Source organism: Helobdella robusta (assembly GCF_000326865.2).
Source record: "Helobdella robusta unplaced genomic scaffold HELROscaffold_14, whole genome shotgun sequence".
Lineage (NCBI taxonomy): Eukaryota > Metazoa > Annelida > Clitellata > Rhynchobdellida > Glossiphoniidae > Helobdella > Helobdella robusta.
The window spans coordinates 1,912,867-1,969,960 of record NW_008703782.1 but is presented as its reverse complement, the minus strand read 5'-3'; the positions used below and the strand labels follow the sequence as shown (position 1 = coordinate 1,969,960).

Sequence of the window (57,094 nt, the reverse complement as noted above, 5' to 3'; positions counted from 1 at the left end):
TGGTTGTGGCTGTGGAAGCTGCTGCTGATGTTGCTGATAAAACGGACATATAGTCTCCCTATCTAAAACCTCGTTGGTGAAAATTTTCCAGAACTATCCTCTATTCGAACGAGTGGCCTACCAGATGCCAAATCATTCGTCGGTAGGATGGAGAATCGGATTTACCATCATTGATCTTGAATGCCGAGTAGTCCAGAGATGATCGAATATTGCCGATGTACGTGTTGATCGGCTGTTGCTCCAGCGCAGAGAAGTATAGTGTGGTTGACGACGGCAGAGGTATCGATGATGCTGATGATAACGACGACGATGATGATAATAATATCAACACTAATACTAAAACTAGTGATAATGATGGTGATGAAGATAGTGATGATGAAGATGATGATGAAGTCATCGCGATCCGAAACAATAATGAAGGAAGCTCCGATCTGTAATATCAGCCTAGCAAATATCCAAATAATTTCAATCTGAAATTGTAAGAATTTTTTAGGATGTTTAAAGTTCACCATCATTCAAATATATATATATATATATATTTAAAAATTTACAAGGCTTTAAATGTAGATAAAATGAGATGATTTGCAATGCTTTTATTGGCATGCTTGCTTCGTGTTTATTTACAGTAACAACTTATAAAAAAAATGTGTCAATAAATGTATACAATTGCTTATAACAATGTGCAAATGATTGATTGTATAAATTGACGGGCACAACATCTAACTTACCTAGGACAATAAGAACACCTACTGACGATAAATTATAACACCAAACGTGTTGCAACATCACCAATTAATGACTGTCTATCCAAGTTTATGAGGTGTATCGTCGCATTTATAGACGATTCTAACAGATGTAAATTAATCACATTCTTATATATACACGCGTGTATGTGCAATGTACATCGCATCTGTACAATGTTCACATGTGTACGTTGTCTACATTCACGTACATGTACAAACATTCACACATAAATACAATTACTTTTGAGAATACAAATACACAAACATACAAGCGCTTGTCCAAATGTTGATTGTAAAATAAACTAATTACTTAATAACAAAAATTTAACCATATATACATATCTATACGTATATATTAATGTGTTTATGCGTGTGCGTGCATGTGTGTGCGTGTGTGTATGTGTGTGTGTACGTGTCAGTATATTTGTGTCTTCTGTTTCATCATTTGCATAACTTGTTTCAATTTAAATTAATTAATATCAAGTAATTGATCCCAGGGAATGGATAATGGTGATTGGATATATTGTAATGTGTACTATTCATAAGTTTATTTCATTGTATTCATTTAACCACGTGTGTGTTGTATGTGGTTGTGTGTGTGCGTCCGTGTGTGTTTGCGTGTGTGTGTTTGTGTGTGTGTGAGTGTATGTGCGTGTGTTTGTGTGTGTGTATGTGAGTGTGTATGTGTGTGTGCGATTGTGGTGTGTTTTACGATCTGGAGATTTGATTATTTTACAACCGCTTCGATGCGATTAATAATGATAAAAACAATAATTATCGTATTGCAAATCAAATGTGTAAAAAATTATCAATCGAAAAACGATCGCAAGATTAATTAACAAATTTTTTAGCTGCTACTCTGAGTTTTGATTGATACTACGTTATCTACCATGTAGTAATTCTACTACTACTACCACCACCACCGCAACTACTACTACTACTACTACTATTGTTATTACAACTATTACTATTACTACTACCACTCTTACTACTACTACTATTACTACAACTACTTTTATTACTAGGTTAGTCATATTATTAGTAAATATACCTCGGCAATAAAAGTGTTAAAAATCAAGTTGACACCAGATCGTAAAGAAATTTTATCATAATGTCAAAAAAGTTGTCAAAAAATGACTACAATTGTAATTACATGCAGTGATAACAATTGCATCATATACCTAACAATAGGAGTTGTTGAAATAATTAATAAGTTGTGATTTTATTAGTCGTAATGACTCTGGTTTAATATATATCAGTAGTCAGTAAGAGTAGTTGTAGTTGTGGTAATGGTGGTGTAGTAGTAGCAGTAGCAGTAGTAGTAGTAGTAGTAGTAGCATCAGCAGTAGAAGCAGCAGTAGCAGTAGTAGGATTAATAGCATTAGAAAAAGTAATGATATGAATATAGCAACATTATAATCACATTCAACTTTTGTGTCAGTAATATTCAAGTTTATAATCACATTCAACTTTTGTGTCAGTAATATTTGCCAGGATAGTATTAATACTGAGTAGTATCGGCGTTCAAAAGTTAATCACTCCAGTCGGTCTGAACTCATTGAAATCTCAAATGCATGCCTGAAATGGACACTGTTCAAATAGGATCCTTCTTAAAACCTTTTAATGCGTTCACCTATCTGGACCATGCAAACACTTTACAAATTTCATTAAATACAACTGAACCGTCTGAGATTATTTGTAGTAATAGTTGTTGTGGTTGTAGTTGTATTAGTAATAGTAGTAGTGGTAGTAGTTATAGTGGTAATAGTAGAAGCGATAGAAGTATTAATAGGAGCAAGAGTATTTACAGTAATGGCGGTAGTAGTAGAGTAGTAGTAGTAGTAGTAGCCATGGATGTCTTGATCAGTATATGATTTATAATTTGCTGTATTGTTTAATATCCCTATAGTAATGAAATTAATAGTAAAAATATCACCAAAAAAATATATTAGCATTAGTAGTAGTGGTAGTAGTAGTAGTAGTAGTAGCAGTAGTAGAAGCAGCAGCAGCAGTAGTAGCGGTGAAAAAACAGTTGTAACATATAAACCACCAACGGCATTCAAACAGAATTTTTTTAAATTTGTTATTTATTGTTAGTGGTTGTAGTGTAAAACTACTAGTAGTAGCAGCAGCAACAACAACAGCAGTAGTAATATTAATAGTAATTGTAGCAGCAGTAGTAGTAATAGTAGTAGTAATAGTAGTAGTAGTAGTAGTAGTAGTAGTAGTAGTAGTAGTAGTAGTAGTAGTAGTAGTAGAATAATTGTAGTAAGAACACGTAAACCGTCAACACTATTCAAACCGAAAATTTCCCCCCAACACAACACGCACGGATCCTTACCTTACCAACTACATATTTTATTAAACACGTTCATTTCAATTGCAATGAAATGGAGTTGGCTCTCTTATCAAAACCATTTATCAACATTGTTTGCTTAATAAATCATATGTCTCATATCATATTAACATGTGTATACATCATGTATATATATATGTGTATATATGTACTTGTGTGTGTGTTTGTGTGTGTGTAAGTGTTTATGTATGTGTGTGTGTGTTTTTGAGCGTGCTTGTATGTGTGTGGGTGTATTGCTATTTAATAATGATTTATCTATATAGAACGATGATGATGTGACGACATATGCGTGTATGATAACCTTAAATAAATGTGTCAGCGGTTTAATTGGTTAGTATTTCTTAATTAATTTATATACCGATTAAATTTTTAATATGGTATTTTTATTATTAGAATTTTTAAAAATAAAACGTTTCAATAATAATTTATATTTTAAAAAATTTTTAGGGTTTTTTTTACCAACAACTTTTCAGCAATTAAAGAAAAAGAAAAAATATTAAATTTTTAGTTATTAGATAAATTTTTTATAGAAGGAAGAGAAAGAAAGAGCTATTGCCATTTGAAAAAGACTACTTTTTTGTACTAAGACAAAAATATTTTAATACAATGGCTTCTTAAATGCGATAAAAATTTATTTGAGCTCATATGCATGGTTGTATGTGTCAGTTCTGTCTGTTCTAAAAGTTAGATAAGTGTGTGCGTATATGCCAAAATCAATTAAATACAATAAAATACGATTAACAATTTTTAAATATTTTTGAAATTTGCTTGGTATTTCCGTTTTGAGATCTGAAACAATTGAGAGGAAAAGTTCAACAAATGTATTTTTGGATTTTGTGAAATTCAACTTTGACCCTGAGAAAAAACGTATGGCGGGTATCTAACTAAAGCCATTTCCTTGTTTGCCTCTGGTTAAGCGCATTTTGGCGTCGTATAATTTTAGTTATAGCTAAATATTGACATTTTATTTATTGCTTAATTAATAATAATAATTATTATTTTATTATTATTACTGTTAATATCATTTCTATTATTATTATTTTGAAAAAAAAATTTTTGGCCCGGTGGTAGATTGCTATCAGGAAAGAACTTAATGTTGTTGTTCTTTCCAGCTAATTTAAAATTGCGATAACGATACGATCATATGGTCGTTATCATCATCATCTTCTTCTTCATTACGATTATGTTTTATTAGTAATAATTTTTTATTATACATAATAATATTTATAATAATCATTAAATTTAATACAGCTAATGTTTGTGTGTGTGTGTGTGCGTGTGTGTGAGAATATATATGTATGCGTGTGTGTCTGTGTGTATAAGGATGTCATTCTAAAATAAACATGCAAATATGTGTGTGCGTGTGTGAGTGTGTGTGTGAGAGAATATATATGTATGTGTGCGTGTGCGTGTGTGTGTGGTGTGTGTGTGTGTGTGTGGTGTAAAGTATAAAGATGTCATTCTAAAATAAACATGCGAATATACATATCAATGAGTATTTGAGAGTATGATAAGCATAATTGCGGACCAACATGTGAAGTAAAGGTTTACCGTAATTTCAACTTGTTCACCTGTTCAAAGTTGATATTTAAAATTATCTTTTATGTAAAACTTAAATTGTTATGCCAAAAAAATGATTGTACCACTTAGTAAGTATTAGTTTGGTATTATTAGTTTGGTATCATCGTCGTATCATAGTAAGATATATTTTTGCTAATCAGTTTAATTATCATCGCCATTATTGACACCAGCAACTTCATCACTTACAATTTCGTACCATTTGATTAAATAGTAATTATATAAATTTAATTAATAAAATTTAATAACTGAAAAATTGAATCGAAAACCTAAAAAAAAACGATTGTAGATTCCTGTGAAAATTCATTATTTACTAAATATTAATAGAAACTCAAGGAAAAATTAAAATATTAAATTTAAATTAACACACGCACCTCTGAACAGATAACCAGACTATAGTAGTAGTGATAACATGATGATGGGATCTGATGGTGTTGAAACTTTTGCTGGTCCTTATGTTGTTGATGCTAATGGAACCGGATATTATGATGATATAGATGACGATGTGAAGTCGATCGTAAAGATTGAATCACTCTTTAGTCTTCAACAAATGATGAGTCTCCCATCGTATTTTAGGCTACCAGACTATTATATATTAACAATTATTCATTAATAGTTATATAATATCTTTTTCATTAATATTATATCTTAAAACTTTTCGCATCAAACTTTTAAAAAATTAATTAATTCTGTACCTTTGCTAGCTGCTACTGATTTCATTCCACAAGTAAACACGAAAAAGACTTGAAAAAGTCATCCAAAATTCAAATAAAAAAAATCATAAAATATTATACAGGAATGCTACAATTAAATATGTAAGAAATTATATGTAAATACTATAATACTACCCAGCACAGCTATGATAACAACATTTATTCAAAAATGAACCGAGCAGCTAAACTAACAAATTCATTGGTCATTTGGTCAAACTTAAGAAGACTATTTATATACATGCATCTTTGGTCAGTTTATGGCTTAGGCACATTACATACATGTGTGTCTATATCACACAACATCTATGTGTAGGAATGTATATATATATATAGTCATATATGTATGGTTATATATATAGCGTATATATTGTTACGGTATATATATATATATATATATATATATATATATATGTGTGTGTGTGTGTGTGTATGCGTGTGCACAAGCGAGTTAAAAAGGAATACCCATCAATTTAATCTGTAATATGACAGGGAACTTGTGATGACAGCCGTGCAACAAAATCAACAAGGTAGATGGACAACGTGGGAGAGTGTGCTTCAGAGGAGTTTAACGTGGAATGATATGTGGAATATGACTCTATTAAGATTGGCGTTTATTATAAGAGCCACGTATGATATGTGGAACATGACTCCATTAAGACTGGCGTTTATTATAAGAGCCATGTATGATCAGCTACCATCAGGAGCAAATCTTGCTAGATGGAAAGTGGCAGGAGAAGCTAAGTGTAGCTCATGTAGAGAACTGGAAACGATGGCCCGCGAAATGGCTTCTTGCAAGTACCCACTCAGTCATGGACGTTATGCGTGGAGGCATCACAAAGTATTGAAAGAACTAGTGCAACTTACTTTCAATGTTTGTGACGAGGCAAATTCAAGGCAACCATGTAATCCAAGAAAAAATCATCCATTTTTTAAGAGAGGGTGAGATGAATCATAGCACGAGAAATGAACTTTGCAACAAAAGAAGTATTTTTAAAAATGGCTGAATTTAGAAGGTCATGACAGATTTGGAGGGCATGATGAACTACCCATCATTCAGGAAGAAAAAAAAATGTGAGTTTAAATAGTTGACAGACGAGCCTGTGTGCACGTAAAGCTTCCGATTATTCAACACTCCCAGATTCGGCTTAACGTGTTACTTGGCTCGTCGATATAACCAACATCGTGATACGTTTATGTGATTTTTCTGGCACGCAAACACACTTTTTCAGTATAAAAAGAGATGATTCTAAACGAGGCAAATTGTTTATTTAGCATTCAACTGATCACTGGATATTTCGAGAGTGTCCGGGAGTTAAAGAGCCGAAACACTAGTTGACTGAAGCACTTTCTCTAAAAACCCTTGCTGAATGGTCGCTATGTTCAAGTTCCTACATATATATATATATAGTCATATATGTATGGATATATATATATATATAGCGTATGTATGGTTACAGTATATATGTGATGTGATGCCTGCGTGTGATGCCCGTGCCAGTTAAAAGGAATACCTATCATTTTAATATGTAACTTTAGACCCACCAAGTGTATCATCAAATTTAGTTATAAACTCTGTGAAATATTATTATTATTGTTGTTGTACGTAAAGTTTTAATTATTTTGTGATATATAGAATGTCTATGAGAGGAATATATTTTGACCAATAAACAAAAAGTTATTTGGTCACAGTACGTCGCGATAAAAATGAATTTTCTACAAAGATTGTCCTAAGACCTGGAGTGCCGTAGGATTTCAATCTTAGGTCTTCTTCTTCCATTGTGGCTTTACCCACAACACATGAGCTTTCTTTGTATTGGTCTCCAATTCATTTCGCTTTCTTTTGAATTTGATTTGATTAAATATACTGATTTGATATATATATATATATATATTTATTTATATATATTTATATATATATATATACAAACACACACACACATACATATATATTTATATATATTATTTATATTTTTAGATTTAATTTGGTACGAGGTTTTCAAAAAGACATGTTCGATTAAACTGATCTGGGGTATTATTTTTAATGGAACATTTATAGATATTTTTTTTCAGGAATGACGTAACAGTAAATAGATATCAGTAATTTGTCTTCCTTTAAAGTGATAGCGATGTAATGCATGTAAAATGTGATGATGACGATGATGAAAATGATGATAATGATGATGCAGATGACGATAATGATTATTTTCAAATCGATCATAGTACTTTCAAGTTGAATATGAACAAAAGAGGGATTATGTCTATATATGTGAAATTTTATTTAAATGATGATGCTGATGATGATGGCGTTGGTGAACACTTTACAGTTGTTCATACATCTTTATTTGTTCACCGTTCACCTGTTTTTAGACGAGATGTTTACTTTTTTTTGAAATATTTGATGGGATAATTTTTTGGTTATTCATCTGTTTCGGTGATTAGTCTCTATCTTTATTCAGTTGTCATATAAACGATATTACGAAAAAAAAATGAATATATTGTTTCATTCTGTGTGTGAATGTTGTGTGTGTGTGAGTTCTGTGTGCGTGTGTATGACACTGTACATGCATGCATGTAAGGTTTACAAATGTTAATTGTATGTCAATACCTTAGTACAATCATGAAACACGTTCACTTGACCGTTCGTATGTGTGTTGTGTGTGTGTGTGTGTGTGCGTGGTGTGTGTGTGTGTGTGCGTGCGTGCGTGTTTCCTTTCAATACAATGTTGATTGTGTTTATTGTGTGTGAGTGTGTGAGTTTGTTAATGTTTATGTTTTACACCGTGTAATTGCGTATGGTAGAGTGCATGTTTGTGTGTGTATGTATATATGTGTTTGTTGATGTGTGTTTTTGTGCGTGTGAAGTTTTTCCTATGTTCTCAATCAAATTTTTGTATTTATAAAATTTAAAAATAAAATGTCTCATCGAGGTCTGGCAGAGTTTGTTGTCTGTCTGGCAGAATTTGTTTTTCTACAGAATAAAAAAAAATACAAAAACAACTTGCCCTCGGCTGCCTTAACAAACAAACTATTTGATCTTGAAAAAGTTTTTGAAAAAAAATGTTTTCTCTCTTTTCGCAATTGTTTCATTTAAGAAAATATATTAAAAAATTTTTAGCCAGAAAAGCCTACAAAATAATGGAAGATAATGGTTAGCTGCTGTTGTTTATTCAACTTGTTGTTGTTCGTGAGGTTGCGTTACATCATTACGTCATTACATTAACAAACGAACAAACATACAAACAACAATAACAACAAAATCAATGACACAAAATCACCACTACCAGTGCAAAAACAATACAACAAACACAACGTTCACACGTTAATCTTAAAATAACACCTATTTCGCCAAACTCTTTGTAGATGTTTACTTAATAAATACTTTAAAAACGTGATATAATCCCGTGCCAGTGCCGCATCTTTCCGTTATATCTTCGCATTTGTTTGATCAAGTTAGGCGTGATATTCAACACATTGTTGTTTGTTTGTATCATTTTTGATACAAACAAACAATATACTTTGTTTGATACACTTTGTATTTTATATCATTTTGATGATTGATTGATTGATTGATTGATCATTTTCAACGAGAGATTGATAAAATTTTTTATATTTCTTTGTATCATTTTCAACAATTGGTTGTTAGGCTTGATACGTTTGATTTGTTTGATCAAGTAAGGCATTGTTGTTTGTTTGTATCATTTTAATGATTGTTTGATATACTTTTGTATTTCTTGTATCATTTTCAACAAAATAATGATACAATTTTGTATTTCTTTTTATCATTTTCAACAATTGGTTGATAAGTCTTTGGATTTTATTGTATCATTTCAACGATCAAATGATGTACTTATAGTATGTTATATTACACATTTTAATAACTTAACACACACACAAACACACCTACAAACACACACACACATATACTCACACATACGCACAACTATACATTTATATATATATAGATATATATATATATATATATATATAAATATATATATATAAATATATATATATATATATTTATTTATTTATATATATATACACTTCTATAACTAATTATTTATTTATTTATGTGTCACATTCGACTTCTATAAGCTGTTGAACAATTATATTGTGGTTAATATTTACAGTAAGCCTTCGATCAATTATGACCAATTGGCCCATCTCTAAGCCAATAATATATCATTAAGAAATATTCAACCATATCGAAAAATATTTTTAAATGAATTAATCTTTTTCAATTTTTTTAGATTAATTTTTAGAAGGATTTCATCGAAATTCATTTCATGTAATCATATATAGTATTTCGTCTTAGCTGCGTGTGTGTGTGTGTTTGCGTGCGTGTATGTGCGTGTGTGGTGTGTGGTCAGCCAGTACAAAATGGTCAGTTCAAACCTAACAGGATTTCACCGGACTAATTAAGCTCCGAGATTTGTCTGTTGTGTGTATGGTTATCATCACAATGAATAAGCTCCTACACAATTATTTCATTCAATGTAAACAAGTTTATAGAAGATGTGGAAGATGTATATTATTAAATATTTGTTTCGCAATTAATTCTGCTAATTTATCTCTTCTTCAGGTTATAATATGATAGTTTAAATAATACTATTGAAGTTATATAATGTTATATGTAATATATGCCGTGCAATATATAATGATACACACTACACACACACAAACACATTCACACAAACACATTCACACACACCCACACACACACACACACCCACACACACACACACACACACACACACACACACACATGAACAACATAAAACAGACGAACGTACGTGCTCTGCTACGTAGTTCCCGGCGTGAAACTATCACTTTATGACACAACACCAATAACTTAACCTTCCAAACAAGTATTAGTTGGTGGTATTTGTGCATAAACATTATTTTAATTTGGTATTACACCTATACCAATTTCATTGAGAATATCTAAAAAATACAAATTGAATAGCAAACTTCATCTTACCTACAGAAAGTTTTGTATAGTTATGTAGTTCTAGAAAGTGGTTGCTAAATGTATTTAACTAATTTTATGAATGTATTATTAATATTATTAGTCTATTGTTGTAATTTTTTGTTTGATTTTCGTCATGGTGGTCTTCGTAAGTGCTTTTGTTACTTTTTTGATCTCCTTACTTTTTTTTGTCAAAAAAATTTGGAAGAAAAAAAAATGTATGTATGTATGTATGTATGTATGTATGTATGTATGTATGTCTTATTATGTATGTATGGATGTAGGTATGAATCCATAATTGATTAGAACTGTAGGGAAGTAATAATCATATCCGGGTTCAGCTTTAATCTATGTTAAACGCATCGCACAGACAGGTATTTTAACGCTCCATCCAAAATACAGAAAGAATTATATTTTTGAAGTAAAATAGAAAAGGATTGCTTTACATTACTCTTATCTAATGGGTCACCCGATACTTCTACAATCCTACTACAGAGTTCATTCAGAAAACTCTGAGTCTGAGCATCGGTCAGACCAAAGGTCTCAATGCAGACTGGCTGAAAAATTTTGCTTTCTGCAAGAGCCGCATATTTTGAATTTTTAAATGGATGTAGGTATGTATGTATGTATTATTATGTATGTATGTATGTATGTATGTATGTATGGATGTAGGTGAGTGTGTATGTGTGCCTGTATAAACGTATGTGTGTATGTGAAAATATAATTTAAACCATCATCATTAAATTATTTTCTATTTGAAAGTTAATAGCTCATCACAAGTGAAGTGCGTATTGGCGTGTATTTTGAGAGATTATACCTATACCTGAGGTATTTTAATGGTATTATTTTGTTTAACGCTGGATAAATCAAACCTTGCGTAACATTACATTTCGCTGTGGATTTGTTTGATCGCACAGCTACCAATGTTATCTGTGTTATAACTTATGTATGATCACACGTTCACACAAACACACATGCCAACGCAGACACACACTTCAACACACACACATACTCACACATACATACACACACACATACATACACACAAACACATACATACATACACACAAACAAACTTTTGTATACATTTGATTGTATATGTTTGTTTTCATTCGGGTATTCGCAATGTAAACAGTGAAATGACTTCATTGAACCCATTGATAAAGCATTCATTCGTTCGTTCGTTCGTTCATTCATTCATTCATTCATTCATTCGTTCATTCATTCATTCATTTTTTCTTCCATTCCCTGGTGGATAGATTAAAAGGAAAGCTTGATGATGACGATGATGATGAATGAATGAATGAGAAAAAATAATGATAATAATAATGATGATGAAGATGATGGCGACGATGTCTGCAAAAAACAATAACGATGTTGTATGTATTTGTGATAACATTTGTGGTGACGACATAATTCATATTATTATGACATAATTCATATTATTATGACATAATTCATATTATTATGACATAATTCATATTATTATGACATAATTGATAATATGTTCATCAAAATATATTTTATATATAATTAACTTATAAATTTGAAAAAAAGATAGAAAGAGAGAGAATGAGAGAGAGAGCGAGAGAGAGAAAGAGAAAGAGAGAGAGAGAGAGAGAGAGAGAGAGATAGAACGTCTGTGATGTTTAATGAACGATCTTACTTATTTGTAGTGACACGAATGCGAGAGGACTATGATGATGAAGACGACGACGACGATAATGTTGATGATGATGGTTTAGACACAAGCACACACACACGCACATACACGCACACACGCACGCACACGCACACGCACAAGCACGCACACGCACACAAAACACACATGCATTCAATCTGTGACGTAATTATATTAATTCCGTCTGCAAGGCATACCAGTGGCCAAGAGTGTCGCCGTGCCAATGATAAGAAAATAAGAGGTGATAACGTTAATGTGATAACGTTAATTAATGTCTGATGATGACGACGACGATGATGATGATAGTAATGGTGATGACGATAGTAGTGATGAAAATAACGATGATAATAATGATGATGAGGATAATGATGATAGTGATTATGGTGGTTGCGATGTTGAGATGATGATGGTGATTGAAAGAGTGGGAATTAATGCTTCTAGCCGCGAATGATTTGGTTTACATTTTTAACGTGCGCTACAGAAAGTATCCCCTGATATGAAAATAAAATTATTCATATATATTAATGAAATTATCAATAAAAATGATTATTCTTACAGCATACATAAGAATGGTTTTTTGTTTAGAAACGTTGTCAGGTCTCATAATTTACCTAACTGTTATAATCTTATAAACGATTATGCTAATGGAACGACGATTTCATTTTATTTAGTTATTTTCTAAATTGGTTCTATTTAAATTTGAAGGCACCTAGGAGGTACCATTTATTTATTGCCAAAGATGCACCTAATTTCATTTTTTAAGAAATAAAAGCTTGAAAAATTTATTTTATAGAGCGTATAGAGTAATAAGGTAAACTACTACTTGTATTTTGAGGGAGAGAAAGATAGAAAAAGAGAGAGAGAGAGAGAGAGAGAGAACAAAATGGAGAGGTATTTAAAATAAGTAATGAGAAGATAGATAAAGATGACGTTTAGATATATTTTTGTTAGATTCTACTGTATACTTCTAGCCTATTTAGATTAAAAAAATACTTGTCTATCTTTTTCTAATAGACACAAATGTTGTAAAAACGTATACATGAAGTTAGAGATAATATTTTACATCTATCTACACAAATTTAAAATAAATGCGCGACAATAACATCACAACAGGTCTTAAAATATCATGCAAATTAGGAACTAAGGCGTTCCAGCTTTAACGTCACTAGCCAGGTTAGGTTATATTTGGTGCTTGGCCAGACTGCACTCAAATGTAATTTGTTTGAGGTGAAATGGTACTTGAGCAATGAAGCATAAAAAGGGGCGAAATAGGCCATCGTCGGTCCTCTCATTAACATAAATTATTCATTTATTACAAGTGTGGTGGATGATTTTTGGATTGTTTTACGATCTGACGTGCATTCATAAGAGCACGTGAATGCTATTTAGTTATTGGAATATATTATTATTATTGCAGGGTCAGCATATAGACGCCTATTCTAACAAAATCGGGTGTTAGTGTCGGAGTATTCTTCCATTCTTACATTATCTCATTCGATTATTTAATTATTGGAACGATCTACCAATGCGACTGAAAAAAATCGCTCCAGTAAAAAAATTCAAACAGAAACTGAAGATGCACTGGTTGAATAAAGCATTTAATTCGTAACCTCTGAAGAATATCTAAGAGATAAGAGATTATCTAAGAGATATTAAAATACATAGTAGTGGTGATTATTTTTAACTTCGGGCAATTTGAATATTTCTGTTGATTGGATATTTACATACAAAGTGTAGTTTCAATATCATTTGAAGGGTACTAAATAACAAAAGTTGATCATCCGCGGGACTTCTTAACGACCATGAAACATGTGGGACTTGTAATCCATGTTCATATCTTGGCTCCACTGCAGAAATACATCGAATTAAATTAATTATAACCTAGTGAATGAGCGAAAATTTTGTATTGAAGTAAAAATGAATTTATCGTGTTTGTTCAATTCATACAATAACTCAGTAAGAAGTTGAACATTATAAATGATAGCTGAATCTATCTGCAGAACGAATATAAAGAAGACGTTTCCAGCTAGCGAATAATAAATAAATATAAAATGAACTCCAACGCCAATTGGGTTTAATTATGATATAATATTATCTTGATATTTATATTCATATTATCATCATATTGATGGTAGATCTGATGTATATATTTTTCAATTTAATACCTTTAATATTTTGTAGTATCAACTGAACTAACTAATGAAAGAATACAAAATTTTATTCATATCTCAAAATTAACAGAAAAATTTGAAAATAAGGCCATGGGAAATTCGTCAAGAGCACCTACCCAAAATCGGATTTGGGAAAACCCATTTAAACAATGTTTAAAGATGCAATTATTCAAATTTTCTAAATAAGAATTATTAAAAAGTCATCAACTTTTGAATTTTTAAAATCATCCCTCTTTACTTGACGCGAAACTCTTGGTCAACCACTGGACAATAAACTCTTTGTAATGAGGGAACCAGCAGCGCACAGCTTACAGCAATGCTTTGCGTATGTTTGGTGTTTACAGTGAACGGAATTTTCCTTAGAACATTCAAGTGACTTTCGGTTAAATTCAACCGGACCTGCAATGTCTCCGTAAGGACAATCGGGATTTCCTGGAATTATGATCAAATTGGGTTCATGATTGCTATTTTTAGTGCTATTATTTATTTTTCTTATAACGAGGAAGAGTGTTAATTTGTAGTGTTAGATATTTGGTTAAGACAGTTTTTACTTAAAAATTAATTGATAATATTTTGAAATAATTTGATATATCTAATTGGACTGTTTTGTAAATAAATTTATTTTGCAAAAAATGTCAAATTTTGTAAAGTCAAATTTGATTTGTGAATTGAAGTCAAATTCTTAATCGAATTTTGGAAATGAATGGAAACAGACCTGCATCTTTGGCATCAGCGCAGGTCTGACAGCATTTATCCGCATACTTTTCATTGTAGCAGAAGCCACTCATATTCATGGAGCACCGGAAAGATTCATTTCTGTATTCTAACAGGTCTTCTAGTTTGTCGCCGTACCAACAGTTCTCTGTGAATACGTTTGTAATAATTGTATTAAATAATAATTCTACAAACTTTTGATGGAAAACTTATGCAAAAATGTGTTTTTTCAGAAAGAAAAAGAGAGAGAAAGAGAGAAAGAAAGAGAGAAAAAGAGAGAATAATTTAACAGACCGCTGCATGATAATTAGTGCTTCCTGATAACACGAGATTTACATCTAGATGTTTACGTAGTGAATATTGTTAAATTGAAAGGAAAAATGCTATTAAAACCTGGTCTTGAAATATTTTTAGCCGCTGCACACGTTTGGCAGCAGCGCCTCTGATATTCTCCAATATAACAAAGCCGACTATTCAACATGGAGCATTCGTAATATTTCTGATAATCTCTTACAAACACTTCTGGCTCGTCCCCGTATAGACAGGATTCTTTTCAAAGTACATTATTTTTTAATCGAATTTATTGAAATTCTCAAATAAATTTAATGTTTTCGTCTAACCTTTATCGTTTTCAGTTAGAGAATCATTCAAGCATTGACCGTTCTGACAACTTTTGTGCGCTCCACAGGTTGTGTTCGGGTAGGCAAGGTACACGTAGTTTGTTTTATTATAAAACCGACATGTCAACTCGTTACACACATTCTTATCACTCTGGTGTTAGTTAATAAAATATAATCACTGAAACGGCTGAAATTAATTACAATAAAACCATGATGGTGAATCAGTGGACGTAAAAAGTTACAAAGCCACACAATAACTTCGAATTGGTTTTAAAGCAACGAATGATTTCCCTATGCATCTTGGTAGTTATAAGTAGCGATAAGTTTTTAGTTAATAAAACAAAATTACAACTTACATAATGATAATAATAGGAGTACGAGCCAAAAATCAATTTGCACTGCACGTTTGGATCTAGAACTCTGCCTGGAGACGTCATTATAGCCTCGGGGAAAGGATTTCTAGATGCAGGATTAACGCTTCTCAGCAAGCAGTTTCTGTTTCAAAGTTTGAAAATATAGTCCATTATTGAAATGAAAAATTTTTTACAGCACTATAACCAATTTTTAAAATGTATCAAACAACATCTCTCGTAATATTTATAGCGGGGTGACTAACTTTTTCAATGAATCAAAAAAATCTTTGAAATTTTTTTTGGAGCAGGATGAAAATTTTTTTATAGCGTTTTTATCGCTATACTTGGCAGCCATGACGTAAGAATCTTCCGCTAAACAATTGTTGCCCTTCAGGCCGTCATGAGAAGCTCCGAATCTGGAAAACAAAATTGAACATTCTGCAAAAACGACAATTGATGGCAGTAGTTTCAAGAAATAAAGGCATGTAGGCATGTAGGCATGTAGGTATGTGGGCGTGTGGGCATGTAGGTATGTGGGCGTGTAAGTATGTGGGTGTGTGGGCGTGTGGGCAGGGAGGCATTCACCAGTTATTATCCTATTGAATTCCTGAAAACAAGAAAGATGCAAGAAACAGTAGAAAATTAAAAATATAATTGCGGATAAATTTTTGCTTAAAGTTGAAAATTTTTTTTAGATTGATTATCTTTGCAGCGTATTAAAGTTTAACAAAATGAGATTTTACTATATTACCTGAACATATGTTCAACAAAATAATTGTACAAGCTAGAAATAAAATTGACAATCAAAAATTAGGGAGTTTAAAAAAAGTAAAAAAATATTTGAAGATTACTAACACGTGTGCCAGTTCGTGGCTGAGAACATATGCATTTTTAATTATATTAGACATTCTCACAATTGTAACTGGTTTAATTTTTTTGCAAGCTGAGTGGGTTACCGCCAAGCCGTCCACCGAACCGTTCAGCAACAAAGTTTCACTTGAGTTTTTGAGTTAACATATGTTTGAAATATAATTTCAAAATTTAATTTTTTCAGAAAAAAATCTACATCTGGTGTATAATTTATGTTAATATTATGATAAACGTATTTTGAAACAATTTTTGAACAAAACAATTGTTACTTGGTAAAAAAGACGAAAACGTTGAAGTTTTCAAAGTTCGCTTCTATGATATTCACCCAATCCTCTAATGAGCTAATAAGTTGATCCAGAACTTTAGATTTAATGCTGTTTGTGCGGTACCCAGAAATATTCAAGCTTTCGGATGACTGTGTGAATAATATTATTAAAAATCAATATATAGATAATTTTGAAAATCGCAGAAACCTAAATATTTTTAAAATAAAATTTTCGCTAATTTATTGTTTCAAGAGCATCATGTTACAGATTGCTTAATTTTACATTGTATACACTAAAATAGATATATACAGCAAGAGTCAAACACTTTGTCATCCAATGTTTTTAAAAGCAGCAAAGACACTGATGAATATTTCAAATTAAATTTTTGCAAACAAACAAAAAAAAATCACTTCTAATACAGTTAAATTTTCAAAAGCATCATTTAACCCACCTCCGCAATGTAAAGGTCTGCAAGGTTGATTTCAATCTTGTACGATGGCTCGTCTATTGTTGAAAATATCTTGTTCGCCTGAACGAGTGGTGATAATTTGTACGCAAGTCAGTAATCTTTTGATTATTTTTATTACATTCACTCATTTTACCTCAGATGTGACGTGAGAAAAATATGACTTCAGATAGTTCAATGCTTTTCCTCTATCACCCACCACTTCCAACCACCTTGTAGAAAAGACAAACTTGTTGTTTTAAGATCATATTATCAACGTTTTAGTCTAATTTTTTGAGCGTGTAATAGTTTTTTTTACATAAATGATAAATAGTTTGTAGAATAATTCACGATTTTGAATGTCTAGAATCAATATCTCGGATCTGATCTGATCTGACGCACACTTACACACACACACACACACACACACACACACTTACACACAAACACATACACACACAAACACACCACACACAGACACTTACAAACCACACACACCACACTCACACACACAAACCACCACTCAACCTACCTGCTGTAAACTGTGTAATCGGCGTAAATTAGAAGATTTACGACGATATCCCTTTGATCAGTTCTGTTATCAGACCTGTTAAGATGACCTGCTGCTGAATCACCTGAGAATTACAACAAAAGTTAACTGACGATTTTTTTTAAATTTATCATAATATTAACCCCATAACTATAGCTGTGTTGATTGTAACTTAAATGAATGTAAATATATATATATATATATATATATATATATATATATATATATATATATAATATGTATATATATATATGTATTTATATATATGTATCAATATTATATGAACGGCTGGATAGTGTAATGGTTGAATGCTTGCACTCGTTGTTGCAATGACTGGATTCAAACGCGTGGTCTTCTACTATCCCATGTGCGTCTCTTTATGTAATTGTGTGTGTTTGTTTGTGTTTGTGTGTGTATGTGTGTGTTATGTGTGTGGTATGTGTGCGTGGTGTGTTTGCGTGGTATATGTGTGTGTAAGTATGTGTGTGTTTATACCTTGGTAAAATGTAAATTGTAAACGCAAATTCACACATTAATCTGATACATAAACATTTCGCAATTTAAAAAAAGACATTAAATAAATATTTATTTTTTATTAAAGAAACTGAATTTGAATCAGGCAATAAATTAAGTTTTTTTTTTCAAAAACCTTCCAAAATTATGGCTGCCTGATTGTTGGCGAACATCACGAAGCCTAAAAACAGCCCCACATTGCATGCAGATGACATCATAAATTATTTGAATTTCAATAAAAATAATTAATATTTAAATATAATTAGCTAATACTTATATAAAAGTTTATGGTAAATTTTTAAAAATTTCTCCGATGCGTTAAAAGGTCTGGATCTGGAGAACTTTATATCCAACAAAATGTTGAATAATAATCATACCAATTAATGAGTCATTTCAAAGGCAATTTAAACTCACTTTACATTTTCAAAGAATATTCCAATGACAAAATACTTCCATATAAATTAATTTCATTTTAAAACATAATTCCAATGACGAAATACATCCAAATGAATGACATACTTATTAATCATTATGTGTATAATTAAATTTTAACGACTTCAAATGTAAGTCTCACTTAAAAATTGCATTCTCGATAAGCTCAGGCCGTAATTGACCGCTAACTTATTTGTCACAAACATTTCATTATTTCACTGTAGAATGTCATTATTTTTTGAAGTAGTAGTAGTGGTAGCAGCAGCAGAAGCAATAGTAGTAGTAGTAATAGTAGAACTATTAGCAGTAGTAATAGTAGTTGCGACAACAGTAGTAGTTGAAGCAACAGTACTAATTGTAATAGTATTAGTAGTAGTAGTTGATGTAGCAGCAGTAGTAGTAGAGTAGTAGTAGAAGCTGCAGCAGTAGTAATATTTACCTTATAATTTTCAATTCAATCATCATAATTGTCAAAGCTCCATTTCTCTATTAGGAAACAATTAAATTTCAGTCATAATTCAGCGCTGATTCATTTAATACGTCATTTTATTAACTTCCTTTCAGTTTAAATTGCTTATAAACTGTTATTTGTACTATCATTATCACCGTCATCACCATTAACCATCATCGTCATCATCGTCATCACCATTTAGCAAAATTGTTAAAAGAGTAGAAGACAAATCAACTGATCATTGGGGAAATCATTAGAAAGTTTTGGAAAAAAGCTCTCTAAAGAATTTAAATTGTTGCACAAAATTACGGCCTTATTGCCAAATATATTTGAAGTTTTCGTTGAAAATAAAAATTGACTTAGAGGTGGTTGGTGCAATGGTCAAGGCGCTTGCTTATGCTTTCGCAGTTACTAGGTTCGATTTCAGAGTGATGAACGGATTCAGGCGTGTTTGTATAAGTCGTGTGTGTGTGTATGTGTATGTGTGTAAATATGGTGTGCGTGCGTGTGTGAGTGTGTTGCTGGTAAATCAGGAAATTGAATTCTTTAAAAGAGAGTTAACAATGAATAACTAAGATTTTCATATTAAGGGCACGCCAAACTTGGAAAGTATTTGAAAAAATAATTTCAAAAAATCTGTCTTTAAAAAATTATGCATATCTGTAAAGAATGACTTGTAAATTTAGCGAACAATTTTGTTGCTATAAACAAGAAATGAAGTTTTTTAATTTAAGATAAATACATGTCAATGTTTTTATGATTATGTTAGTGTATGGGATGTGTTTGTTTGCATATCTGTGTCTTTGTACCAGTGTGTGTACTGCTGAAAAATTTGACTTAAAAATTTCACATACCTCGGAAACATTCCTAATTTATACACGACTCTAAGGTGTGTATAAGGTGTGAACATTCCTAATTTATACACGACTCTAAGGTGTGTATAATTAGATTTACACGACTCATTTCGTAAAAGCACGTGTTGTACGTTTATGTATGCGTAAAAAATATGAGACAGTCGTACGCATGTGTTCGTATACAAACAATGTGTGTGTGTGTTGGTGTGTGTGTGTGGCGTGTGTTGCCTTAACCGCAGCAAAGCCGCAGAATTTTGCCCGAGGAATTTGTTGCGTACGACGAGCTGCTCGGTGCGTTTGTACGCATTATACTATTATTGTGGATTGTCACATCAATATATACATATATATATATATATATATATATATATATGTATATATATATATATATATATTTATATAATAATGTTTATATATGTATATATTTATATATATATATATATATACATATATATATTTATATATATGTGTGTGTGTATGTGTGTGTGTATGTGTGTGTGTGTGTAGTTATACATTTATCAGTTTTTATGTTTTGTACTGACAAATACTTTTTTATGTAAACATCTATATATACATATAAGTATATATATATATATATAGATATGTTTATATATATACATATATGTGTATGTATAATAATGTTTATGTAAACATTTTAAATACATACAAACAATATATAATTGTGTAATTTATTTCAGTGGAAATTTTTTCGTGTGTCAATGTTGGTAGTTCCACAGAGATGTAATCGAACACACAGATGCACACACACACACACACACTCGCACACAAACAAACTCAAACACACGCACACAAACAAATTCTAGCACACATACACGCACAAAGATACGCACACGCACGCAAACAAACACACTCACGCAGACATACAAAAACGCACGCACGCACTAGACTGACTACTACTGAATGTTTATTAGTCGTATAAGAAATATCCCTCGTCTCTGTCGACTTGCATTCACTCCACTCTTTATTTATTTCACGTGATTATTAGGCTAAAAATTCTGCGTGGAATTCGTTGGATCTTGACTTGCTCTTTCTCCCAACATAAATAAATTCGTTTGTTCAATTTTTTTCCTTCAAATGTTATATTTTCATGAATTTTTTGTTGAAGTTACAAAAACAACTCGTTTGGGAATAATCATAATATCTGATATTTTAATCTGAAACTTGAAACTAGCAATCCAACATACTGATTTTTTTCTCCACTTAATTTTAATTAAAATCCAAACTTAAATGTCTAACTCTGGCACGGCGCCACCGAGTAGCAGCATGATTAACGGAAAATTATCAAACGATCCAGAAGCAAGCGCGCGTTTGTTAGCAGTCACGGATTCAGGCCTGGAATGTTCCGACGATGAAGTCGTGGCCGGCGTGAAAATAACCGTCACAGAAGCGGCTTGCCACGCTTCAGCGGCTTCCTCCAGTAAACATTCCCTCAGATCGAGAAGTAAGCGACAGTCGACGAAAGATTCCTTTCGATCTGGCAACTGGAAACTGAAGTACAAGGATTTCGTACCGCCTCCACATGCTTCTATTTCTTCAAAAAAATTTGTCAGACCGGATAAATGGGCCATGTCCTCCTGTAATCTCAGGTTGGAATTGTTTTTTGAAATAATTTTTATTCAATGTTTTGGTTAATGTTTCGTTATTTATCTTTCGATAGGCATGTTTTTAAACAAAAACAACGCACATTTTGTTTGAGTGTTATAGATACCAATCCAGTTTGAAAAGTTAAGCAAATAAACATTCATGGTCTGGCACAACCGAGTTTGTTCAGAACTTTTATTGGATTGAAGGACCACATTTTAAAAAATGTGCTTCCAAAAACTGAATTTGTACATCCAACAACATAACATCTATGTAGCATATCTTTAGACCAGCCTTCTTATTTATCTACACACACATCAATCAAACTTCTGACCGACCAACCAACCAACCAACCAAACAACCAACCATCTAATCATCCAACCAACCAATCAACCAGCTAACCTACTAGCCAATCATCCAACCAACCAACCAGCCAGGTTTTTGCCGAAACCAATGGATGTTCATATTTTTTTGTGTGTGAAACGTGTAGCGGTGATGATGATAAAAAATGGTTTGCTATACGTGCTTAGTGCAAAAAAATATTTCTCTGTTGCAATTTGAATGCTGCAAACAGAAGTGACAGAAAGTTCGATTAGGTCCACAGAAACCTATCAATCATAGCCTCACTACAACCTCTGCTACTACTAATAAAACTTACTAACAATGCTACAACTATTCAGTGGCGAATTCAGTGAGACCCTCACACAAAATCTTTGAGTTTTTACCCCTTCTAAAAATTATCTAGACCCCTTATGTTACTACTAATACTACTATGATAAGTAAAACTGAGTAACACCAAATGTAGGAATAAAAAATGATAGTTCTTAATCATTCTTGATCTGGCTGTCTGTATGGAAGTTTTTAAACGTAGAATATGTTCGCATTAAATTTAATTTCCAATGTATAATTGTATATGCAAAAACGACAAAGTGTGGGAAAATATTGCAGAAATATGTAACAAATGATTTCCCCAAACTTATTTAGGAGCATGTGTTTATATAAGTGTACCATGATATAAGCCAATATCGAATGCAATTTTTCGGCCGCGCTGAACAAACAGCAATACAATCAACATAAGAAATGTTAAGTCAACAACATGGGCAGCTCTATCGTCCTATATTGTTATTAATATTAACGATGGTGAGGACGACGAGGACGATGGTAGAGATAATAAAGAAGATGGTGATAAGGACGAGTGTAATGCTGATGACATATAAAAATGTCGATGGAATATTCAAAGAAAGTATTGACAGTCAAGCACTGAATTTTTTTTTACAAAAAAATATTCTGAAACATTTCAATTATGAATTGAAATCATTGATAAGATTTATTGCATATTAAACGGTTATATATTTAATACATTAAGAGTAATATCATTCTTGATCTGGCAATCCGTATGGAAGATTTTCGACATAGAGTATGTTCGTATTAAATACAATTTCCAATGTGTATATTGTATATGTACAAAACAGTTTTTTATACATCCTATGTGTATCATATAATCAAACAAATGTTCTTTTGCGATATACAATTTATTAACCACTAACTATGAAACTGTTAATAATGAGGCTTACGAAGAAGACATAGAATTGCATCTTTGTGGTTTTGCATGATGACGGAATAGCATGATGTTTGTACTGCGTTAGGCTTGTGCAAGCCATCAATTTTTCATTCCCAAAGAACGACAACAACAGCCTCTGTGATAACGGAGAGTAGGGAAAAAAAGAAATTTTATTGAATTTTACCAATTTTCGCGTGTTGTTAGTTTTTCAATTTCGTGGAATAAATGGATCTCCGTATGGTGCATGCAACTGAGATTTTTGACTTTTTTTTACAAAAGTTTTCATTACATCGCAGTTGAATCACATTCTTACAGTTGATTCCACAAAACTTTGCTACAAATTGAAAACGACTCAACGAAACAGAAAAGAATTTTTTCTGAAATAAAAAAAACAAGAGGAGGAAAATACAAAATAAAAAACAAAAATCGAAATTGTAAAATAAAATAATTTCCTTGCATGGGCAACCCGATATTCGCGAGGGATCAATTTATGGGAAGGTTTTTGGGATTTCATTTCAACGTCAAACAAACAACAAACAGACACAAACAAACAAACGCAAAAGCAATCAAACAAACACAAATAAACTCACATCCTGATAAAAAAACCAAACAAAACACAAAAAAACAACATTGAATAACAAAACATACAAAAAGTACACGCGAACACTGTTATACATTTACATACATATTCATGCCACGCATATACATACAATCAGATTTATATATATTATAATTATTCGAAAATTTGTATAGCGCTTATTACAAACAAAATGTTTCTCAAAAGCACTATTTAAAAAAAACAGATATATATATATATATATATATATATATAATATTATATATATATATATATAATATATTGTATGTGAACATACAAACGTCCAAAGCGCATACATGAATATTCAATCGATACGCCCAAATATTTGCATCACGTCTTACTATTCATTGCATTACATACAAAATACCACGCCATACCTCAGTCAAAGTTTATACGGAGCAACTCATTATACAAATAATATTTATGCCCATTTGCTTTTATCAATGTTTAAAAAAAATGTTTTTAAGAACTGGAAACAGCATTGATAATTTCAAATATACCTACGGAGGTACCATACCAGAGCCGGATTTGCAGCTGTGGAGAGAGGCCCTGGGCCGGATTTACAGCTGTGGAGAGAGGCCCTGGGCCGGATTTACAGCTGAGGAGAAAGGCCCTGAGCCGGATTAACAGCTGAAGAGAGAGGCCCTGAAGCAACAAAGATGTAGATCTAGATCTCTAATTATTTAGTGGAGACCATATGTATTTAGTGAAGATCACTGATTATTTAATAGTGGTCCATATTTTTTATAGTTTCTAGCTTCAACATAGCGTAACTGGTTTTTACAAAACATGGGATTAATTAATTAATTAATAATCAATTAGTCATTCAGTTAATAATCGATTAGTTTCTTAAAAAGTATGCGAACACAAACAAACACTTAAAGAATCAAACAAAAACAATCAAACATGAAAGAAAAAATACATCGACCAGATTGTCTTAATTAAACAGATTAAACTAGAGCAATATACAAATTACCGATTAGATTGATTCTGTGATGTGGTTCAGCCAGCTGAGGTGGATGATAATACTTACATGGTGATGATGATATACACATGACGATACTGATACATGCATCCTGATGATGATGAAACACAAATGATGAGGATGACACATACGGAATGATGATACACACAGAATGATGATGCACACAAGATGATGTGATACATACAAATGTTGGAATATAATGATGATGGTATATACATACAAAATTATAATACACCAATCGTTTGACACAACATGGTTGTACATTTTTATTTATAAACGTCTTTTGTATGTTATGAAATAATATTAAATTTTTCCATTTTAAAATGATTCAGTAAGTTAATATCAATAATGAAAAAATGATACATTAAAATATTGTGGCAAAAAAACTTTTTATGAGAAGGGGGGCCCTGTCTTAAGTTCAATCACGGGCTTATTCGTAACGTTGCAATAATGTTAGATAACATCTGCCTGCAGAGATCAATGAATGTTTTAGCATTGGTTTGCTGGACATGAAGCAGATCTGACGGACTGAAATGATGAATCTGAAATATGATGGTTTGATCGTGTGATAATCTTTCATCCATCTGAATATTTTATTATTTTGTATGCCAGTTTTTTTTATCTATTTTTTGTCTTTTATTTTGTTTTGTTGTTTGTTTGTTGACACATTTTTTCAAAATTTTGTTGGTATCATTTGTTATCGTTTGATCAATCAAAGAATTTGTCATTCATTCATTCGTTCGTTCGTTCGTTCTTTCGTTCGTTCGTTTGTTCGTTCGTTCGTTCGTTCGTTTTTTCATTCATTCATTCATTCATTCAGTCAGTCAGTCAGTCAGTCATTCATGCACTGCACATTCATCACATAAATGGCACATTTTCGGTCAAGAACCTCTGCGGCCTACTTTTATAGAGCGTCGACGTTTTGTTTTTTTTTCTCCTACGAATTAAATTTTTTTTTATAAAGACTTAGTTTTTATTTATCATCCATCAATTATTATTTTCTAATTATTTTTTTTATTATCCATTATTATTTTCTAATTTAAAAAAAATTTCATTTTTATAACTGATAAACCGTACCGCTATTTGTGCCGTCTGCAAATGGTTTCAATGAATTGACTCAGGCCAAAGTTAGTGAAATGAAAACGCAATCAACTTACGCTACAACATTCCCACATACCTAGGCAAGCATCTTGTACAGTAGCAACACGCATGTTCTTCATTGCGTGTTAGGTAAATTATGCTGCTTCTACTCATTTAAAATTTAATAACAAAATTCATCTACGAAAGGACCGGCATTCAGTTGATTTCCTTCAACTAAATGCCCAAAATTCTGAAATCATGTTTTTTGGCACGCCACAGCAACTCTTGTAAGTTTTCCACTCCCCAACGTATCAGTTACTGGATCGAACCTGTCTACATCAACAGGTCTTAAATTGCTAGATGTTACTCTTCATCTCGTTTTTACTTTTCATAGCTCACACATCTACTCTCCTCAAAACATTCAATTACATTATTCGCCACATTCGACCTTAAAATTAGATTAAAATAATTTCACTGACTACAGATACAAATAGTTTTGTCACGGTCCGGTTTAATTTTAACTCTTGGGTATGTCTTATGTTTAGCCGAAACGTTGCATTATGTATGGGCGTGTTGTATGGTTGGCTCTAAGTGAAACTTCAAATCTGCTAAAAAAATTAATTTAGAAAAAAAATAGCGAATTATAATCATTTAATAACAGTCAATTAAAATTTATTATATGATATCATAAAAATTAATCAAAAATTTCAAATATGTACTTTTATACAATGGAAATTTACTTGAAAACAAAAAAAAATTCTTTCATACTTTCACATACACAGAAAAAAAAATCCCACACACACACACCGAGAGAGAGAGAGAGAGAAAGAGAAAGAGAGAGAGAGAGAGGGAAAGAGAGAGATACACACAGACATAATTGACAAAAACAACCAAAAACATACACAAACAGCAAACTGGTAGACAACGCAAACGAATGGCTCCGTAAGAACACCCAAGTGCAAGTAATGTCCTGTCAGACCATTGTTTGGTCATCTTGGGACCCGACAACATTAGACGACAGTTCGCAGATGGTCATCTCGAAAAGTACAACTGAAGATTCTATAACTTATTTCAAAAGCGGTTTGAGGTTAGTTGGACTGTTGAGATGTGTGCGCGTCGCTGTGTGTGTGTCTATGTGTTTGTGTGTGTGTCTGTGTGTTCGTTTGTATGTCTGTGTGTGTGTTCGTTTGTGTGTGTGTGTTCGTTTGTGTGTGTTTATTGTGCGGTTGTTATTTTCTGGTTTTTATCGTCGTTACCTTATTCGCAACAATGTAACAACATAACTGTACAAATATTAGAGTACTTTGTTATCCCATTGTATCATGTTGTATTCATTGCGTCGACTATACAGAATGGATTTTAAAAATAAAACTTAAAAAAATTAAAGCTTGTTCACGCCAAAAATTTTTTTTTAACCATGTAAGGAGTATTTCTTAAAAAACGCAAAAAAAACACTTAAACGGATTATTATCAGCAGTTGTTGGCTGCTGTTTCAAAGAAAAAAAGTTTTTAAAAATTCAAAAAAATCTAAAAATCTCTAGATTAGAAATTGTTTTTTCAAAATTACAGTTTGTACATATTTCTTAAATTTGTGCACGTTTCACTTTGGTGAAATAAAATAATTTTTTGACAAGAATCCCTGAATGATCTGATTTCACCATTCCTCACCCTCGCATTCGAAGCCAGTCACTCCAACATCTGGGCCAGGCACCTTAACCGATACACTATCACCTTTCGATATTATTACAATATAATAAACAATAATACTTTGATAGGCTATGGTTGGAGCCAAGAACGGACAGAAACTCCAGCCAGACGTTGTGCTGTGTTGATCTGGTTCCTGACAAAAAGCACACGACTGTCAACTGCCTCATCGATAAGCTGAATCAGAAAATTTCAAACAAACAGCTCAAAGGTTGGTCTTGGTATGATTTTCTAATTTTTAATAATTAATATTAAAGAGTAAAAAAATAATTTTCAATAATATTGTTTAAATTACAAATGAGAATGATTACTCTGGTTTTCATACTATTTTTTGGGTTAAAAATCTCATTTCTTGATAGAAAAGCATTGAAAAATAGAAAATAATTTATAGATTCTATTGAAATAGTCATTTTTCAATTCAAACGAATGACATCCACAAAACCAGGGCGGTTGGTGACAATTGAAACAACAAGTTTTCCCTGTTCTGGTGAACAGAAAGTTGACTCGAAACATACAAAATGGACGGAATCGATGAATGACGATATACAATACGCCTTTGTCATCAGGTGTTTCTATGTCAAGGATGCATATTCCGATGCTATTAAACTGAGTCAGAATTCTAGTGTCGGTGAGTTTGAAGGATTGACCGGTTGGTTGGTTGGTTGGTTGGTTGGCTGGTTGGTTGGCTGGTTGATTGGCTGGCTGGTCGGTTGGTTGGTCGGTTGGCTGGTCGGTTGGTTGGTTGGTTGATTGGTTGGTTGGTTGTTGATTTGCTGATTGGTTGGTTGGTTGATTGGCTGGTTGGTCAGTTGGTTGGTCGGTCAACCGGTTATGTTTTCAGTTGATTGGTTAGGTAATGCCTGATTTTATGTCTGAATGTTAAATGTTAAGTAGGAAATTAAATTGCCAATGGGAATATATGAGACAAGTGATTAATTAGGAGATTTCAAGTTTTGTTTATTGAATGGATGTTTGTTTGCACAGCTCTTCTTGCTCTTCTTAAGTGGCTATGTGATTTATTTCGTGATGATGGATAGGTTAGTTGATTGGTTGATTGAATAATGGATTGATTGGCTGGTTGATTGGTCAATTGGTTGGCTGGCTGGTTGTTTGATTGAGTGGTTGGATGGCTAGCTGGTTGGTTGGATGGTTGGTTGGATGGTTGGTTGGATGGTTGGTTGGATGGTTGGTTGGATGGTTAGTTGGATGGTTGGTTGGATGGTTGGTTGGATGGTTGGTTGGATGGTTGGTTGGTCGGTTGGTTGAATGATTGATTGGTTGGTTTGTTGCTTGTTTGTTTATTAACTCCTTGTTCAAAAAATGCTTGAGTGTTTGTTGTTGTTGTTGTTTCTAGTTGTCTGTTAAATTTGACAGACCCAGACATTTTTTCAAAACAATCTATTCCGTTTTAAAATTTATTTTGGTTTGATAAACGCGCACTTGAAATAGAAAAATTAGACCTCGTAGCTATAGAAGTCTAACAGAAGTGCCCGTTCCAGTGCGAATCCAGGCATAAATAATAAAATTTGAGGAATGTGAAAAGATGAATTATTTTTTTTGTGAAATCGATTTTCAGTTTAATTTGTAAATATCAACAATAAACATCAGGTTTAAACAATTTCAAACTGTAAATTTAATCAAAAATGTAAATAATATAACCTAAAAGAATATAATATTATATAAACAAATTAAAAACAAAAAAAAAATCATTCATTAATTCATCCATCTAATTGTATAATTAATTTTACACTAATTAATTAAGTAGATACTTAGTTAATTGATTGACTTCATAAAGGTAGGTAACTAGCATGAGATCATTTCACAAAGCAATCAGCAGTTAACAGCATTGATATATAGTCATTTCCACTATGCATGGCAACAGGTTACATTACAAGTAACAGCACACAACATTTTACGACATTACGTTATATTAAAATGCATCATATGACATCACGCTGCATATATACGTACACACACTCTTCGTTGAATGGTTTTCATGACTGAATACTTAGTATCGATCGATTTACTGCTATGTTAAAACTCTGTTGTGTTGATTCAGAAAATAAGGATGATGATGACGATGATGACGCTGATAATGATGATGATACTGGCAATGATGATGATGACTTTGATAGGGATGGTAATGGTAATGATGATATCGACAATTTTTTGTAAGAATTATAGTAGTAGTAAAAATAATAATAGTAGAAGGAAAATGTCGTTTAAAGGCCGTTTTAAGGCGTTAAAATTTCCGGTAGTAACTACTACTACTACTAGAAGTGGTAATAGTAGTAGCAGTAGCAGCAATAGTATAAAGTAGTAGTAGTAGTAGTAGTAGTTGTTGTTGTAATAGTAGTAGTGGTAGTAGTAGTAGTATAGTAGCAGTAGTAGTAGTAGTAGTAGTAGTATTAGTAGTAGTAGCAGTAGTAGTAGTAGTAGTAGTAGTAGTAGTAGTAGTAGTAGTAGTAGTAGTAGTAGTAGTAGTAGTAGGGCATACTAAGGCATACAAATATTTTGCAGATACATACAAACATATATACAAAAAACATACAAACATATACAAAAAAACATACAAACATATACAAAAAATTATTCAAACAAAAACAATTAGCATACAGATAGATTTGACACAACATCAACAATAACAAGAATTAAAAGAAGAGCAGAATGTAGAACGTGAATAATTCAGAGCCAATGGAAATGTCTCGCTTCAATTTTATGTTGTCAGCTCGATGAGCGTAAATTTTCTTCTTGGGTAGGTATAGGTAAAAATTTATATGTCAGAAAAAATTAGGTGAGTTTTGTGTGCATAATGTGTGTATCTGTGTGTGTGTGGTGTGTGTGTGTGTGTGTGTGTGTGTGTGTGGTGTGTATCTGTGTGTGTTGTGTGTGTGTGGTGTGTATCTGTGTGTGTTGTGTGTGAATTGTGCGTGCGTATGAAAATAGCAAATAGCGCAAGTAAGTTTACGTATGAATGTATGTATGGATGGATGCGTGCGTATTTATGCATGTATGTGTGCTTGTAAGTGTGTGTGTGTATGTGAAAGTGTTTGTACGTAATTTGTACAATTTAAAACAAGACGGACTTTGAAAAAAAAAAATTAAACAATATTAACAGATGAATGACTCCATAGAAATACGTACAAAACAATTTGTACGTATTTGTACGAATCGTACCATGTTGCTCCAGATAATTCCATCGTAACCCAAAATAGTAACAACATTGCTATACAAACATTAGAGTACTTTGTTCCTTGTATTCAGTCAATTTTATCAATAATGATTAACGAACGGGCTTGCCTGATGGTTAAATGGTTATAGGTTAAAGGTTAAAGGTTACTCTCTCTCTTTTGCGTTAGCTTCAGAGGTTTCAACGACAAACACACACAGCGTATATGAATACGCGTGCAAACCACGCATCATACACATTGCATCTGATAGGCGGGGATCTCTTTGTATTCGAACCCAGTCATTGCAATAGCAAGACCAGGCGTCTTTAATCATTGAGCCATCACGGTTAAATATGGTTCGCCAGCGTTAGTAAGTATGACTGGCTTCGAGTTGGCGCGCAAGAAATGTAATGCGTTTTACGCAATGTACGTGATGCGTTTCTCCACTCGTTACGCATGGGCTATGTGCGTGTGTGTTGTGTTAAATTAAATCTCAATAACGCATTTAAACTGAATAAGATTTTGGTTAGGAGAAATTCAGAATAAAAAATGTACTATTTGAAAAAAATTTGGTTTAGAACGAAAGTTACAAATGCCAAAAAAAACTTTTAAAAGTACTTTAAATGTGCACTACATTAATGATGACAATAATAGAAGCATTATGATGGCATGATAACATCAACAGCAGCAGCTAAACCCCTGATGACATAAAATGAATAATTTTATGGGACGATGAACTTACACGCGTATAAAGACAGTAATGATGATATAAATGATAGGCGTGGGTGAAGTAAGAATTTTGTTGATTGGGCTGATGAAAAAGAAAAAGAAGATGACATTAACAAAATGACACAATGACATTAACAACAAACAAACAAACATACGAACAAACAAACATACATACAAGCATACCAACCAATTATAAACAAACCAACCAACAAACAAACAAGCAAACATGATGACGATAATGGTGATACAATGACATTAACATCCAACTAACGTGATGATGGTGACATTAGCATTGATGACGACGATGATGATGACGACGATGATGAAGATGCTTTCAAAGTGTACCAGGGTTATTGCGTGCGTTCAAAAAACTAACCAAACAATTCTTATGATAATCCGAGATCGATTTTTATCTTTTTCCCCCGATATTAATAATAATATTTTTTTCTCAAATTTTTTTTCGTCTTACACTATTTAGAAAAATTTGTGTCTCTTACACACTCTCTCTCTCTCTCTCTTTCTTTCTCTCTCTCTTTATTTGAATTTATCTTTTATTTTCGTATGTATAAATGCGTATCATTATCGTTTTTACAATCATCATTATCATCGTCACCACCATCATCATTGTCATCATCATCATCGTTACCATCATCATCATCATAATCATCATCCCAATCGTCGCCCCAATTATCATCACCATCACCACCACCATCTTCATCGTCGTCGTCGTCTTTATCATCATTATGTAGGACTCAAAAATATCATCCCGACGGCAACTGAATGCGGCTATGAAGCTTTCGAATGTCTGGTGGAGAGAGCCAATGAGTGGCTGAAGAACCAGGTCAACATTCAGGTCATCAACATACAATCTGTCATCGGCAAAAAGGACAACGGTATGTGTGTTCGTGTGTGTCTGTATGTGTGTGTGTGTGTGTGGGCATGTGTGTATATGTGTGGGCGTGTCTGTGTGTGTTTGCGTCTGTGTGTATATATAGATGTAATTGGAATGGTCAACTTCGTCCATCGCATAGAATCTGAGACAGGCAGCAACTGCTTCTACACCATGCCCGGCCTCAACGCTACCGAACCGGTCGATTTTTTCCGAATCTTGCGTATAGCTTACGTCACGTCGCCACCGACAGCCACCGATTCGAATACCGAACAGGCGCTACAGCAGCAGCAGCATCCCGCTATCTACCCGTTCAACTACGAAACGTTCACTCCGGAGATAATTAGGGAGAAGGACTCGGAAGAAGATCGGCTGGAGACGATGGCAGAAACCTTTTCGAAAGTGATCGCCTTCCTAAGAAATACAGGTGGTTGATTGAAAGTTGATTGTGCTCGATTGCTTCTTCTTTCATCTTTTTTTATGGAGAATTTTTAAAAAAATAAAAATTATTGCCAGCATTTGGTTAATTAATTTTTTTTCTTGCAATTTCTTTTTTTCTGCACTTGGTTAAAAAAATTCAACTTTTCTTTAATATAACGAAATTTGACTAATTTTTAAATATCATTAGTAACTGAGTCTTACTGGTCAACAGAGCATAATAGTTTATTTTTTATTCATTTATAATTTTTCATTTAAGATAAATTATTGGGAACCAGAAATTACCAAAACGTTATTTATTTGTTCTTCCTTCTTAGTTTTACATCTAGAAATATTTTTTTTCCTGGTGAAATGGAATTCTAAAATAAGACAATGTCCGCCGATGAAAATTATTTTTCTGAAATAGAAATTAACTTTATTTTTAAGTCACATTGTTCTCAAAACGTATCTATCATATTCTAGCTTTCTATTCAAGTACATTTTCGCCTTTGTCCTCATTTCTCATTGAATTTTTCTTCATTGTTTTTCTGACGTCTCATGTTTCTAACTGTCTTCATGACGTTTTATTGAATAATTTATAATTCATTATGCGTGTGTGTGTCTTTGTTTGTGCGTGTGCGTGTGTGCGTGTCTTTGTGCGCGTGTGTGTGTCTTTGTGTGTTGTTTATGTTGATCAAATTGAATTATTTGTTAATATTTGAGAAGGACTGAAACATTATTAAGGAGTGTTTGAGGGATTTAAAGAGTGTCTTCTGAGGGATTTCTGTGTATATGTGTGTGATGTTAGTGTTTGTGTTTATGTGTGTGTGTGCGTGTGTGCCTATGTGCGTGTGTGTGACGGTGTTATTATAGAGAGATGTAGAAAATTTAATTTTTCAACATCCACACAAACGTTTATTAAAAGTTTCAATAAGATTTTATATTTTTAAATTTCAATACATCTATCAATAAAGTTTGTTTAACTTGAATGAAATTCGATTTTGGAATTTGGTAACTACTACATGCCATAAAAGGCAATGGATAAATAATCACATAAAATAATAATCAATAAATAAATAAATAATAAATATAATAATCAAATATAAACAATCACATAAAATTACATTAAAACTATGAAGAAGCTTTATAACAGGCCAGACAAGCAAACATATAACCTGGCTGAGCAAGTTTAAATTGAATAAAATCAAATGAAATTGAACACACTGAATAACAAAAATGAAATGAACTGAAATAGTGTGAGAACAAAATGAATAACAAAAACAATAAAAACAATCACGTAATGTCACGTGACATTACGTGACGTCATGTGATGTCCAGGTGCTGATGTCATCAACGCCGAGATGGTCATCTACCCCATGCAGCTGTACACGCAGCAGCAGAACTCGCAGAACAATGACGAGTTAAATTTTCTCTTCACCATCAGGTTTTATTTGAATGAGTGAATGAGTGAGTGAGTGAGTGAGTGAGTGAGTGAGTGAGTGAGTGAGTGAGTGAGTGAGTGAGTGAGTGAGTGAATGAGTGTGTAAGTGAGTGAGTGTGAATGAATGAATGAATGAATGAATGAATGAATGAATGAATGAATGAATGAATGAATGAACGAACAAACGAAGGAAGGAACGAACGAACGAATGAATGAACGAATGAACGAACGAACAAACGAACGAACGAACGAACGAACAAAATTTTAAATTAATCTTTAAAAATATTTAGGCTATATTTGAACGGCCAAACGTCAACATCAGAGGCCGGCGACAGATGCATCAAGCGAGGTTCAGTCGTATCTACAGCCTCACGTAGAAATGGCGCCGAAAAGTCCGGCAGAGCCCGAAACGGGCCTATATTTCTGAGGAGCGTTGTCAACCGCCAGTACAAATATCGCTGGCTGGTTTTGGCAATCACGGCCATCTCTTGCATGTCTATCATTGTCGTTGTTAGTGTTGTCTACAGTAACCGTTAGTTCGGTCGTAGTTTGTGTTGTTCGGTTGGTGCTGGGTCTCGTTTATAAAAAAAAGTTAAAGGTTAATGGTCACGAGTTTTGGATGTTGTTTGTGTTGTTTGCTTGGTGATGTTTAGTAATATTTTTGGTATATGATGTTGTTGTTGGTGTGTTGATGTTGTTTGTTTGGTGAATTTTATTTGTTGTTTGGTGATGATATTTCATGTGCGCTTAAACATTATTAAAGTTGTTGATTTCGGTTGGTGTGGTTGTTGTTGCTTTTGGCTTAGCTGACTTGACCGATTGTCACTGAAAAGTTTGTTTGTCATCGAGGTGGTTGCTATGTCAACGATTACGGTCTTCCAAACATTAGTTCGACGGTTTTAATTATTTTGGTGACATGTCTGTTTCGTTGCTCGTTTCAAATATATCAGTAATATTGTTTTGGGGTGAATTTTTGGTTGAGGTGTTTTGTTCTTGTTTATTTTCTCGTCGGCAAAATAGGCAGCCAGTTTTTAATTAAGTTTTTTTGTTTTTTTTTTATTTTTTTTATTTTTTTGAAAGTATTTTTGTGTGGTTTTCGTCTTCAAGTTTTCTTAAATGTGAAGACGAAAAAAAACAACTTAAGATAAGATATCTCGGACTGGTGTGTCTGATGTACATTTATAATATGGTGAATGTATTAAGATTAACTGAAAATTGTAAAATTGGAAACAAGTTTTTTAAATGTTCATTCAAATTTTCATTTTAGTTTGAAAAAATGTTGTTAATTATAACTTTTTGCTACCGTGTTGTTGAACGTTTCTTACAGCACACATTGTATAATGTTTCATCGTTTGAATTGTGCTGGCTATCACTATCATCTTTCGTGGCTTGCATATTCCAGCTGTCCAAATCATAATTTTGAATATTTTATAATTGAATTTTTTTAATAACTCAGAAGTAAACGTAAAATGGAGTGTCTTCGGATTCGAACTCGGTCACTGCAACGCTGCTAGGCAGAATCAGGCGCCTTTAACCACCGAGCCACCACACAACTTCGTCGTTATTGAGTTGTTTTGGTGACTACTGCTGTTAAAAATCGGTTAAAAAGAAAGAATTGTGTATATATTTCATTCTATTTGAAGTTTCATGTAATGTTCTTCTTTAATGCTACATTCTTAAGAACTGCGTGTAACCTATGTTTTATGGGTAGCAAGTGGATCGTTAAGAAAACAATATGGAGATGGTGATGGCGACGAAGAGGAAAATAATGATGTTGAAGAGGATAACCATGTTGATAATGATGACAAGAGTGATGTCGCTAATGAAGTTGCTGCTGTTGCGACTGTTGTGGCTGCTGGTGGCAAAGAAATAGATGGATGACATTAGAGAAGGATCATGAGTGTGAATGTTGAACTGCCCAAAAAAAGATGAAAATGTATTTTTTTTCTTAAATAACATCAGACAAGTTACTATCGTCGTAAAGTAATCAGATTTTTTATTTTAACACGTTTTATATAATTAATGAAATAATAAATATGTAAATACGTAATGAAAAATTGTAATATACATAATTATTTTTCAAAATAATCTTACATTTTTCTCAAATTTTTGTATGTGTTTTCACTTTTTCCATTCGCTTTCATCAGCATCATCCACATATTTTCAATCTATCCAGCACAAACAATTTCGAGTTGAGATTAAAATATTTAAAATATTTAAGTGATTTCGGCTTAATATACATATGTTGTTTATGAATATGTATTATAAATGTATGTACGTATGTGCGTTTCTGTGTGAGTATTTGTGTGTGTTTGTGTGTGTGTAAGTGTGTTTGTGAATGTGTATGTGTTTGTGTGAGTGTATGTGTGTGTATGTGTGCGTATGTGCGTGTGTGTGTGCGTGTATGTATTATTGTATTACCTATAATATTTATTTAATTTCTCTATAGAGCAAAAGATTTTGTGGTTTATCTATAATTTAAATAATTTCATAAACTCATATTTTGTGTATTGATTGTATGTATCAATTTTGTTTTCATTTCTTTGAACCTTTAATACTTATATTTTGTTGCACATGTAGTCACACTGATATAGTGATATAGTACTGATATAGTACATTACATTTTCCATCATTTTTCTGCTTTTTCGATTTTTATATAACTATTTTCACAAAATGTCCAAAGTGTTTTCTAAGCCACGTGTGTATGTGTGTGTGTGTGTGTGTGTGGTGTGTGTGTCTGTGTATGTGAGTGAGTGTGTGTATTTCTTTAAATTTACATCGCTAATTTGACTATTGCTGTTGTCGTTGCTTTTAATATTGTTGTTCATAATTTTAAATTGAGTTGTTAACGTTATTGTTGTTGCTGACGTTTGTGTTGTTTCAACCTATGATTGATTGATGTGTTGTTTTAACTCTGTTGCTATGGTCATCATTGTATTCATTAATGTCACTTTTGTATATAATTACTACATCAGGGGTGGGCAAACTTTTAAATGTGTGGGCCGCATTAAGAACTATTTTACTTTTAAAGGGCCGCAAATGTACTTATATAGCAATTTTTTCCACACGGAAAGAATTTTTTTAAGATTTGTGGCTTTTTTTTGGTCATAATGTCTGGCTACGACAATTTTTTTATTTTTTTTATAGAGAACAAGACCTCGCGGGTTTTGCCCTTTGCCCACCCCTGTATTACACTATTGTTATGTGTGATGTTGTTTGGTTTTTTAACTTTTATACTGCCAGAAACCCTAAAAAAAATTTGTGTAGTATTTTAATAATTTTATTGGCAATAATTCTTTCGTGAAAAAATTCTTTCTCGCTTTACACTTAACTGTTTTTTGAATTTTAAACAAGTTATTCATTCGTTTATTCATTTATTTATCTATTCATTTATTCTTCATTCATTCATTTTTTCATTCATCTATTCATTCATTCATCAATTCATTCATTCACTCATTTATTCGTTCGTTCGCTCGTTCATTCACTCATTCATTTTACTTAACTAAAAATCATTTCAGTTACTTATAAATGTTGTTTAAAAGTTTTCCAATAGGTCAATCAAAGATGTTACATAAAAGATGTTCTACTACTAATACTCCACTACATATAAAATTTTTTTTTTAATTCCTTATCAGTAAAATCTGTAGAACTTGTAAACGTTTATATAACTAGTTTTATTATCTTAACCTTTTATAAACATGAATAGCATATATGTGATTTAATGTACAAACATTATGCTTTCTTGGTGGAGGTTTCGTCTTGTTTTCAATCTCTCAATGATTTCAATCGATTCAATATGCTTAATCGTTTAATTTAATTTCACACATTTTAAGATTTCATTCGACTTTATACACTATTAATGCCCGTTTATAGTGTCTTTTGGCATTTTTTTTACAGTTTATCACTCTCTGTTTAGTATGTGAACCAATGATTTTTTGGTTTTTATGATGGCGAAAACGTTAACAGAGTTTTTGATTCTAAGTTTTTTTTATGATTTGCAATGTATACTTCGTAATATTTAACAGATTTTTTATATGAAATAATAATATTTTAAATAATAACTAAATAATTTTTAATTGAATATATGTTTGAATTGTTTTTTATTCTTAAATATTTCTTCTTTTTGCAATTATTTGAATATAATATCAATATTCAATAAAATTTAAAAAAATCGACGTAGTTTTACTTGGTAGAAAAAAATAAAAATATATAAATCAGAAAATGTATAAATAAAAGTAATTTAAATGTAACCGTTAGTTAGAAATAAACGCTGTCAACAAGGAATAGCATTCGTGAAGTCCTTGTGTCACTTGTTGAATGTCACCCCATTTCAACTACTACAAAGTGTTGAAGATCGGGTTTTGTAGAGGTCGATGGTCGCCAATATCCTGAAAGGATAAGGCACGAAAAATAAAGAGAAGAAATAAACCAAAATTTACAATCGATTTTTAGTCTTTGGTATCAATATTTGTTACGTCATTTGTTTTTGTTTTCACTTTAAATTTTGGTAGTGCGACTTTGTCAGTTTGATTGTGAACCAGTAAAAACGAATGGTACTCTATTTGAAAAAAATGTTAAAGGAAGTCTGGATGGTTCTAATTGGATATTTATTTTGAAGTTACAATTTTTAAATATTTCGAGATTCAATTAAGTCATTTCTAAAAAACAATTGAAAAAGTTAATATTTTTAGTCGATTCATTTGAATAATTTTAATTTTTGGTGACAACAAGACAAAATTACAAAATTTCAACTTTAAACCGTCGAAAAATCATCCGACCGAAAGTTACCAAAAATAAAACCTAAACAGAATGCCCCAGTACTCGAGCAGCGCCGAGCAGACCTGCACGAAGCCCTTACCTTACTCCCTTCTACAAAAAGAACCTGACTACGAAACATGTGAACCCCCATTAGACATCACCCTATTTGAGCACACACCTCTCTACTCTCTACTCTCCATACACACCAGATCAGCAATGAAGCAAGCCTTCGATATGATCAAAATTTTGAAGAATTTTGAATTCAAGAAAAGATCGTTTGTGGATCGGTCGACCTACCTCCATCACGTCATCAACCAAGCACCAATCATGTTCGAGAAATACTCAACTGTCATTGATTTGGTGCCCATTATTTACCAGTTGGTCTTGAAGGGTGTGAATGTGAATGCGCAGAATGTCTACGGCAACACCTGCATGCATCTGGCCTGTCTGAGACCTCACGCTGCAGAACTCTGCATTCACCTGCTCAGATTAGGTTGGTGGTGAGATTAGTTTTTCAAACATTTATAATATTCAGCTGTCTAGATCAGGGGTGGGCAAACGTTTTGCTGTGAGGGCCGCATTGAGAACTGTTTTACCTTTGAAGGACCGTTTATGTACTGAAATAGCAATAGTTTGCCCGCCCCTGGTCTAGATAGATGTTTATTGAATAAAAATGGATTGATTATTGATGGATACAATATTTTTTTTCTAATTTAATTGCAAATTTTGAATGAATGATTTTATTAGCTATGCATGAATCACTGAGATTTTTTAAATAAACAATTTCAAGAACTATCATTCACATTAAAACTGAGAGTTAGAACACAACAACTCCTCTGAACACCGTCAAACTATTCAAAAATTATCAAACTTCAAAATGTTTGAAACAGTTCAATGTTGCCAATCTGAAACAAAAAATAGGATGCGATCCGTGCATAGCGAACAAGAAGGGATGCCGAATTGTCTACACGCACCACAACCACGTCTTTAGGATGGTGAAGGGAGAGTCGTCAGTTAAGTCAGGCCTTTGGTACTCGGTTCAGGTTGACGAGTTTCGAAAAAATTATTTCCTAATTATTTGTTAATTATTTGTTAATTAATTTATTTGTATATGTGAGGAAGCTATACAGGTCAGAAGTTTTAATTTTACGGTTTGTTGGTGCTTCTTCTTAAAATTTGTTTTGAAATTCAGAGATTCGGCTGATTCGTGCAATAGTATAATTTTCGTTTTGTTTGTCTAATTACGTGATTGAAAATTAAATTCAGATCAACATATTCGTAACTTTCACGTTATAATTAAATTTTCACGCATTTAATAAAATAATTCATCACATAAAATTAATTTGAATGAAGTGTCTGGTAAACTTAATTTGTTTACTCAGAATTTTCCTTAACATTCAAGTAGCCAACTCATCAAAACGCAAGTATTCACTCAGGTCTATATTAAAAAATCTCTCTGTAGGCTGAGAATGTAGAAATGACGGAAAAGTTACTGCAATCCTGGTGTAGGGTGAACATCACACGTAAGAAACCTCTGTTGGAGTTAGCCGATGAGACGAGCAATGAGAAGCTGATGAAGGTCCTGCAGAAATACGCTCTCACAAATGAAGTCGTATGCGCCGCGTTTGCCTGTGATGTTCCACTCATGGCGTCCCTTGCTAAGAAGGGTTTCATGCTTTCACCGTTGTTTTAATTAAAAATTTTGATGCTGGTGATTTTTTTCGGAAATTTTTCTTTGTGTTGTTGCTTTTTAGTACTCGGGTGATTCATAATTTGATGTGTTCTCCGTTTATTTGTTCTATTGAATTTTTGTAGAATTTTTAGTTATCATTGTTAGTTAAATGTCAATGTGTTCGGGCAAATTGAATTTAGCTCTGACAATGCGTCTTTATTGCTTTTTCAGTGTTTTTATTTTGATATTAATAGACATGGTCTGAATATTTTCACTCGAATAGGTGCCATAAACTGGCAACAGCGAGACGGGGCCTACGACCTTCCGCGACCTCTGACCGTGGCTCTAGGGGAGTTGAGTCTCTGGAGTGAGGAGGTCATCAGCTATTTGATCGAGATGGGGGCAACTTCTATGAGTTCTTTCCTATGTCTGCTGTTTTTTTTTATTTAGTTGTGGAAAATTTAATTTGCTGATCCTTTTGTTTGAAATGCTATTCAAAGCAAATTATAAATGAAAACGTTTTTCAAATTTAAAAATTTTGTCAATTAGAAGTAGAAAATTAAAAATTGTTATTAATTATTTTGATAGTTTAACTTTTAATTTTAACAATAAAATAATTCAACAACCCAAAAACCAACAGCGGAGAAACAGGAATACGAAGAAGAATTTGAAAAAAGTGAATTCTACCAACTGGTTGAGCTAGCGACGATGGAGTCTCTGACGAAAGCGTCTGACTTGATCCTTGAGAAGAAAGTCAATTTGAAGCTAAAAAGTTTTCAGGAGCACAGGAAGCACTGGACTTACTTTCATTATGTCGTCTACAGGTCGGACCAACAGCATGTTACTTTTTCGTAATGTTGCTCAGTGGCGTTCCGTAACTTTTGTATGATTTAAAAATTGTCATTTAACTAAAATTTGACACTCAAAATGTTAGCACACAAATTTTGATCATGGCGAAACTGAACATCATTCACTAATAGAATGGGATCTCGTTTTGATGTATCTAAAACGTAGTGTGACAAAAATAAAACTCCCCATTAACTTTTCTTTACTATTGAGTTTTTCTAAATAAACTTTTACGTTACTTGCACAAACTTGGACCTGCACTCCCAACAACCTACCTGTCGTACGTACAAAAATGGAAGTAAGAGAAAACGCCGCATATTTTCCTAGTGGTCCCATGTTAGATTTTGTTTGTGCAGTTTGCATTTGAACCATCTCAACGCTCATTAACAACTCTAAACACGGCACTTTTACCTTCTAAGCTAACACGATAACTAATCAACATAACATATTATCCATTTAAGTATTTTTAAATGAAAGATTATGCTAAAATTAACTTTGCTTGTTATAATAGTCTCAATTACGGCATTTAAAATTTAAAAAATATTAGATAATTAGAATAAAACCAAACAGAAAAATAATTTTTTTCATAAAAACAACCACCAGACAAACAGTCCTACAAAGGTACGACAACGAGCTGTCCCGCTTGTTCACCCGTTGCATGTACAGGTTGGCCCTGGCGGGCATAGACGTGAATGCGAGAGCCCAAAACGGAGACACCGCCCTTCTGATAGGAGCTGCTGACAAGAACCAACAAACGCTGCACCACCTCATCCGAATGGGTTTGTTTGTCGGTGTTTGTATAGCAAAAATTATATTAACAATGGGGACATGGAGAATTGCTATAGTCGTTAATGTTTATGAGTATTTCTATAGCGTTTTTACATCATAAATGTTGCTGATATGAGCGAATGCTATCATTCAAGGCGTAGGTGATAGATAAACTACTTATATAACTTTTATTGTGATGATGACAATAATAAAAACGTCACAAATAAAGATTCCAAAAAATGAAAAAAAAACTCCAAATGTGAAACAAATATATAATTATTATAATAATTTCAATATTACCGACATTTTAAAATTATCAAACCGGAAAAGGTTGCGACTCGACGATACCGAACCGAAAGGGCGAATGTGTATCGATGGAGAAATATGCCGGTAGAGGAAAACTAGTACTGACCAAGAAATACCGGGAGGTCGATCTGCCAGGATTGCACGCTGCCGGTTTGTGCTGACGTATTTGTTGCGTAGTCACGTGGTTTGTGTAATAATCTGACGTCATTTGTGTGTGGTCATGTGATGCTTTTGTATGATGACTATTTGGATTTGTTTTAGGTTATAGAGTGTTATTTTGTAGTTAAGCGATGGTTTCATTTGTCCGTGTATTAATCTTTAGAGTAAAGTATGGTTTTATATTCGATTTTGATTAAATTTTTAGTATTATATTTTTTTAATATTATTAAAAATAAATTAAATTATATTTAAAATAAATAATAATAAAAAAAATTTAGCCATGTAAGGATATAAAATCCAATTAAAAGCCGCCAATCAAATTTGTAACACCATTCAAAAGTGAAGCACAACAACATCGTTATGGCCGAGAGGTGGCTGAACGCCTGGGCCCGTGTCAATTGCAAGGTGGGAGACAGAAAGCTGATGGATGTGGCCCAGTCCCGCAATCAGAGTGCCATGGTAGAACTTTTAAGGGGTTACCAACATATTAACGAATTCGTCTGTGCCACTCTAGCCTCTGACTATCAACAAGTCATGAATTATATTGCTCTGGGAGATGGTTGGTATGAAGAGATTTTACTTTTTTTATTCTGTTAATCAAACTTTGTTGGAGGCAGAAAAAATAACAGCTTGCAAGATATGCAATCATGTAACTCAAATTATGGATATGGAAAAAATTAGTTGCATGTTAGCTGTATGAATTAGAATGTTTTTTGATAGGTGTGGGATTGGTTTCATTGTGTTAATTTGGAAACATATCTTGAGGAGTTAGATTATTTTTAAAAATGTTGGCAACATTTTGTAATTGTTAGCATTAAGCTCCGATGTAATTGAAAATAGTACTGTAAATCTGAATAAATTAATAAATTTTGCTAATAGTAATTATATAGATATCTCTGAAAAAAAAACTAAAAAAAATGGTAAAACAAGTAAAAACAAATAAGTCACTATTAGTAAAACAAAGTTAAAAAATAAAAAAAACCTTACATGAACAAGGTTTGCGAAAAGTGAACGCAGTCGATCTCTACTTCCCAACTGGTTTCGTCCTGAACTACAGAGCAGAATTCATTCCTCGACCGATCATAGTCAGCGCCATCGTCCTATGCACACCTCAGATTGTGGAGTTTCTGCTGAAGTTTAATGCCAACCTCTCAAATCAGTATGAAGGTTGGGCTAGAATGATTTGAATGTTGAACGTTTCGGTATGAATCACAAGGCACACAGAATATAAGCTTACGTGAATTGGCGTGAATCCACGAACCAAATTTGATACATGTCTTAAGTGGCGATCTTTTCGCATTTGAACCTGGTCACTGCAGCAGAAGGAGCAGACGTCTTAACCATTCCACTATCTCGCCACCCATGATTGTTATTTATATTTATTCAGAAAAACCGCCTTGTGGCCCGTTGGCATTTTGGTCATTTCAGAACAACGTGTGTAACTCAATAACGTTGGTGGTTGTGAAGTACGCTGATATAACTCTAAGAGACGAGATTGGATGTACTATGCTGCATCGGATAGTCAGCAAGAATAGGTTGTATGTTTGTCTCTCCCTTTCTCTCCCTTTCTCTCTCTCTCTTTCACTCTCTGTCTGTGTGTCTATGTGTCTGTGTACGTGTGTTTGTTTGTATATGTGGGTTTTTGTGTGTTTGTTAATTACAAATTGTATTTACATTTAATACAAATTTATTTTCATTATTTACAAATTTATTTTCATTATTTACAAATTTATTTGCATTATTTACAATTCCTTTGCAAAAATTCTTTGCAGACCTCAATACAAGTTAGAAGTGGTGAGAGTCCTTCTGGAAAGATCCATCAACATTGCAGCCAGAGATGAAGATGGCCGGACTGCCAGGGATTACACCATCATGTATCCGGTACGTGGTCCAGTGGGATTTTATTTTTCCTGATTTTTTATTTTTTGTATTTTGTAGATTTTTTTGACAGTTTTTTGCTTCTAATCGGTCGGGATCTATTTGCATTTGAATCCAGTCACTGCAACAACGATGCCAGTTGTCTTAACCGTTACTCCTATTTATAAAGTCAAACAAACGCCAGGAAATCGAATTAGCTGAGTTAATACGGCAAGTCTTAGACGACTACGTCTTGGAGCTAGTGAAACTGGACAACGTAATTGAACTTGAACAACTTGTCCTAAACGACTACGATCACATTCTTGACATAAAAGATTCAACTAAGAAGAAGAATGCACTGGAGATTGCAGAGAATAAGCAATATTATGACATGCAGATGTTTCTCAAGAAGATTGATATTTATAAAGTTGGAAATTTTTTAAATTTTGGAAAAATTTGTTTAAAATATAGATAATCGTACTAGAAATCAATTTTTTTGAGTTTCGTGACTCCAATATTTTTTACGGTATGATATATTTTACTTGGCAGTTTGTATTTTCAATGGGTAACATTTTGCCACCATTGTTACAATAATTACGGTTTTAAAATTTTTATTTAATGAAAAATTAATTATAGGTAACAAAATCCTCAAATTAGTTAACAATCCCATTAATATTTTTTAAATTTAACCGTTTATTTTCAACCAATATAATAATAATAATAATTTGAAAACCAAATTTCAAAATATTACCTCCAAACTATTTCAAAATAATTTTAAATACGAACAAAAACAGATAAAAGAAATGAAGTAAAAAAATTTTTATTCAATTTCAAATTAATAGGAATTTAAAACATCTTTCAAATCGAACCTACTAGAAAGAGATTAGCATATTGCAGAAGGCAGTGATTGAAGGTGACACGGTGGCAGTTTCAAAACACGCCATGGAGAAGAAATGCGCCCAATGTAAGCCTTTCATGAACTTTTTCCATGTTTCAAATTCTCGATCAAGACTTCGCTTTTTTCAGTTCACTTTTTTCCATATTTAACAAAGAATTTCACCTGGCAACACATGTAACAACAAAATATAAACACACACATAAACAATTATATATATATATATATATATATATATATATATATATATATATATATATATATATATATATATATATATATATATATACAGAAACATTATCCTCATAAACTTGAACATATGCAACTACAAAAACTTTACTATATTTCACTCCAATGACAACAACAAAATTATGATTATGAAAAAAAAACGCTTTCAAACATTTCTAAACGACAATGAAAGATGAAAACTTCACACATCACTAACAACACAACAACGGCATCTGTATAACTCGAGGAAACAAACCACACATAAACTTCACAACAGTCTCAAGCAAACAACGACAAAATTCCACAAACTAGGCACGGACATGGGTGGGAGGACACTACTCCACCTGGCTGTCTTGCACGAAAGATTGGAAATCATCAAGTACTTGCTGGATCATTTCCCTGGCCTCATCAATAGAACTGATAACGTTAGTTGCCGTATCAAATTGTCTAAGTCTTGTCTAGCCTTGTGTTTAACTATCTGAAAGTAAGCTCGTCTGGTCTTTAACCATTGGAGGGTAAACTGTATAAAGAACACGTTTCCTCCAGTCAACTCTGTTCGGCGTCTGTCTCAGCAACGCTCCCATTTTTAAATTTGATATTAACATAAATCTTTTTTTTCTATTCTCTCTTTCTCTCTCTCTCTTTTTCTCTTTTTCGCTTTCTCTCTCTTTCTCTCTCTCTCTCTTTTTCTCTCTTTAACATTTCTTGATGTTAAAAACAACAGACACCCATTATATTCAAAAGGACGTAATTCAAAGCATCTCACAGAGTGTATGCATGTGTTAGGCGGAGATCTCCTTACATTCGAACCCAGTCCCCACGACATCAGTGCCAGGCATTTAAACCATTAACACCATCGCATTATTAATGAATGATTGACAGCTTGGTAGGACCGCCCTACATTATTGCGTCTGTTTGAAAGACCGCATTAATATTTGGCCGCCACTACAAGATGCCGGGGCAGATCCCGCTATTGCTGATGCCGTATGTGGTTGTATATTTTTGTTTGTTTGTATGTTTGTGTGTATGTTTGTATGTTTGTGTGTATGTTTGTCTGTATATTTTTGAATGTTTTTGTATTTTTGCCTGTTAGTTTGTATGTTTGTTTGTATGTTTGTTACATGTTTGTGTGAGTGTATGATTGTGTGTATGTTTGTTTGTATATTTTTGTTTGTTTTTATATTTGTGTTTGTTAGTTTGTATGTTTGCTTGTATGTTTGTTTGTTTGTATGTTTGTTTGTTATTGTTCTTTTATAATCCACATTAGAACAATTTGACGGTGTATGACTACGTAAAACAGTTGAAAAATCCAGTTCCGTTGTCAGCCAAGAGCAAATCCAGGCAGTGGAGAAATTATACGGTTTTTGTTTTAAACTTTCAATCCAATTTGTTGAATTACTTTCTGTCTGTGTGTGTTTATTTGTTTGTTTGTGTGTGTGTGTGTGTGGTGTGAGTGTGTGGTGATTGTGTGTATGTGTTTGTGTGAGTGTCATATGAAACAATGAACATATTCAACTGATGAACTTATTTGATGATTTGATGTTACTAATAAATCAACTCCAGATGAGTCTCGGTACAATTTTCGGCTCATTTTTAAATTTATCCAGTATTATATTTTTTGTTTTTTCTTCAAATAGTAATTTTTCACATTGGTTAGATCCAAATTCACAATTATTTTTAAAACGCAACCACCAAACCTCACCCGACCAGCCATCATTTGAGTTAATCGAGCTCGAAAAGAACCTCTTATACACGAATCTGGAGAACGAAAAGCCTGCCACAAACAAGAATAACAAACGCTCGGCTGTCTTCATCCAGGATATAGCGGATGCGATGGAGTTGAAGCAGGAGTATTTGATGGAGATGATACAGAAGCCTTCGGCCATGACTGTACAACAGCAGCAGCAGTTTTCTGAGATGTTGTCACAAGTACATAGTGAGGCCTATGACGACGACGCTGATGATGAAGGCATTGAAGATGGTGGTGGATGATGATGATTGTGGTGATGATGATGTAAAGATGATGATGATTTTGGTGATGACGATGATGATTGTAGTGATGATGATGTTTGTGATGATGATGATGATGATTGTAGTGATGATGTTTGTGATGATGATGATGATGATTGTAGTGATGATGATGATTGTGGTGATGATGATGATGATGATGATAACATAATGATAAGATGATGATGGTGGTGGTGGTGCTAATTGTCAAAAAATGGCGGGTAATGATGAAAATTATTTTGATAAGGAGCCGAAAATGATGTGATATCGGAATGATATATGATATGATATAATATGATGATATGATATATGATATAATATGAAATGATGTGATATGATATGATATCGGCTAATGATGGTAAAAGTGGTGACGAAAGGATGATGATAAAAATGATATACCAACAAACCTGGAGATGAGGATTGATTTAGAACATGGCAAGCATTTCAAATAAAGACAATGACGACGATGATGTTGAGCAAACATTTTTTCACTTACATTAAATTTCATGATTGGAAGATGATTTAATTTTGGATAGAGTGTGTTGGATGGGTGATAGATACATCAATTCGAACGCTTATAGTAGCGTAAGTTTAGTTTAGGCGCAGCATATTGTTATTGCTGTTGGAGATTTATGAATATTTTTAGTCGATGTTTTGCTTAATACTTTTTTTTATTAAAATTTGTGAATTTTAAAAAATGAAAAATAAAATTGGTTAAAAAATTATTTGGCAATTCTCAATATGGATAACCTGCTGGAAACCGTTTTGCAATAGAAAGTGATTAGAATGGGGTAATAGTAATGATCTAGCTTAACAGTTTTCGTAACTATCATCATGATCGTCGTGCGAACAAAACTAGAATATTTTTTTTAATAATTCATTTTTTATAAATACAACAAATTATAGTATCGTCCGTATGAAAAAACAAAATTCATGAACAACGAACAATAAATACGTTCACGGTATTGTGTTTGTGTGTGTATTTTGTGTTCATAATCTGTATGTATATATACACATGAGTGTATGTGTCTGCGTATGTTTTCTGTGTGTATGTGTGTGTGTGTGTGTGTGTGTGTGTGTGTGTGTCTGTACGTATGTATGTCTGTGTGTGCGTATGTGTGCGTCTGTATGCGTGTGTCCAAGTATTATCATATTTGTTTTTATATAAAACCCTGCTAAACGAAATAACAATGAATTGATAACATATCAATAATTACAATATATATATACATATATGAGTGTGTGTATGTGTGTGTGTGTGTGTGTGTGTGTGTGTGTGTGTGTGTGTGTGTGTGTGTGTGTGTGTGGGTATGTGGGTGTGTGTGTTTGATATATCATCTAGGAAAGAATATCGTTATTACAATCATGTATCATTCCTTAAATTGCAATACCAATATCAAAATGATATGAAAGTAGTAATTAGTAATGATGATCATAGTAACAGTAATGGTAATAATGATGATAATGTTGTTGTTGTTGTTATTGTTGATGATGAAGATGATAACGATGACGATGATAATGATGATGATGATGAACCAGTGAAACTTCAAAGTTTTATCACATTACGTATATTTTCCGCAAACTTACAAACACCTAAATAAATGGATGCATGAATGAAGGAAGATTAAAATGAACGATTGAATGAAAGATTGGTTGATTGATTGATTAACTGATTGTTTGGTTAATTGATTAATTTAATTAATTAATTAATTAATTAATTAATTAATTAATTAATTAACGAACAAACGAGCGAATGAATAAATGAAAGAACGAATGAATGAATGAATGAAAGAACGAACGAACGAACGAACGAATGAATGAATGAATGAATGAATGAATGAGTGAATAAAAAAAGAATGAATGAATGAACGAATGAAGGAATAATAAAGCAACCAAATATATATCTATCCGTTTTACCACAGATTCAAAATATCGAAATCAGATTTTGCTTTATATTCATATATTCACTTTCAGAAACTAAAAACTCATATCAAAATAACCATATTTATAAATTTACCCATAGAAATGAAATGACGAACAATTTAAATTCACACACACACACATCATTCATTGCATCTTGTATGTATTGATACTAAATCAATGTATTTTTTAACGGTCCTTTTATTCTTTAAAACATTCATCGAATTCCATTGCTTCGATCACGTTATTGAGTTCTTTATTTAAGTCCTTTTTCCAGCTAACCTTTCTTTGTAAAATTCTTAATTTAAGTTCTAATTTATGAAACCAAGCCATCATTTTACATTTCAAAATTATAATGAGTTAATTCGTTTGAACAAAAACATAAACAACATTCAAAAACAAAAAATAAACAATATATAAAAATACAAACAAACAAACAGACAAACAAACAAACAAATAAACAAACAGACAGACGACACACCAATACATTACAAACACACTCGTAAAGAGTCATTTAACACTTCAAATCTCATTGTACTGATAATAACACTATAAAATAAAAAAGTTATTACTAAACATAACGAAACATAACACTTACTTAATGATATTTATGAAAAAAAAAATAATGATGAGTTTAAAATATCGTAGTCTGCTATAAATTTTGAGTTTTGATATATCTTATAAATACATAGCGAAGAAAACAAATTGTTTGTACAGCATCATATCAACCGTTCATACAAAACTAAATTGTTTTTGACGATATGTATTAAAAACGAAAGCTTCTTAAAAAAATATGCACATCCGGGCCCTAACGGATGGGGGGGTGTAGGGTTGCACCACCACCGGACCAGAAAAAGAAAAAATACGGAAGATCCGGTGTCAAATATAGTAATAAAGTGAACATAAACTATCTCCAACTTGATAATTATTATAAACATTTGCCCAACCAAAAAGAGAATAGATGGGAATTAGCAGAAAACAAGGTCAGGTCACCAACTTTAGAGTTTAAAAATATCAGTCTTGCGGATTTAATGACGGATCTGGAATTTTGTCAGATCCGTCACTATATCCGGAAAACTGAATGACAATAATATAAATAATAATAATGATATTATTACTTATTGTAAATTGTGATTAGTTAGGGTTATATTAAAAAACACGACTGATTTGCTGGTTTTGCTTCTTGATTTTAAGAAACTGATTGATTTATTGATTGATTCATTGATTGATTCATTGATTGATTCATTAATTAATTAATTCATTCATTCATTCATTCATTAATTCATCAATTCATTGAATTGAATGGATGACCGATGCTTTAACGTTGTGTTAGATTAGATTAAACTGACTGAGTATTAATAGTGAGGATTTAAAAAGATGAAAAACAAAAATAAAAATTTATCAATTATTATTCTTACAAAATATATTCGCTATAAATAATGAAATAAATCTACAACTAAAACAAACAAACAGACTACAACAGATGATAATTGTTTGATAATCTCAACAAAATGATCAGACTTGCTGCAACAAATTATTATTGTTGTTGTTGTTATTATTGTTATGAAGGAGTGGATGCTGATGTTGCTGAAGATGTTGCTGTTGCAGAAGGAACTGTTGCTGTTGTTGCTGCAACTGGTTTTTTTGTTTTTGAGACGACGAAAGCGACGAGGCCGATGATGGGATGTGATGGTACTGATTGGTTGACAGGTGTGGCGGGTTGTACTGGTGCTGCGGGGTGAACTTGCTGGCGTGTGGTTGCTCGTTTGAGGAGTACGATGCCTCCTGCAACGATGGAGTGTTTAGGGGGCGGTAACAGGGCAGGCCCTCAACGTGGGTCGGTGAGGGGTTAATTTCGGATGGGGCGACCATTTGGTTGTTGTCAGGATTGTTGTTGTTACTGTTGTAATAGTAGTTTGGATACTGTCTGGCCATTTGCTGTTGTTGCTGCTGATAATGGTAATAATCATCCGTGCAGTGTTGTTGGTTTTGTTGCTGAAGGAATAATTGTTGTTGCGAGTTCAATTGCTGTTGTGGTGGCAGTGGCGGCTTTTGAAACTTCTGTGGCTGTTGATCCTGTGAAAAATGCGTCATTAAATTTGGCGAGCAGTTCGTGGCAGCTGGCATGCCTGACCCGGGACGAATGGAGGTTGAACTTTGACCTATGCACGTGACTATGGGTTTTCCAGAAGGGTAGGTTGCTTCATGCGTCGATGAGGATGAAATTTTCTTGCAACAAAGGACGAGGATGATGATGAAGACGATGACGCCGACGACAAGAGTGGCAATGATTCCGAGAACGAAGTGGGAGCCAGGATTCAACATGTCGGACATGGACTGCCAGTCACTGCCTTCACCTTTGTCAGTGTCAAAGTTTATTGGGTGATCAGTTTGTGATTTATTTGGTGGTAATTATTCTATCAGTGAACGTGTTCAATTATAACTAATGCAAAACGTATCATTAAAAAATTTTGAAAAAACCGTCATAAAAACTAAAATGTTTCCAATTTAAAAACCAAAAATGCATTTGCTACACTAATACTGACTCTATCTTTCATAAAAGAAACACGATTTCGCCAAAAAGTAATTTCGAAAAAAATATAAAATTTTGAAAAATAAAATTTGCTCTACCGTGAAGTCCACTAAGAAAAACAGTTTTCTGAAGTGGAGTACTTGCCAACGAGGGATCGACATGGAAGCAGATGTACATCCCGTAATCCGAGGGACGAACGGATGGGATGGTCAGACGGTTGATCACAACTCCTTGACCAATTTTTTCGAAAAATTTGGTTAAGTATAAAATTATTTGATTACTACATTCAATTATCGTTCATAATATGATAATTAAAAAATGATAATTATTATCATCAAATTTAACACTTTTAATAAACCCGTGTTTGTTTGCAAATATAACCTCAGGCTAAAATTATTTTTCAATTTAAGTTATACTATTTATTAAAATGTAACAAAATTTCTTGTTCCTTAATCTACGAAGAAATAATAAAAATAAAAATAGTTGTTTAGAATCACAATTAACAATTTCTTCTTAATTTCTTAGAATTATCAACAACAGACACACGTGCAAATATGTATGCATTCAAGAATTGGGATTTTTCCGCATTCAAACCCAGTAAAACTACAACATCTACAACACCAGCGCCAGGCACCTTAACCATTACACTATCCACTGAAACATCCATAATATTTTAGAAAGTTTTAAATTAGTAATTAAAAAAAAAGAAAAAAGAAAATTGTAACTTTCTGTCGGGTGTTGAAATGTCTCTCCCCTTAAGAATAGGTACTGCTGGTTGCGGAAAGTGATTGTTCCTTCTGCCTCGTCTCCGTTTGAGGACGTTGTCAACGGCTTGCCCCACTGATTTTTATTTAATTTTTTTCAATTTTGTTTCATTTTATTCATTATTTGATGAGGAAATTTACTGATTTTTATGACTAAAATTACATCATGTTATTTAGTTCGCCAATCTGAATTTTTTGTTAATTAAAAACTCAAATATCCGAAAACTGAAATTGAAATTTTAATAGTTGTGAAAATTCTAAAAAATAGATCATGTGATAAGAGTAAAATTATCAATAAATAATAATAAAAACTACATATTAAAAAAAAATAATAATATTTTTTATGGGGAAAGTTCCTCCACTCAGCAGAAACCAACCTGTAAATCGTGTGGCTTGACGTTTGCAGCGGCACATTCAAAGGAGGCAGACTGTCCCACATCAGCTGAAACATTCTTCATGTAACTATCAAGAAAGTATGGTACTATTTCGCCACTATCTGTTCAATGAATTTGAAAAAATTAACATTTGAAAAAAAAATCTACACTAAATTATTATTGCCTTATTGTTTTATTGCAATTCTTTTACAATTTTAGTGAAGTTTTTAGATTAAAATAATTCATTAAAACCATATTGACCTTCGACGGTTAGCGTATAATTGAAATTAGTTTTGCCGGCAACATTCCAAAGCTGGCACATATAGACACCAGAGTCTGTGACTTTAGCGTGTTTGATGACCAGCTTGTTGGTCTCGTTCCTCAGACCGGCCAACATCTGACTGAGTTCTTTCTCGCTGAGTTGGACGTTGTTTTTGAACCAGGTGATGGAAGGGGTAGGTCGGCCCGTCCCGTCACACGACAGGGCCACTCTCTCTCCCGATTGCACCGTTACGAAGCCTGTTTCGGAGATTTCGCTCAAGAACCACGGTTTGACTGGTTGCCAAGTTAAATTTTTATTATATTTTGAATTTTAGGTATACATATACTTATTAATGCATGTTTTTATATGAATGAAAAAACTACTTTCTCACTTTCTCTGCTTATTTATTCTATATAATTATTTTTAAATATGCACTCGTTAACTTATTAATCAGTCTCCCATTTTATGAAAATAATCAAAATTTCAAAAAATGTTAAAAAATATTTCAAAATAACTCAGTGTAGTAGTTTTCATCAGGTGCGTTTGGTTTTAATTATAGCCGCTATTTAATGGCACATCTCTGAAATTAAGACTATCACATATCAGCGCGTGAGTAGGGCTTCTAAAGCTAAGCAAATGTGCACGTTGAACATGCACAGACTCTAAGGCGTTTGTGGCTTATTTGATACTAATTAGATGAGGTTGAAATAACTCGCCGACAGCTCTTTTTCCAAACATTTTAAAGTTGTAGTGATGGAAAAAACTGCTAATATATTTTATTATAAGATTTTACTTTTACTAGAATTTTAAAATGTAATAGATAAAGTTGGCAAATGAACAAAAAAAAAACAAGAAACCAACAGAAAATATTTTTCAAACTAAATTAGTTCAAAATAATTCACTATGAATTAAGATAAAATAAATAAAGTTAAAATGAAATTTAACAAATTTGATACTGAAAAATTATAAGTAATCAATCAGTAACTTACTATCCTTCCCCTTCAATTTTTCCAACGTTTTAATGGTGACGGATGATTTTTGAGGTGGGACCGTGTTGGGATCTGCAGTGGGATCAATTGTTTCTTTGAGTAATTTAAAGAGATTGACAATGACGTTAATATTCATAATTATCTTTTGTAAAACCTAGATTAATATAAAAGTTATAATAACACGTAAATTAACCAACATTTCGACTAATTCGGAAGCCAAACTAATTAAAACAGAAATAACTTATTCAACATGAACATAGAGCCAAGAAAATGAAAGACAAAAATTAACACACGCACGTGAAGAAAAACTCCGAATAAATTAAACAAAACGAAAAGCAAAAACGAAATTCCAATCCTACCATGAACGTAGAGTAAAAACTGCGCCCTTTCCGTTCCCCTCCCAGTAACAGTCTTACATTCATAGAATCCGGAATCTTCTTCCGTCATATTTAAGACGAAAAGATGTTTCCCGGTCATGTTGTAACTCTTTTCCCAATTCTGAATGGTCACTTTATCCTTCTCCCAGTTGTAATGGGGTGAGTCGTATTTCGAGAGCGAGCCCGCGGATATAGAGGGGCATGTTAGTTTGACCTGTGACCCGCTGCTGTGCACATGAGTTTTGTACGGTGGTTGGATTCTTTCGGCGTCTGTACGTGTGGATGGTTTTTAGGGTTTTTGTTTATCATAACCGTTGGATGATAAATTGTAACATTGTTTATTTATCATTTATTTATTCAATTTTATTTATTCATTAATTTTTAATTAAAAATTTATGATAGTTTACTAAAATGAATGTTGCTTTTATTCAAATTTATATTCATTTTTGCGGGTTCCACTGTTCATAATTATCATTTCAAATTGCTTGGTGATGACGTGATGATGAATTTTCAATTTAAAGACCAAAAATATGATTATAAGAATGACGACGCTTAATGAAGCAACGATGGTTATTAAAAGAATTCAAAATATAACCGTTGACGACCTCGATGATGTCGTAGAAATGATGATGACGACGACGATGAGGATGAAGTCATAATAACGATGACTACGATGATAATAATGACAACTAAATCATAAAAAAGCCACTAATAGTATTATCATAGCATCTACTTTTAAAGAACTGAACATAGCAGAGCAAAGACATCATCAACCTAGCATACAGCACTATCATGACATAAAATCCTTTATCACCATCACCTAATAACAACGTTAACGATGCTATGGGGCTGTCTAAAAAATTTTTTAAATTTGACCAGAAAAAAAAACTGAATTGTGAAACGTACGTCAAGTCGGATGGCGCTAATAAGGAGAAAAATTTTTCCATGTCAAGTTGGCTGGGATGAGAATATGAAACACGGTGCGAAATTTGAACCGTTGCTAATAAGATAGGTTGGTTTTTGTTAGATTTCAATTTAATTTTAATAAATACAAAAAGTCTTAAATTGAACTGCAGTAAAACATACACATGCATTCCACAGTGTGTAACTAAACCAATAAAAATACATGTCTAAACATATCTATACTGTATTATATAAAAACAATGATACAAACACAGTAGCAACAAAACATAAACATACATCGGAGTGAACAACCATGTAGACATAGATCAAACTAAACAGCAATGATTATAGAAATTCACATGAACAACAATGGTTTATTAACATCTTTATGAACAGCACCAGCAATGTTTTTAATGATTGACGTCATCACATCTAGCAACTGAGACACAATTGACATGAAAATTTATGCCAAAGATTGCAAAAAACAAAAATACGTAAATAAAAAAAGAGAACAGTTTCGTTTAAATTTTAAACCTTAAAACATAAAAAAAACATCAGCTGCAACCAAGAATGTTTTTGTAAGAAAATAGTTTTAACAGAAAAGTCAACATCGTCAACAACAACATCATCAACAAAGTCATCAACAACATTATCAACAGCAACATCAACAACACCAACATCATCAACAATATCATCAACAACAACATCATCAACAACAACATCATCAACAACAACATCGTCAACAAAGTCATCAACAACATCATCAACAGCAACATCAACAACAGCAACATCATCAACAAAATCATCATCAACAGTATCGTCAACAACAACATCATCAACAAAATCATCATCAACAACATCATCAACAACATCATTATTATCAACAACAACAGCAACAAGACCATCAATAACATTAGCAAAACATTGATCTAAATAAATATAAACATATACGTACGTTAACAAAACATGGCCAGTATTTTAAGAGATAAACATCGGCAGCGTACATCAATTAAACAAAATC

The 57,094-nt window shown here is 32.6% G+C and overlaps 7 protein-coding genes across 7 annotated transcripts; 4 read left to right on the top strand and 3 right to left on the bottom strand.

Moving 5' to 3' along the window:
* Positions 1–14,467: 14,467 nt before the first annotated feature.
* HELRODRAFT_168863 (hypothetical protein) lies at positions 14,468–18,757 on the bottom strand (the record flags this gene model as incomplete). Its single annotated transcript, XM_009014716.1, has 12 exons — positions 14,468–14,643; positions 14,927–15,073; positions 15,319–15,474; positions 15,546–15,696; positions 15,902–16,040; positions 16,162–16,314; positions 16,754–16,894; positions 17,038–17,183; positions 17,486–17,563; positions 17,637–17,712; positions 18,012–18,114; positions 18,679–18,757. 12 exons carry the CDS (start codon positions 18,755–18,757, stop codon positions 14,468–14,470), a joined length of 1,545 nt encoding a protein of 514 aa, XP_009012964.1.
* A 2,529-nt stretch (positions 18,758–21,286) lies between these two features.
* On the bottom strand, positions 21,287–21,868 carry HELRODRAFT_168862 (hypothetical protein; the record flags this gene model as incomplete). Its single annotated transcript, XM_009014715.1, has 2 exons — positions 21,287–21,368; positions 21,537–21,868. The coding sequence occupies 2 exons, from the start codon at positions 21,866–21,868 to the stop codon at positions 21,287–21,289; spliced, it is 414 nt and encodes a 137-aa protein (XP_009012963.1).
* Positions 21,869–26,343: 4,475 nt separating this feature from the next.
* Positions 26,344–29,325, top strand: HELRODRAFT_168861 (hypothetical protein; the record flags this gene model as incomplete). The annotated part of the gene is made up of 5 exons (XM_009014714.1): positions 26,344–26,450; positions 27,016–27,192; positions 27,881–28,020; positions 28,255–28,375; positions 29,259–29,325. The coding sequence occupies 5 exons, from the start codon at positions 26,344–26,346 to the stop codon at positions 29,323–29,325; spliced, it is 612 nt and encodes a 203-aa protein (XP_009012962.1).
* Positions 29,326–31,332: 2,007 nt separating this feature from the next.
* On the top strand, positions 31,333–33,032 carry HELRODRAFT_168860 (hypothetical protein; the record flags this gene model as incomplete). The annotated part of the gene is made up of 3 exons (XM_009014713.1): positions 31,333–31,345; positions 32,458–32,601; positions 32,740–33,032. The coding sequence occupies 3 exons, from the start codon at positions 31,333–31,335 to the stop codon at positions 33,030–33,032; spliced, it is 450 nt and encodes a 149-aa protein (XP_009012961.1).
* A 1,343-nt stretch (positions 33,033–34,375) lies between these two features.
* HELRODRAFT_168859 (hypothetical protein) lies at positions 34,376–36,036 on the top strand (the record flags this gene model as incomplete). Its single annotated transcript, XM_009014712.1, has 3 exons — positions 34,376–34,458; positions 34,746–34,987; positions 35,912–36,036. 3 exons carry the CDS (start codon positions 34,376–34,378, stop codon positions 36,034–36,036), a joined length of 450 nt encoding a protein of 149 aa, XP_009012960.1.
* A 3,228-nt stretch (positions 36,037–39,264) lies between these two features.
* HELRODRAFT_168858 (hypothetical protein) lies at positions 39,265–47,936 on the top strand (the record flags this gene model as incomplete). Its single annotated transcript, XM_009014711.1, has 17 exons — positions 39,265–39,706; positions 40,135–40,256; positions 40,676–40,880; positions 41,169–41,312; positions 41,526–41,709; positions 42,335–42,510; positions 42,830–42,955; positions 43,305–43,523; positions 43,961–44,131; positions 44,352–44,499; positions 44,737–44,845; positions 45,027–45,248; positions 45,698–45,785; positions 46,257–46,369; positions 46,827–46,928; positions 47,212–47,304; positions 47,655–47,936. 17 exons carry the CDS (start codon positions 39,265–39,267, stop codon positions 47,934–47,936), a joined length of 2,946 nt encoding a protein of 981 aa, XP_009012959.1.
* A 3,139-nt stretch (positions 47,937–51,075) lies between these two features.
* Positions 51,076–55,827, bottom strand: HELRODRAFT_190667 (hypothetical protein; the record flags this gene model as incomplete). The annotated part of the gene is made up of 8 exons (XM_009014710.1): positions 51,076–52,228; positions 52,503–52,634; positions 53,130–53,244; positions 53,546–53,664; positions 53,804–54,097; positions 54,794–54,865; positions 55,153–55,440; positions 55,776–55,827. The coding sequence occupies 8 exons, from the start codon at positions 55,825–55,827 to the stop codon at positions 51,387–51,389; spliced, it is 1,914 nt and encodes a 637-aa protein (XP_009012958.1). The 3' UTR covers positions 51,076–51,386.
* Positions 55,828–57,094: the final 1,267 nt, after the last annotated feature.